A 72,089-nucleotide genomic window follows, 5' to 3' on the forward strand; every position below is an offset into this window, starting at 1 on the left:
ATTTTAAATTCGAAAAATTATCGAATTTGTAATGTAATAATATTTTTTGGCGAATTGAAATACGACATGTTTTTTTTGTCGGATTTACGAACCAAAGAGTATTTATTATTATTCGCTGTTCGATTTGTAGATTTTTTCTTGATTGTAATTTTATAAAAATGTGAGCTACGAGGGGCGTTCAATATATTCTGGGTATCAGGGTGAAGCTGTAGTTATATATATAAATTGACTTATTTATCAAGTAATACTATTATTTTAGTGCATTCATGTAAAATTTCATATAAATGTGATTATTATTTATTGTTAAATCTCTATTTAAACAGAATCATAATGGCAACTGAGACGATGATGGTGAAAATTGAGCATCACGCTGTAATTAAATTTCTCACTAAGCAAGGAAAAAAACTATTCATGAAAAAATGGTGGCAGTTTACCAGGGTTTAGCACCTTCATTATCAACTGTTTAAAAGTGGTCAAGTGAGTTCAAGAGAGGCAGAGATAGCATTGAAGATGACCCCTTCTCCGGCGCCCCGGCTAGTGCTTGTACGGAAGAAAGCATCAAAGAAGTCGAAAAACTTGTTCTCGAGGATGCCCGAATAAAGCTGAAAATGATGGCAGAGATCACCAAGCTTTCGACTGCTACCATTCACACCATCCTTCATGACCATCTTAACCTTTCAAAGGTCAGTGCAAGGTGGGTGCCACGAATGCTCACAGCGCCTCAGAAAAAAGTGAGAATCGCATGCATTAGAGAGCTTTTGGAGATGTGTAGTGAGAATGCGGACGGTGTTATGCATCGGATTGTTACTGGGGACGAAACATGGGTTGACCACTATGACCCTGAAAGCAAACAAGAGTCCATGCAGTGGCATAAAAAAGGATCAGACCCCCCGAAGAAGTTCAAAGTCACTCCGTCTGCCGAGAAGCTCATGGCCACAGTTTTTTGGGACTCAAAGGGAATCTTACTCATTGAGTACAAAAAAAAAGGTGAAACCATCAACGCCAAATCCTACGCTTCTACTTTGCATAATTTGCGGCAGGAAATTAAAAAGAAAAGACGGGGTTAACTCGCAGCGTTGCTTCTTCATGACAACGCTCCTGTTCACACGGCGCGAGTTTCCAAGGCTGCCTAGTGATTACTTCCTGTTTCCGGATTTGAAAAAATGTCTTCGTTTCGATCCGATCCGATTTTCGGATGATGAAGAACTCAAGTCGGCAATAAATGGGTATTTTGCAGGGAAAGAGGAAACTTGTTTTTTTGGGGGTTTAAAAAAGCTTATCTCAAGATGTAACAAATGCATTGATGTAAGAGGAGATTATATTGAAAAATAAAAACAATTTATATTGAATTCGCATTTTCCTTCATATCGATATAGCTTTGTTTTAATTTTCTTATAATTTATATTATAAACTTTAAAATTTATTCAAGGAACGATAAAAACAACGAAACAAATCGAAATCAATTTTTGGCTCTCGTCGAGTTTACGAATAAAAATAAGGCCATTACAACGGGAGCACTCGTCGGCTCTGAATTTCGGGTAAAACAAGTTTAATTAATATTTATTTAATATTAAATATTGTTTATTGAATAAATCACCGCAAATTTCACAAATTCAATCAAAACAAAAAAAAATTGTGCAAAGCTGTCAAACCAAAAGTGTCAAATCACTGGAATATTGGAAGAAAAAGCAAACCAAAAGTATCAAATCACTAAAATATAGGACGAACTATTTTCGCTTCTCCGTGAATTCGGTAATAAGGAAATACGACGCGAGTTGAATTTGAAAGGTCGAATTGAAAACGATCCGCCGCAAACCTCATAATCAGGTCCCAGAATAGATTCAAAGGCACATGAATGGAATTAGTGCATCAATCGAGGACATACAGAATTGGTCATAGAAAAATATATGGTGCTGCAGATGTAGCCTGGTGAACCTTCCTTTTTACAATTATTATTGATTCTTCATAAAAACACTGTTTTTTTTCAATATCAAAATGAAAGTCTTATTGGAAAACTATATAAAACATATTAGCAAGAACAAAACTTCATTGTTCATAGCAGTGACTTCAGATCATTCAAACAATTTAAAGTAAACACTAACTCCACGGTTGAAACTTTAGTAGAATTGGGCGAAATTAAATCCTGCCAAACGGAGCTGTATGCTAGACGAAAAGTAGAAAACCAGAACTACTACTAGGCTCTTGTGTCACTACAACGTTATACAAGAGTACCAAAATACTTGCTCTAGATGCCTAGATGCGACTTATTCGACTAGAGAAGAGTTTCAAAACCCATTGTGTCTCAAAACTTCCAAAGAATTAATCAATGTTTTCTCACCGTCTTTCTTTGTTCTCCAAGCTCAATCGTACCACTTTTTTACTGTTTGGATTTTTAAAAAAATATTGAATTTTTTTTTTCCAAATTCTATATCTCAAAAACGGATCAACATATTTTTACGAAATTCAAATGTAGAGCGTATATTTATAATCACTAAACAACTGCATACCAAAAATATTTTTAAAATATCGGTACCCCTAACGATTTTCAAAAAAAAAAATTGAAAAATCCAGGGATTTTTGATTTATAAATGGCATTTAAATTTTTGAAGACAAACTTATTTTTCAGGTAAAGTTTTGAATCTTAAAATATTTTTTTTTTTAATTATTTGAACATATTTTTGTATTGCTTCCTTTGTACACATGATTTTAAAATATTATTCTTTACGAATAAGGTTGTATATTTTACTTTCCTTCGCCTATATAAAAGAATAAATACTTAGTACAAGTTTAAGAAACGGGCCAGAAAGAGTATATGTAAACGGTGATTTTTTAAGAGCTTGAGAACTTTAAAAAAAAAAAAACGCATACAATTTGCAAAATCTCATCGATTCTTTATTTGAAACGTTAGATGGGTCCATGACATTTATTTTTTGAAGATAATTTCATTTAAATGTTGACCGCGACTGCGTCTTAGGTGGTCCATTCGGAAAGTCCACTTTTGGGTAACTTTTTCGAGCATTTTGGCCGGAATAGCCCGAATTTCTTCGGAAATGTTGTCTTCCAAAGCTGGAATAGTTGTGTAGACTTTAGACTTGACGTAGCCCCACAAAAAATAGTCTAAAGGCGTCAAATCGCATGATCTTGGTGGCCAACTTACCGGTCCATTCCTTGAGATGAATTGTTCTCCGAAGTTTTCCCTCAAAATGGCCATAGAATCGCGAGCTGTGTGGCATGTAGCGCCATCTTGTTGAAACCACATTTCAACCAAGTTCAGTTACATTCAGTTCAGTTCTTCCATTTTTGGCAACAAAAAGTTTGTTAGCATTGAACGATAGCGATCGCCATTCACCGTAACGTTGCGTCCAACAGCATCTTTGAAAAAATACGGTCCAATGATTTCACCAGCGTACAAACCACACCAAACAGTGCATTTTTCGGGATGCATGGGCAGTTCTTGAACGGCTTCTGGTTGCTCTTCACTCCAAATGCGGCAATTTTGCTTATTTACGTAGCCATTCAACCAGAAATGAGCCTCATCGCTGAACAAAATTTTTCGATAGAAAAGCGGATTTTCTGCCAACTTTTCTAGGGCCCATTCACTGAAAATTCGACGTTGTGGCAGATCGTTCGGCTTCAGTTCTTGCACGAGCTGTATTTTATACGGTTTTACACCAAGATCTTTGCGTAAAATCTTCCATGTGGTCGAATAACACAAACCCAATTGCTGCGAACGGCGACGAATCGACATTTCACGGTCTTCAGCAACACTCTCAGAAACAGACGCAATATTCTCTTCTGTACGCACTGTACGCATTCGTGTGGTTGGTTTAATGTCCAATAAAGTAAACTGAGTGCGAAACTTGGTCACAATCGCATTAATTGTTTGCTCACTTGGTCGATTATGTAGACCATAAATCGGACGTAAAGCGAGAAACACATTTCGAACCGAACACTGATTTTGGTAATAAAATTCAATGATTTGCAAGCGTTGCTCGTTAGTAAGTCTATTCATGATGAAATGTCAAATGTCAAATGTCTGAAATCCCGCGTGATCTGTCAAATACTAATGCATGAAAATCCTAACCTCAAAAAAATCACCCTTTATTTTCACATTATACCTGTTTAGGTGTTACGTACAACCTCTACAACTATTGCTTACGTGTCACTTCAAAACTAAATCCAAAACGCACAAGAGCCTGACTGTAAACAACACATGAATAGCAATTTCCTGTACTTGTTCGTAGGCTTGTTTCTTTTAAAATTTAACGAACAAAATAAACTGAACGTAATAAATCCATGTTTGCGCTAAAAGCTTGTAAGAAAGAAGGAATGTGATTGGATAGTCGTAAGTACCTTCTACCTAATTTACTTTCCATCCTGTTTCTTCTAATATGAAATTTAAATAAGGCTATCCAAAGGAAAAAGCTTTCAACGAAATAGTTGAATACACAAACAATTGGTTTCGTTAAGTACGCTTACAAGTATATTTCACTTCCGGGATGAAATGTCTTAGGATGAGTTGTGTTTTGGGATGAATCGCGCGGTTTTTTGACAAGTCAAGTGTCATTTATATCTATGAAGACAAACTTATTTAACAGGTATATTTTTTAATCTTGTATAGGTACGTAAAACAGACTCTTTGCATACAGGAGCAAGTTCGTGCGACCCAGTCGTGCATTCTATCTTTTCTTTAGTAAATTGCATTTTTGAAAAATTAATAACTTGGCCTGAAAAAGGCTACATCCACTAAAAGTTTTTGCTTTCCAGCGAAATTTCTATGACAACCAAAATATCTCACATATTTGTCAATTATCAGCACTCAAGTTAATTTTTTTTTTCTTAGAATCCAATCAAATTAAAAAACAATAATTTCATATTTAATGATTTATTTATTCAATCAAACTCACAATTTTTTATTTAAATTAATATTATTAAATAACTAATTCAATGTAAAAATATATAATATATATATAATAGATAATAAAATAGATAAAAAATAAGTTATATAAAGAGAAAAGCGTTATGAAAAAAAACTAACCCAAATATATTATATAATAATTGGAAGAAGTAGAAGAAGAAAAAATAATATTAATAATTAATAACATATTTTTAGGCAAACAAATAATGTATCTGTATATAGAAAAAAAAATAATAATTTATTAAATAAAATTTACAATTAAATGAAATAATTGTTTCTTTTTTCTTTCTCTCTGCGGAATTTATTCGGAAAGTTTGTTGCAGTGTTTCGTTATTTTTCTTTATTTTTCTCAAATAAATGTTAGATCAATATTTTTTGTTATATTCCATCACTGCCACATTTATAAAAACTTTCTTTAAAGCTAAAATTTCAATGATTTTGGAAGATGTGTTTCATTTTGTTTTTTTTTTTCATTTTTTTTAATTGTATCAATTTTACTTATATGAAAAATGCAAATTTAAACAACTAATTTGTAGAAAATATTGTATATTCAAATTTCATGTAAACAAAGAAATTTATAAAATAGTATTTTTTTTCTTTTATTGTTTTTTATTTCAATCTTAATAACTAGTGGAAGAATTGACTTATTGTTTTCTCTGTAAAATGCAAAACATTAGAAAAACTAATTTAAAAATGTTAAACATACAAGAAAAAAATTATAGAAGTTTTACACACAGCACTAATGGATTTAAATTATTTTGTTTTCTTAATATTCCTGACATAATGCATTTTATTCATGTTTTGTTGTTGTTGTTTTTTTTGTTTATCTTTTTTTGTTTATTTTTATTTCATTTTTTGTTTTAAGATGCAACATTCTCCATTCATGTAATAATTTAAATATATAATATTTATAAATTAAAAAAAAATATTTAAATATGTTTATGTTTATAGACTAAATCAATGTAAAAAAACTAGAAATATAAATTATTATTTTTATATATAATGTTATATGCTATAAAACCATGTCTATTTCTGTATCGTGTTTTTAAACTTAAAAAGAAACAAAAAATAACTAGGAAGCCCAATATTTAAGGAGTTTTTTCTCATTCAATTTAAATTAAGTTTGTCTTTTTTTTTGTATTTTTGTTATTAAGATACATAAATTAAATAATAATATTAGCAATTAATTTTATTCCTGGGGATGTCAAATTAATTAAATTTATATAAATGTATAAAGGATTTTGCAATAAATAATTCAGCTTATCATTAGTATTGAAAGTTTTATTTTGTTTGTTTAATTTTTTTTTGTATTTGTTTTGTTTACAGAAATGTCTTATGTACACATCAATGCGAAGTGAATTGAAATAAAAATGATTTAAGAATTAGAAATAATTTCGTGTTTAATTTTATTGTTTTTCTTCTCAATCTAATGAAATTAAGCGGAATTTTCCATCAATTAATTTAAATCAAAAATTAATTTTCACTTCGAAGCGATGTGCGTGTAAAACAAGCTTAAGCGACGAAATCTAAAATCAAAAACTATCTGAGATTTGTTTTGTGTGTTGTTGTTGTTATTATTTCGTAAAAAATGTCTTTTATCGCTTTGATTCAGAGAAATATTTTTTGTTTTAGCAGAAAAAAAATAATTAAATTAAATTAAATATGCGCGCAATAATAAAATTATTTGAGAGTGAAATGAAATATTAAGAATGAAAAATAAATAATAACATCTTTTTGTTTTTGTATTAATCATGATCATATATAGATAAAAAAATAATTGCAAAATGGCTTAAATTACTACAAAACTAGATAAAAAAAAATTAAACGGAAGTATTATAATAAATGGGGTACACGTATTCTTGGTTCTTTAATTGTTTATACTCTTCGCTTTACAGTCTAACAAAGAACGATTTTTTGTTGTATAAATAATAAATGTTAAGCGGAAGACAGCATTTTTTTATCAGCATTATGACTTGTTTTGTTTTTAAACTTTCTTTTTTCATTATTTTGTCACTAAAAACTACTAATCATTTTTTTCTTTTTGTATAACAATCAATATTTTAAATTAAATAAATTAAAAAAATATATATAAGGCACTTTGAGAATATAATAATTTGTAATATCTTGTGTCTTGCGCTAAGTTTAAACAAAAAAAAATAATTTGTGTGGTTTTATAAACAGTGTGTTTTTTTTCAAATATTTGTGCAATATATTTTTAAAAATATATATTTAATAAAAATTCAAATATACGTTTTATTTTTTGAGTTTCACGAAAAATAAGATTTATTCTGCTTCACATATGATCCAACCGAATTATTCGTATCAAATTAATATTGTAAAAAATCTGACACTTCTCAAAATTAAAAATTCCAATAGTATAATGCAATCCAATGGAGATATCAAAATCAATTTCGAATTATTCAATTAAATGCACGAATTAGCAGAATAATTCAAATTCACATTCATTCTCGTTCTCTCTCTTAATAAAATTATTGTTTTCTGAAATCGAAATCTCACTATATAGTTTGTGCTCTTGCACGTACACAAGACTTTTTTAATAAACAAAATAAAAATAATAGATTAGATACTTTTTTGTTTTTCTTTTAAATAATTAATAAGTTTATATCACTTCCAAACAAGATTTTATACAATAAAAGTTGTTTTTCGATTTAATTTAATCATTTTTGTATGTACAAGTACACAGCTTATGTGTGTAGGCATATTTCGTCGGAATTTTTTGAATTTTTTTTTTGTTTTTTAAATTACAATCTTTCAAAAATAAATTTTCAAATATAAAATATATATATAGGTACATAATTTATAATAATTCTTATTATAAAAAAAAGAAAACATTTTTTTTCTTGTAATGAACAGAAATAATTTTTCTTGAAAATATATATACTTGCTGATATATAAAAGAAAAAACAATTATATGTTCACCTGGGGCATATAATATTTTATATGTAGTCAATCTAATTGATTTGGTCAGTTCGATTTTGTTGTTGTTGTTGGGTATTCCGAAACGATTATAATAATAATTATTATAAGGTAAAGTCCAATGGGAAAAAAAATAAAATAGAAATTAATAAAAAATGGCTTATTCTTTCGAATGTCCCGATAAATTTGTTTTTGTTTTCTGTCTTGAAAAGCACACAACTTATAGGGCTAAATTGGAAAAAGCATCTAAGGTTGAGCTGAGTCTATTGAAGACTGGAAGGCGTGCTTCTTCGCTGCTTGCTGAATTGGCAGCACTTGAAGTGTTGTTGCTACCGCCACCGTTAGCCACAATGGAAATTGGCGAACTAGATTTGTTTGAAATGCGTGTCTGTGAGATCGGCTTAATGTACTGATGATGATGATGATTGTTACCAGCCATGATGATGGATGGAGGTGGTGTATTAACAGGTGACATTGGGCTATTTGGACTGGCTGGTGGGCTATGGTTATATGGAAAAGCTGTTGTCGGGAAGACCGAACTTGCGGGACTTATTTGATCGACAAATGGAAAGCTTCCTATTGAATTTGTTGGACTTAGTGATATGGAGCCTGTGGGAGAGGCACGATCAGATCCAGTTGACATAGATAATGGAGGACTCAATGGTAATGGATGATTGTTAAGAGCATTTTGTGGTAGACGAGCAAATGCAGCATTGATGCGATTCTGGTGTTGGATTTGTTGTTGATGATGTTGTTGTTGCTGCTGTTGTTGTTGTTGTTGCTGCTGTTGTTGTTGAATCATTGCACGTGCCTCGTCGGCATTATGGACGAAATGGCATCGAGGACCATAGGGACAAAAGCCGACACTGTGAAAGGTGCGGCAATATTCAGTTTTGTACTTGGGGTGTCTTTGTAAGTTGCGCAACTCATGATAACCATGAGCAAACTGGCACTTTTCTCCATATTTACATTCACCGGCTTCTTCGAATGGACGACATAGCTCGGTCTTGTATCTGTAAAGAAAAAATAAAAACAATTAAATTGGTTATTTATAATTATGACATAAGGATTAATGTGAAAGTATTTATAAAGTTGAATGACGTAAAGCACGAGTTAAAAGAGAAGGGAATTGCTATAACGAGTGCGTTGCTAATTGATTGGGAAATTTGAGACGCAAACCAATAGAAAATAAAATTTGCTTATTAAGGAATCTCAATCAATGAGGGTGATAATAATTTCGTTTTTAATGTGAAATGTAATGTTTTTTTTTTTTAAAACCTTGTCTCGTTTAACATATGTTTACATACCTTTTTTAACTTTGATGTTGTTATACCTATTTTGCTAACAGATATAATTATTTGTTGTATGTGTTTTTTCGGTTCTTCGATTAGTGAATTTACTGAGACAAGTATTATTTTAGATTGCATTTTTTGAAAGGAAGATTTTGACCAGGACAAGCTGGTTCTTAGAGTGTCATACATTTTAAACTCAGAACTTAACTTCATTAACTTTTACCCTTAGTTTGTCGTGCAAAGTGGCAAGCTATTAGTCCATCATGATCTGTGTTTTTACCGTCAAGAAATATAAGTTATTTCTTTTCCAATTTGACAAGGAACCCGTTTACACGAAACATTAAATGGACTTGTGCAGAAAATAATAAATCATAGAGTAATAAAGTTTAGCTTTTAGTTGAATGAAAAATACATAAATAACTGTCGTTTTGACATAAGAAGACTTGACTTGACAGTTAGGGAGATTTTTCTTGACTAACTTTCCAATACTACACTGAGCAGGTTCAGACGACATAAGGGACTTAAAAGTAAGGCAAGTTTCTAGTAATTGGCCAGCTGCCAAAAAATTACCTTCCAATTAAGGCAGCTTTAATGGAAAGTTGACTGGAAAGTTAGTCAAAAAAAATCTCCCTAACTATCAAGTCAAGTCTACTTCTATCAACATGACAGTTCATCATGTTTTTTCAATGAACTGAAAGCTGAAGTTTATTACTCTATGATTTATTGATTTTCTGCACAACTTCATTTCATTATTTCAGTAAAAGGGGCCCTTGTCAATTTGGAAAAGAAACAAGTAATATTTTTTTACAATACAAAATACAAATCGTGATGAAATTGTAGCTTGCCTGAGAAGTGTTTTGTGGACAATAATTTAGTTTGGTCGTGTTTGTACTTTAAAGTAGAGGTTTGTGAAGTAAAGTTCTGAACTTGAAATTTATGACACTTGAAAAACTAACTAGCTGCCTCTAGCAGTTGACTGCAAAAGAAGTCCCTTATGTTGCCTGAACCTGCCCACTATTATTACGTGTATCACAGTGATCTGACATTTGTGTTTTGACAGATCCAATCGAAAAAATAAATGGATTTATTTTATTAAATGAAATGTGGTAGTCTTTTGTTTGACAGATGGAACGTCAGTGACAAAGAATTTTCCTTTGCTATCAAGGTCTTAATTAAGTGTATTCTAAAAGTAGTTTTCATTGGCAATACTTTGAACGTATTAACAAAATGTCTTTAGTTAAAAGTCACTAAATTTAACCACAAGGTTTCAAGTTAATTATAAAAACCATAATTAGTATAATATTTGAATTTTTAAATTTTTATTAAAAACGAAAATTTGAGTAAAAAGAAAGGAAATAAAATTCATATTCACAAGAGCACATACATAGTGATTGTTTTTTTTTTTCAAATTTGTGTCCGCTTCCGGGAGTGGTATTTTTTTCTAAATGTATGCATGTATTTTTATTTTTAGCAAGAACAAATTTTATTTAAAAGAACAACCAGGAAATACATTTAAAGAAAATCATGATTTGTTATTGTAATGCGGATGTTTTTTGTTTTTATTTTAAAACACACGCGCAAGGGAAACAAAATTTTAAAACTTGATTTTCTTAAAGACAATTAATTCATCTTTAAATAATTCTTTTACTTTAACTAAGGTAAAAGTACCAATAACAAATTTAACATTATTATAACGATAAGAGCTCAATTACTATATTTATAACTGTTATACAGAGTGCAAGTCATGATGGCGATATTTGTATGAGCTATAATTTTAAGTTACATCATCCAAACGGATAAAAATAACCATTACTAAGTGTGGTTAGGGTGTAATTTTAATTATTTGAAACAACTGTCAAATAAACTGTCACTCAGAACAGTGATGCCAAATTACAACCCAAAGAAACATCAATGATTATAAATTAGATAACTAAAAGGCACGCTTGAATGAAAAAAACGTCCACAATTTGCAAGCGTTATTGTGGAGAATTGAAATCATCTTTCAATTGTCAAATTGCACTTTTATAAACGATTAGGTTAAAGTCTTAAAAAAGTCTATGTGCACATTTGTTTCCGATTTTGTTTTTAACATTTTAAAATAAAAGGTCTATACTTAAAGAAAAACAAAGTAACTTTTTACGCACCTAGATGTGTTAACCTGTGGCAATGGTTCAGATTGTGTCCTTTCCAATTTGCGGTGGCAAGTTTCGAGCAACGTATTTACAAGTGAAACAACGTTGGCAGCACTGTTTTGAGGATGTGAGACAGCACGAGTTAAAGCTGTATGTATATATGCTTTTTGTTCTTGATCTTGCTGCTGTTGTTGTTGTTGCTGCTGTTGTTGTTGCTGTTGTTGTTGTTGCTGTTGCTGCTGCTGTTGTTGTTGTTGTTGTTGCTGCTGCTGCTGTTGTTGCACAGACAACACATTCAAATGATGTTGAATAAGATTAGCTGAAGCAGCAACAGACGATGATGAATTACCATTTTGAGTTGATAAATTATTATTTAAAACATTGGTATTAAGAATTGAAACACCATTTGATGCCAAATGGCTAACTGACAACATTGCGTTGTTAATATTGTTATTATTACTGTTAACTGTATTGGTATTGTTATTATTGTTGTTGTTCGATTGTGCATTTGCCACCGCATTCGTTGCTGACTGATGCAAATGTATAGACGATTTCTGATTCTGAAATTAAAATAAAAAAAAAAACAAAAAGTTAGTTTGTTGTTAAATGTTTATATGTACATAAATATATTTTATTTACTCTACAAGACCAGTTCAAGGGTTGAATTTGATTTTAACATTATTTTAAAAATATATACTAGTATTGATATTATTATACAATGAAATAAAAAAAAGCTAAATAAAGGATCTAAGATATATGTAAATAAATAAATCATTGTCAAACATATAGAAATAAAAGGAAATGCCTATTTTGAAATATAATAAGTATTTTTTATTTTTGAAAATACTGAGTTTTGCATGAGGATGTTCTGTTTGAATTGACCGCATTTAATGGTGCGTTCAGACCAAAGAACATTTTTGAAATATTTCAAAAACATTTCAGAATCATGTTGTTTTTGGTTTGGGTGTTCGTGGAACATTTCTGAAATGTTAACGAAATGTTTCCATTCCAAATGGGAAACTTTATTTGTTCTCCAAGCATTTGCATAGGCTAACAGTGGTGGCCATGAAAAAAGACATGAATAAAATTTTTTTAAACAATGTTTCCTGAAATGTTTCTATGGTATGGTCACGACTTAAGGCAACACATTTTGACGTTTCACTATGTCCCAGCCCAATTGCAGTAGAAGAATGGGAAATCTGAAAAATCAATTTTTATATATATAAGTAAGAACGTGAGTTCTTATGAACACCGTCTACGAATATATTCTTTAAAATAACTTTTCATTAATTAAACGTAAAAATGTCAATGTCCACAAAAATTACTCATTTTGATGTGTCAATACATTGGTACAAATTCGTAACTAAATAAAAGTCAAGCATGTTATAATTATTAAAAACCCACCACAAGAAAAACTTGTATCCATGGTTTAAGCCCAGCTTTATTTTTTCTCTCAATAAGAATTCAGAAAATTTACCATTTTTCAGGTATTGCCAATATGAATGTAAAAGTTTTAAAAAAAATTACCAAATTACTAGTGACTCAAAATATTTAAAAAGGAATATTTCAAGAAATTCTTGTATTTTTGTATTAAATTTGTAATTCCTGTTTATTTTTTTCTTTATAAATAGATTCACATATATTCATTGGACTGCGAACTAAAAATGGTATTATTTTATGAAGTATGTAAATAAAGCGATATGTATTCATTCTTGACGTTTATTAATCAAAAACGGAAGTAGACGTGTATTTAAATGTTTTTATTTTAGGTCTTAATGTTATTTAAGAATAAAAAGTGACGCAATTTTGATATTAAAACGGTTAATAGTGCATTTAATAACCTTATTTGTAATATTGTTGTTATTTGTGTTATTTTTTCACAAACTTAGCTTGATATGATTTTATATATATAAGTTTACATACATATGTAGATATTATGAATCATACAGGCTTTCTCATGCACTACAGCTATAATTGTCGATTATCAATAAAATATGATTATTATTATCGTATCAAAGTTAAAAATTTCCGATTCATATTTTTTTTTTAAATACAAATATTGGATAGAGGTTGATACTTGACAGTTATCATCGTTATGGTTTTTTATATATAAATATAAATTTGGTAATTTTGATATCTAATCTTATCAATGTTGTTCTGAATCTCAATAAATTTGCACTAAAGCTAGGTTCGATTCGGGATTCCTTTGATAAAACGTCATTGCTGCCACACAATTAAAATCATTTTATTATTATTTAAAATAAAATGTGATTACATTAAATTGATTGAGAACTAAATTTTAAATGTCTGTTCAAAAATTGAAAAGAAGTCGATATTTTATGTTATTTTTTTCTTTGTTTTTAGTTATTCATTCATTAGATTATTTAAAGTCAATAAAACAGGGAAATAAAAACAACTTGTGACACCGTTTTTTTTTGTATTCTTAGAAATATTTTTACCATTTTTAACATTTCGGTATTATGTTGTTATTATAAATTGTTTGAAATATTCTTAAAAAGCTGTTTAAACATAAATCGTATGATTTTGAGTTTATTTAAGATAAGGGTCGTTTTACATGAACTTATTGAATGGTACTCATATAGAGCTAAGCAACTCAGTGTAACATTTTTAGTGTCTTGTTGATGTTTCTTACCACGAATTCTTCAAGATTTTTTTAATTTTTGAATAAGTTTTGTTTATTTAACAATATGACATTGGTTTATATTCGTGATTTAAGTAGAAGAATCAGGACCAAACATATGTTTTTGATAGTTGAGAAACACAAAATATGCTTGAATAATAATAGTTAAACAATGTTTGATTATGCATACAAAACAAGCATAATTTTATTGTAAACGTCTAATTTTCCTTACACTTTCAAAAATAACAACAAAGTTCTTATTCAATGCTTAAGAAAACTATTTGATCTAAAAATTCTGTAAAACACTTGTTCTAATTTTGAAAATGCTATAAAAAGATATATGACAACTACCATTAAGCAAACAGCTGTCAAAATAGGTTTCAGTTAGAATTCATGTTTCCCAAAACTCATAAGGGCCAATTTCAAAACCCCTGAAACAAATATTGTATATTATATGTGGATGTGAAATTTTGCACATTCAATAACATAACATATCCTATAACATACATAATTTATAAATAAATAAAAAAACAAACTTTTTTCGATAAGCAGAATTCTATAACGCCCCATAAAACATTTGTTTTTTTTTTTAAATTTTAATTGCCAAAACGTGTTTAATGGAAAAATGTATGATGTATACAAAAATGTTTTTTAATGTTTTCTTTTCAATTTAATTAAGAAAATATTAAATGTTTATGTGCGCAATCTAATAAATTGAAATTTAAGTACAAATAAAACTAAATTTTATAAGTACCTACTTTTATACGTATAAAATTAATTCTAATTTCGAAATTGTTCATCAAATCTAACAAAAAAAAGAAACACTAAGAACTCATAGGTACTTTATATTCCTACTTAATTTTGATAAGATAAGGCCAGAGTGTAATCTAATCATTTTATGAAAGAAAATTTAGTTCAAAACAACAAGCAAATCATTTTAAAATTTATATGTTTATAATATATATGAAGGTACCCGTACCGTACACTTTAACTTCTATAATATAAACTTGTTACAACTAATAAATAAAGAAACAAACAAAAAAATAGAATGTATTAATAACAATTAAAATTATTATCATCTTATCAAAATAATAACAAAATTAGGCGAAAGACGTAGTTTTTAATATTATTATGATTGGGTATACAATTTTATGGACTTAGATTTTGTTTTGTTTCATAATAATATACAAAAAAAACTAACGAATTATCCATGTTTATTTAAATTATAAGAGTTTATTTATAATTATTTTTGAATTTATTACTATTTAATATAGTTTTATTGTTTTTAAACAAATAATGACACTATTTGTGATGTTCAAGAGCTTTGTTAGATTTTAGCGAATAGCATGCATTCGTTACTTATTGACGAGTAATCAATTCAGTTTCAGAGTTAAACATATTTTTAGTGCCGAAAGAAACATGGCTATTAAGAACTTTTTAACAATGAAATTCCTAATACAAATGCCTAAGCATTTTAACTTTCTGCCCCTACACTACCGAGCTTAAATAAGCATTGGAAAAGTTTGACAAAACGGTACAGACAATTAACTATCGAACTTTTTTCGTACCATTTAAAGCCTTCAAAGCTGTTTTGCTATGTTGTATTTTTTTTTTCTGTCGCTTACGATAATTTGACGCAAAGGAATTAATATCCAGCCAATTCGTTAAGACACCTAATCGCTCATATTTAGGTTCGTAAATAATTACTCTACATATCATATTTATTAAATACTTTTAAATTTAAACGTTAAGTTTACAATATTTACCTCAAACTAAACTTAAAATTTACATAATTTCAACAACATTTAGCAATCAAATCAATTTTGAAAATAGAGAATTTATTGAATTTACTGATTAATTGATACAAATTATTTATTAAAAACAGAAGGCAAATTGTTAATAAAGAAAATAAACAGCAAAGGGCCAACGTGACAACCTTGGGGTACTCTAGAATTGACTTTAAATTGACGTAACGATACAATATTTATGTTTAAGATATGACGAAATCCACAGAACCAAACGGTCGTTAAATCTAATTTATTTAACTCAATTTATTGAGGAGAATTTCATAACTTGATTTGTCAAACCAGTTGCTAAAGTCTGTATTCATTTTTGGTTAGCAAGTAACGAGTAAGGAGATTTTTTCTATGCGTAAACATTATAAAGTCCAGTTTGCAAAAGGGTTTTTTATTTTTTCGTTACTTCAATATTTCGAAGCTCCGGAACCAAAAAAATGAAAAACAAATTCTTCCCTCGATTAATTATTGAAATCAATGAACTTTTACCAACGATTTCATAATCAGGCGAGTAAAACATGAACGAAATCAAATGCCAATTTTGACATTTGTACCACTTTAAAAGTGTCAAAGAAATTACTCCAAATTCATCAAATCACCAAATCATTAATCGGATTCTGTAATTGAGTTGCTTTATTGTTAAATTTCAAAAGCGGGCGCAAGAAAATTAAGGGTCAACTGACCTCAAACCCTACTTTTTCAATGTAAAATTGATAAGTTACAACTAGCCCTGCTTTAATTGACAAATAAAACAATTCAACAAGGTACCAGATTACAAAATATTTCATTATTTCAATATTCAGAAAAAAAAATAATCAAATTAGGAAGAGATAGGTGGGTATATATCTGGTTTTAAATGTGGGCGTGATCTTTTTTAAAATAAACCTATCTGTAATAATATTGAACTAGAGCTCGATTATATTAAGAAAAATAGGTAGGTACGTGCCATTATTTAAGTATCTCTATTTTTATTTAAGGCAACAACTTTGACAAATTTTATTTGCATATATTTTGCATTTAAATGTTTATTTTTTGTTCATATTAAATTTGCATTATTACTTCACACCATTGCTGGAAAAAGTGTCAAGGTAACACAAAAAGAAGACAACAAAAAAAAAATAACTAACATAAAAAATACAAACAAATTATACAAACAACATGCTAGCCATTAACCCCAGTGTGTGTAGGTAAGGTAGGCAACGTATATAAAGATGGAGGAAATCTTTTAACATACAAAAAAGTCTTTAATGTCTTATGGTTATAGTTTTTAGCTTTAAATACGTCGGCCGTCATCCGTCGTTACCGTCTTGCGTTACGTCCGTCGCGTCGCCGCTCCGTTTTACGTTGGTCATTCAATCGGTTGGACAAGCAAACATTACTCATTTAGACCTGTTTGATGTAATGTCGAATTTTGTTTTTTCGTACGCTCTACAAAGTAACCAAATACATAGTTATTTTGTTATGTACATACATATTATAAATCTTTTAATAGCCAAGTCAAGACCCAAGAGATTACATTTTCGATGTTGTAACATAAAAAATTATGCAAGTCTGGCACAGGTCATAATCAGACACAACTCTCAGCCTTAGCATAGTCTGAAGTCTCAAGTCTTAACATAAGAACAACAGCAGAAATAGAAACAGAGCTGCCAACAGCTTGGGAATTAACTAATAGTGTAGCAAAGTCGGCGAAATGATTTACTTTCTTTTTTTGTTGTTGTTGTTTTTTGTTCATCTCTCTTTCTATCTTTCTATTTTTTCCTGTTGTTGTTTTTTTTCAACACATTTTGATGATGATCGTTTCCCTTTCATTAGAAAAACGGGTTTAAGTTTTTCCGCTTGGTGTTTTTTGTTTGTTTGTGCTGTTTCTATTATGGTGCTGGTACTGTCTATCGTGTATGCCTCTATGGCTATAATGTGTTTCCTTTCTCTCAAGACACGACTGGCTAAGCAGAGCTCATCGCCAGTACCGTGTCTATTTGGTATTGGTATTGGAATAAGCCAAACCAAACCACCAAGTTTGTTGAGGTTGTACATGATGATGGTGAGGTAAGAAACGATTTGTAAGAAAAAATGTTGCATAACCTGGCCTAGCCTGATGATGACGAAGGTGGTTTAGGTATAAGGCTTTGCTGCTAGCCGGACGCATCATCATTATCATCTTGTTGCTATATCTTATAACCAGACTATAGCAAACAGCTGAAATACTTGAGTATAGTTGATGCGGATGTAGATTTTGTGACTGTTTTTTTTTTGCTTACGAATACTGCCATCTATTGCGTGAATGGAGGAAGAAAACGAGTGATAAAATATAGCTTTAGCTCAATCACTAACCAAATTTTGCTAATAGATGCTTTTTATGTATCTTTTTAGCTAAAAAGAGCACAATATTATTAACATATGCGGATATTGAAAGAGCAATCATAAATTATGGATGTGTGTACGAGTAGGCATATTAAACAGCTCAGAAAAGCAATGAAAAGTTGGTCTTGGGATTTGGATTGTTGAAAAAATAAGAAACAAAACTGACAGATAAAAGATGAAGGAGAGACTTTTGTAAGACAAGAGACGAGAAGAGAATGTTGTTGATCTTGTATGGTGGTTATAGATATTATTGCTGGTCGACGCGACGATGAGGGAAATGAGATGAAAAAATAGGAAACTACGACAGTGACAAGGCTTTGGGGCTTGGGACTTGGTGCTTTGGGGATTACCCACACCCATAAGAATGTTTAAGGGAAGAAGACAGTGTTGTTATATTACATACACAAAACATATCAACAGCTTAGACGAAGACTTAAAAGATTTCAATTTAAAGACAAAGACTGACAGATCTTACTTTTAAGGCGTAAAATAAAACATTTCATGGTTCTATGAGAAGATTAACACGATTCAGAATTGTGGACGAAAACTAGCGTATTTCAAATTTCTAGGCGAAAACTGACATATCTCGAAATGATGAATAAATAGCTAGATTTTGTATTAAGGTAAATGAACCCGTACCCGTGGCATGATGGTTTGTGCGTTGGACTGTCATGCAAGGGGTCTTGGGTTCAATCCCTGCCTGTGCAACCTTAATTTAAAAAATTAATTTTCGCGGGTACTGCCTCTTGCGAGGAATTGACAAATCCTTCAAGAGTAATTATTGTCATTAAAAATTGCTTTCTCAAACTAGCCGTTCGGATTCGGCATAAAATTGTAGGTCCCCTCCATTCCTGACAACATAACTCGCACACAGGAATGGTTGAGAGTTGTAAGTCACTTGGCCCTGGTTCACAACGGACTGTTGCGCCACCCCATTTGATTTTGAAATGAAAATTTGTATAAATGTATGGTCGGTAAATTTAAGTTTGTTCCCTGTCTAACAAACAAAGCAGTATTTATTTGAAGGATTATAATGAGCCATTCAAATCTGGACCCTAAAGTATGTCCCTTTAAAAATTATAAAAATAACCCAGGCTAAGTTGAAACTTAAAAAAAATATCTCTTAACAATAAATTGTATATACAACTAGAAAAAAATTTAATTATTTTATTATCTTACTTAGTTTCGGGAAATTCTCATTAGTTATGTTTTATGAGTGATTACTTGACTCTATATGAAGTTTTGAGCAAACCTTGAATGTAATATTTTCATAGTTTTGAAAACTACATTTTAGAGTTAATTTTTGACGCTCATTTCGAATTGTAAAAGTCAATTTCAATTAGTTTTTCAAAATTATTATTTTTTTTTAAATATAATTCAAAAACTCGATAGAATTGTTTAGACAGCTGATTATTTTCGAAAATAAAACTTACTTTCAAGCCATTTGGCCTTTTTCTGTTGAAAACTGGTTTAATATAAATGGGTTAGTGTTTTTTTCAGATTTGTTTACGACAAATAAAATCCAACAACTGAATAAGTGTTTTTTTTTCAAATTTCCCAAGAATATCAAAATTAATAAGTATTTCAACTGAATATTGAAGAAAGGGATTGTAGATTTTAAAAACTATAACGTATTTCATAGAAAAAAATCTACTTCATAATTTAAGATATATATGTATGTACGTGTTTTTTCGGACCTCAAAAACCTAACGTAGTTTTGATTCGGGCTTGTATTAAGGTTGCCAAAACCTTTTGAGAAAATGCAATTTTATTGCCAGTAGGAAAACCTTGTCGACCAGTGTTATCGAAACAAGATATCTATATTTAATATTTACCATTTGAAGTTTTTCTTTTTTAGTTCAGTGCAGTGCTCGAACTGTCAAAAAAATAATTGTGTTTCATTTTGAGCTCTGATCATTCAGAGCTTCAAATTCGTGTTTCTTTTTTAGTTCTGAATATGTTCAGAGTGCGCTCTGTGAGTTTAAAATAAAATAACAGAGTAAACGGAGTAAAATGCTGATCACAAACAATTCGAGTATTCGACATTTAAAAGCCAGGAAATTAAAAAAATCATCGTCAAAACGATAAAAATGGCGGAGGAGTCTGGTCGCTTTAGTGCAGAAGGTAAGAAAGTATAGAAATCATGACAGTTTAGTTCAAGTTGTTTCATAATCAAATTAGAGAGCTCTGAACATATTCTGTTCGCTAAGACTCTGCCCAGTGCTCAGCTCTGAACTAAAAAATAAAAAATGCCAATTATTGAAAGTTGTATCATAATAGCATTATTTTGATTCTGTTCATCTGTCAAAATCAAAACAAAATGGTCTGATGACATCTTTGAATACACGAAACGATTTTAATTCGAAAGTCATGGTGTTTGTTCATTTTCCTGTTTTTAATGGCATAATCTTGGCAATCATTTTGAAGGTTTCAGAAAAAAGGGTGTATATAAGGTGAAAAAACAAGATGAAACGTCAAAATGAATCGCTTTAAATTAAGCCAATGTCAAAACCGTCCACAACTTAAATTTTTGTTCACAAATCATTCACTGGATTTTGTATTTAAGAACACCAAATCCTATCTTTAAAAGTTTAAATTTTGTGAACTGTGGAGTATAAAAATATAAGTATATAACAACGCTGGAGACATTGATGGTGGCGCAGCACTACTCGGCGACAAACGAGATGTTTTTAACGTGTTGGTGTTATTGCTGCTGGCTTTGAGTAAATAATAATGGAATACCGGTTTCTATAAGATCCGTCATTGTTGGCAACGTTTCACAATCACACTTGTTTTTTTTTTATTTTTTGATTAATATTTTTTTTTATTATTATTACGTACGTCAATACATACCTACATTATTATCTGTTTGTTTATTAATAAAAGTGATACATGCATAATACTAGTGTTAATATTGGTGTGTACATTGTATGTACGAGTATTTTCTTGTATTTGCATTTTATTTTATTTTTTTTACATTTTTCTTCTATTCTTTATTTTATTTGTGTTGATTTTTTTTCACTGGAAATTTTCTTAACTTTGCTGGGACTTGAGATATATGTTTAATTTACCAACTGAAAAAAAACTGCAATAACATTCATCTCATAGACTCAAGGTGGGAGCTCTGACAATAACCACACAGGGTGCCGATAATGATGATGATATGCATACAATGTGAAACAGGATGTTGCTATGATTATACACCTATAAAATCTGTAGAGGTTTATAATCCTATATTTTATATTTTTTTAGTAATTCGTAGAAGTATCTTAATTTTTATACAGTTGATAATATTTATAATACAATTATATTCATATAGTGTTAATGAATTTAATTGTAAATTAAAAGGTAGGTAACAAAAATCAAATCAATGCTATAAAGGTATAAACAATATAATAATGGAACAAGTTTAAATGGGAATGTTATTAATTTAAAAACGTTTATACCTATTGCTGTATGTATAATTAATTCAAGCTCAATAACACAATGGATGTCTGGTGACTGGATTTCCTATATTGAAATCAAGTATCTGTAGAAACATAAGTTATGAACACATGAGTTGAATATCTTGAATGTTCTATATACATAGGTGTGGTACCTGTTCGTTGGAAATGTATTATTTTAATACATTCGACCAAAAGTGTATGTTTTAATGTTTCGTTATAATAAATATGATGGCCTTAAATCGGGTATAAATTTATTATTGGCAACACCGTTTTTCGGGAACGTTCTCACAGATCGTGTATCCATAGATCTGTTTGTTTACTTTATGAAGATGATTATTTCAGATTTGTTTGTTCGCTTTTTTTGCAGTATTCCTTTTTAAATGTCAAAGGCCAAATTAAGTGAGGTTAGATCAAATTTAAGGATAATACAATTTTATAGTTGTATTTATTACAAAGGTAGTTTTTGTGTTTCCACTCTCTGTTTATAAGTTGACAGATACTTTCATTCGATAAAAAATTAACAAAACTTCTTTTTATTTTATGTCCCTTCATAATTCTGTCAAAAAAAATATTAAATTTCATTGCAAATAAAGTCTTCTATGCACCATTCCTTCCTACAATGCAAGTATAAATTCTACATGAAATAATTATGATTGAAGGTATGGCAAATGAAGTGTCATATATCAATATATATACCCATCCATAACATGCATTTTGTCTCTGCTGACTGGCAATTAACTATAATATTCTTGTCGCGTCATTTGAAACGTCCGTTGTCTCCGTCGCGTCGTCGTCATCGTGTCGTCTTGAAATGTCACAATGAGAGTACAGTAAAGTGTAATATATAGGATAGTGTAGGATAGATATCTTTTGTTCTATGTTGAGATGAACGCGTTTAGCGACAGGCTGTCGCCATAACAAAAGATAACAATGATCTGTGTGACATAGGTTCTATTACAATAATAATTATTATTTAAGAGACTTAAATTTCTATATCTCAGCAAAATAATTTTTTATTTTCCTACGTATACAAGTGCACTATATTTTGATTTTTTTTAAAACATTTTTGTTTATCTTTTTAAAGTTCCATTCACAAACTAAGAGACGTGATATACACGAGTTTTAAGATGATATACTTTTCTTATTGTCAAGCATAGTTAAAATTTCGCATAAAATCTGACAGATAAGAACTTGAAATTGAGTTGACAAGAATTTAAATTACATGTAATATAAAATATTAAACAAAGGTTTATAAAAAATACCAGTATGAAGCTTTGTGGATATAATCTTTAAGTAAAAACAATGCTTAGTTAATATGATGTTCCAGTAGATCTGTTCGTTTAGTTTTGATCATAATTAAATTGCTGAACACAATGGAGGCTCAAACTGAAGCTACAGCCTAATAGCTGTCAAACTATTAATTATGTACGCAAAGTATGCTTCAAGTCGAACTATTCACATTTAAATATCATTTCAATCTATTTTCAAACTTAATTCCAACGCAATAGACTAGATGAAGGTCGGCAATGCTGTTGACAACTCTGTTGATAATTTAACGAATCTGTCAAATTGTAAACTTTAATTCTTTAGTCACTAAGATTCATATAACTCTAGCCTGTTTAAACGACCAATATTACTCCAGGATTATAGAACAATCAATGACTTATAAATAAATTAATCTTTATTCATTATACGGGTCAACATTATAATTAAAAAATTAAATTTCACTAAAAACTTTTTATGAAATAGGTTTTTGTTTGAAATTTCCATACCTACAATACAGGTGATATTGTGTAACTAAAATTGTATTATTATTATATTATTTTCATTGAATTAATACGATCAACAACAATTATATTGGTCGGAGTTTTTGTAAAAAGTTTCCAAATATAACTATATTTTGATTTGCAATTTCCATTCCAAACTAACTCGTTCACTATAATAATTATACAAGCAATACATTTACATAATTATGTATATTTTTCTCATTGATATTAAACTCAAAGTATAAATTACAATATTTGTTGAAACAAAAAATACAATAACAAGAATTATTAAAGTTTGAGGTGCGATTACACTCTAAATATGCAAAAACCGCACATTTTCTGTCAACGTGAGTGTCAGTGATTGCACTCTACGACTCAATATTATACTTCAACCGCGTGAATAATGAGTTTTGTAGATATTTTCATTTTGTTTTTTTTTTTTAAATAGATTTCAAATGCAAAATATTCGAATTTCATCACACAAATGAATGATAGGGAGATAGACATGCATAAACAACGTATGTATAGAGTTGTACCCCTATATTAAATACATACTATGGCGTACCTATCTACCTAAAAATATTGTTTTGTATAAATGCATTAAACACGACATTTTGTATAGTTTAGTTTTGTGAATTGATAAGAAATAAAAACATTTTAAAATCATTCGAATAATCAATGAAATACCATGGTTTATCTGGAACGGAAGTCGAATGTATTAAACGTATACAGTTTTTTGTTTCTGTTGTTTTGTTTACTTTATGTTCGTTTTCTGTTTAATAATACTACAATATGAGGAGAGAAAGGAAAATCAATCGCATGAAATGTTTTTAAACTAATTGAAAACAATGTTGCAATTTAAGTGGAGTAATAACAATAGGCAATTATAATTTATAACTTTATAGGGGGCGCTGAACAAACCCAGAAAAATGTCAAAATTATAGCTGCGAATTTAACTTTGTCGCCATTATGGTCGGTAATGTGAATCTGTAATAAACTCAATAATATTTTATATTGATTCCTCTCCAGAGACAGGGATGTCCACTTGGGAAGGGAACTTGACAAATAAGGAGATATCTCTTCTCGTTTGTTTAAAATCTACAAACCCCTGACTTTAAAGAAATGTCGGTAACTATTTTTTAATTATTTCAACCTCCGTTGGCAGATTCTTTAAATTTTGTATTCTTGAGGGAATTTTAGTAAAAGTACTATTTTAAAAAATCCCATTTAACACAATGAGCACAGCAGAATGCTGAATTTAATCCTATTTATAACCAAATGTCAAAATTTAATCTTGTTAGACAATTTAACCAAGATTTTTTTTACATCTCGCACACGGTCTAAGTTGTCAAATATCAAAAGTAAGCTGAATTTAAATTTGAAATTCAATAATACCTTTGTTTTTCTTATTAAATCCACCACTGTGAAAAAAACAAGGCTTGCAAAATTGTTGCATTTATATAATAAAAATAAAACAGCAGCAAAACAGCTCGTGTGTTATGAAGCGCGCCGACATAACATAACTCAAGTTGCTCTGTGATGTGGTTATAAGAGAGGTGGAAGTAGGTATAAAATCTTACGCGAACGTGTGACGACAACACAACTAGCTGGAAAAAAACCAGCTTAAAACGAGAAGACTGTAGGAAAGTAAAAGGAAAAACCAATACAAAAATCCGTCTACCTTTGTAAGTAAAGTATCTATACGCTTGAAAAACCTGTATTTTACTTCCCACGCCAATGTATAGTAGATACATTTTATTTTTTCTTTACGTCGTTGCACGCGTCCCAAAAATCCAAATTCAGAGCTTTATAGCAAATTCATTGCTTAAGCAGCGAAACAGTAAACCAACCAGTAAATTTATAGGTAAGAAGGTACATATACACTATACATATCTATTTATTCTGTTGTCAAAGTCTCAATCTCAGTCTCAGTTTCTATTAGTTTCAAAGCCCACAACATTAGGACAGGACAGGACAGTTTTGCAAATTTGTTATTGCAACTTATCTTAGATAGATTTTAGTGTAGTATATGAACATAGGTATCTATAAAAGAAAGATTTATATGGAAGGTATTTGTTCGTATCTATAACAAATCGACAAGTAATTTGTCGTTTCTCACTAACTAAGTAAGCTCTGATGATTGGAGTTCATTATGAAATGAAGGGGCGGTTTGTTGTAAAAATAGTTACTTAGGCACTACTAATCCTAATAATAAGTGTGGGTAAAATTTTGACATTCAGAAATATCGTTAGTGCTGCCAGATCTTTGTTATTGCTAATACTATTCTATTTCCCATAAAATTTATTGCGTGCTATAATACAAAGCATAGATGAAAATGTTGTTTTTGCCGGATGTCGTAATAAAAGTTCCTTCTATATTTCCCCTTGGGACATCTGTTTTTTTTTTTGTTTTTCTTAAAATTATTATTTTGAAGATATCAGCATGAACTGCACGATATAAAAACAACAAAACAGGTCCTAAAAAAAACAACTACCTACCTTACAAAATAAAAATATGTATAGGTACCTATGTGTAGATACATTTCTGGTCGCAGGTAGAAGTTGAACAGGTAAGTCCCTAAAATGAGATATTTATCTTTTTGATTCAAAAGAAAAAGAAAATAACGAAGAACAAAAACAAGAAACCTTTCTCAAAAGTATATGTGTTTTGTACCTTCCTACCTAGCTATCTACCTTTAAATGCTAAGGGATTAGAAAAGAAAAACAAATTTCATTTCAACCGACCAAAGAAAGATAACGACGACAACAAGACGCGTAAAAGGTAGATATTTATGTACGTAGGTAGGTACCCGAAAAAATAATACGAAACAGGACCTTCTCAAAATAATATATTCTCAAAAGAACAACAAGAAAGACTCAAATTAAAAGGCCTATACATATGTGCAGTGCATGCAAAGGCTAACACACAGACATACATTTTTTATTATAGGTATATAAAATTGAAGATGAGACTACCTGTAGATGTCATGTCTTGAACCTGGACATCGTCTTCGTTCGTCGTTTGGTTGCCTAAGAAGAGGGAGTTTTATCTTCGAAAATGTTTTAAAAAAAAAACAACGAAGAACAGGTAAGAGAATAAAAATGAAATACAAAAATAAACAACAGCCAAACCATCAAAACCAGATTAAATCCAAAAAAAGGTGATATAAAAATTCAGTTTTTGTTTTTTTCTTCTACTTCCAAAAACCAGTTTATATAAATTTACTCCGATTGATGATGTTTTTTTATCCATCTTTAAAAGGTATCAAGTAATAAAAAACAAAAAAAAAAATTAAAAACTAAGTGTGTGTCGCATTAAATTTAGCTGGATCTTCAATTTTCAATTTGCTGAACATGCTTTTCCTTATATCTACATGTATTCATAATATTCCTTATATTGTTTTCTGATTCTATTCTACCTTTATGAACATTGAACATTATAAAGGTATTATTATTTTCATAAAAAAAAACGAAAAACAAATGAAATGTGAACAATTTGATTAAAAAAAATTATCAATTTTTTCAACGTGAGTTTCAGGTCGTTAAAAACCATTCAACGCGATATATTTAGTTTGAACGCACGGTACGTTTGTTTGTTTGTGAAGCTTTTGCTATGAAAAATAACAATTAACGGAAATTTTAACAAGTTTTAAGCTTAAAATAAGTTTCTTAAATAGATAGAACTACCTTACCATGTCATAAAGCTTGTTTATCCAAAGTTGTAAGTTTATTAGGTCTGTGAATGGAGTAATATATTGACATTTGTATGATATTCAATGTCATCATAGCTTTAAAAACACTTACAAAATCAATTGACATTTTAATAATTTTAGGTTTTGGCAAACTCATTTTGTTTCTTTTGAAACCGTTATTCCTAATTGGTTTTTATTTTAACTTCAACCTTTTATATTTTCAATTGCTGAATGGAGTCATCGAAAAAAAAATCACTTGTCGATCGTTTAGATTAGTGACATAATCATGGTTTGATTTTTAAACTTAATGAACTATAATTTTGTCTATTAACATATTTCTTAATTTTGTTCCTCAAACTTTACTTATTTCACAAGGCACACTCAAGGTTTTGTTTATTTTTTGGAAAACCAAAAGCTGCATGACATGTACTTTACGAGCGATATTTTTTAATAATGGGAAGAATTCAAGAACGTTGGTGCTCTTTTTTAAAAAATCAAATACCGTTCGACAGTTTTGGCATGTCACTGTCGAAAGGTACGTACTAAAAAATATAATAATTTCAATTGTTATTTTGTTTTAATGAAGTTTGAATCGATATATATGTCAACAAAATGATATCAGGCGGAAGTCAGCTATTGAAAATGGTAAGGTAGTTTTTGCGGATCGGTATTACAGTCCATAATATGAGGTACTCCCTAATCGAATTAGTTGCGGAAATGCAGATGTGGATTCATTGGAGATCGACACCCGGGGAATTAAATACAGTGGGTAAATCGTCATGATTAAGAATATCTTTTATGTATTTAGCCACTTCCTTTAAAACTGTTTTATCATCTAAAAATTATCGATTATCAAGAACATGAACAAAATCGCTCAAGTACCTTATTCTTCTTCATGGTAATGACCTTGTACAATAAGTCACTTAATATATGTACATATCTCTAGTGTATCTACTTCGTTAACAAAAGTTCTGTGAGATGATTCATGACTCATTCTTTTCCGCGTATACAAGTACCAAATGTTGTCTGTCTGTATATTATATACCATACACAATAATCATATCCCGGATTCTTATAGACGCCATCGCCAACACGTCAAATAGATTATTCATTTTCATGTTAATTCATTTAGCACAATTTGCATTTGCTGCTAATTTCCTTCCTTGAATATGTTATTTTTTCTTTAAATAAAAACGATAAACCTTAAGCCAGGTATGTATGGTATATATATGTAATACTAATGCACTATAAGCTGCTAAGAAAACAAATAAATTTCATGTTGATTTATGAGTCAAGATATTCTCACAAGAGTATGGTAATGTGTTTTTTTTTTAAAGATTCTTCTTCTTGTTTTTAAGTAAGTAGATAGAAATATATATTTATATTGGAAGAATAGCTTAACTTTGTCCGCAACATAGCCAGGTATTTGACATTGATCGTATTTAAATGAAAATCGCTTAGAAGAAGAAGAAGATTAAAAAAGAAAAACAATAATTTTATTGCGACATTAATAATTCAAGAATTCAAACAAGGTTTTCGAATAAGTATGTAGTTCCAATTACCTAAGTCGAAGACCAGTAATTTAGTAATATAATAAGTTATTGGTGCAATAGATTGTAACATTAATCAGCTATAAAATTGTACTTTTATTACCGACCCTTGATAAGTAGGTAAGGTAGTTAGATACTAGGAAAACTGCACGATGTAAAACGACAGTGAAACCCTGAAGCACTGATATATTGTACAACATCGATTTTACACTCTGATATTTTGGTGTATAAGGTAGGTAGGTAGATTATGAACCGGAAATATCTACTAAAGTATGTTCCCAAGTTTTTAACTCGCGAAAAATCACATACGCTTATTCTCCCTCCGGAAAAGTGTAATAAAATCATAATACTTTTTTTTCTTGTTTACCAGACTTAACCTAGTCTCTGTTAATAATAATAATTTATCATGAGAGTAAATTTAACTCACAACAGTGTTGTATACCGACATTATTATCAGTATCACACAAAGACTGTTTTAATAACAACCATAAAGTATAAGAAAATATACATCACACTATAAAGTAAGTGGGTATATGAAGAGTTCATACAAAGAAAGTTTTGATTAATAGAAAATTTTATCTGCCAAGTTAATGTTCTTTGTTTGCGAGATAACACTTATCAATTTTAGCTCATATATTATTTCTATAATCTTGGAAGTATTTTTGTTTTTTTCTGTTGTTTATTATAAACGCCTGGTTATACTGTAGTTTTATAAAATGGCTTATCATCTTTACCAAACAAAATACTCCACATGTCAAGAGATTTAATTTATTTTTTTTATTCAGGATAAAAGAAAGAGAAAACTTAAAAAAACAACATAATATCCCAAATCCGAACGTTTTTAGTGAGAAAAACAATTTCTTTTTTAAAGATTTTCAAACCAAATAAAAGACAATGCATTTTTAAGAACAAAAAACTAAACTAAACACACAGGGTTTGATCCAAATGTGTGATTTTCAAGTGGACTGAAACGGCTATAAAATAAACAAAATCCCATTATGGCAACGATATTTAACACACGTGTTAGCCATATGGTTGCCAGAAACGGTAGTGCGTTTCAATGATGCATTCTATCTATGCAAAAACACAAAAAAAAACAAAAACTGATTGATATTATTTACCATGTGTTGGCCTGGCCTGGCCATGGTAATTCGAAACGAAAAGCAGTGTGTGACTTACTACTACTGGGTGATGGCTACATGCATATAATAACAGTGGCGGCGAGGCACACGGGATGGGACAAGACGCTAAAGTATGGTCATTGATACTTCTTAAGTCAAAAGTATAATTTAAAAACAAGACAAAAAAAACGTCTTGGGCAAGTTTGATTAGCACTTTGATTATGCGGTAACCAAACATTTCGTTTTTTTTTGTTGTATAAATCGACCTGGCCTAGACCTTAAAATTTATTTAATGTATTTAAATGAATCTATAATTTTGAAGAAGTTCATGAATTTTAAATTAGAAGATACTAATTTGAATACTCAAAATAAAAAAAAACGTTTACTCATATAATTTATTTGATAATTCAATGTATACGTAAATCGATGACGCGATGGTGGTGCGAGTGCGTGTTGATAGGAGAAGAAGGAGTAATGTTAAATTCACATGGACCATTTATTTCCGTTTGTCTAGAATATTCGATTATCAATATGTAAGTTTTACTCTCATCGTTGAATTTGGTGAGTATAGTGGGATTTTAATATTTATTCCAAATTCTTCGGTTTCATCTAAACTCACAAGTGGCTGTTATTTTGTGATTCCATGTCTCACTAAATGGAAATATAGCCAAAACTAAAATTCCCTTCAAAGCGCATTTTGTGCGTAAGTGTGTTTATAGCTTTATACACACGTGAAGTCGGAAAATTTCAATACCAATGTTGTTTAAATAACTATCTAAGGTTTTTCAAAATAATTTCGTTTTACTTTTAGAGTACAACTTTACTCCCTTGGCCCCTAAGCCACATTAGTTAGAATGAATTATCAAAGAGAACAAACAAATTACAAAACGATCTGCGAACAGGTTGTTTATTGTGCGGGGTTTTTAAATGCTAAAATTTATAACTTACCTAGGCGGATTTAAAAAAAACCAGTTCTATCGATCCGGTATAAGCATATATTTAGGAAAACAGTGATTTGAATCGAAGAGGAATAAATATGGCCTTATTTTTATGACCAGTATTTGCCAATAACAATTAAAAACAAAAAAAAAAAACAAACAAGTCCCATCAGCCAAGGAAGGATTATAAATTTTAAATATGTATAAAAACTATAACAACTTTACGGACGACATTGCAAATCTTCGTCATCACCATATCGTCTCGCGCGTCATATGATGTGATCGTGTTATGAAAACGAGAAAGTTCCAAACAGAAATGGTGGCGTCGCTCCTCGTTCGTCAGCGATAGGGAAGGTAGTAAAAGGTGAGATGTTTTTGTTGTTATTTTGCCCGAGGCACGGTCGTGTATTACTATAACAAGTAGGTACGTACCATCAATTAAAGATTGTGTAATAATAAAAATGAAATGCTTATGGCACCTTAAGTTGCAACAAAGATATCTTTCTTTTTCCATTTTTGTTTGTATCATTTTTGATGTAATTGTTGGTAGGTTGATGGTACCTATACTCCCTCAAAAAAATAAAAAAAATAAAAATACAAACGAAATAAAACACTAATTATCTAACAACAAGGCACATTAATTGTACACTAACATTAGTTTGCACAAAATTACTCAATATTTATGATTCGCTTGAGCAAATGAGCCATCTATATGAGACAAGGTAACATTTTTATTTAATGCCTAAATTAAATTTGTTTTATTAATTGTTTCTTTATGATGACATAAGATAACGAAAAAAAGTATTTGGTTTTGTACTCGAGTACATCACTCATGTCATGTGATGGAACAAATTTAGTTGCAAGTTAAGCAAATCCTTACCTACTTTTGCATTTTATACAACCGAACCGTCAAATATGACAGTTGTTAAAATGTACCAAATTCATACACAAAGAAACAAAGCTTTAAACATACCACGTGTAAGCTGCAGTTAAATTGCAGGACGCTGGGATATTTCGTTCTGTGTAGGTGGAATTTTTTACTTTGCCTTGAAGATTCCTGATGTTTCAAGGGAGACAAACGAACATAAACATCGACATTGAAGTTTATTTCAAACGGTTTTATTTCGCTACCCCTCGTAGGCATATAATTCACTATCACTAAATATTTCTTACACTTTCACCAATCCACGACTAGTGTTGCGTGTAGACAAAATGTGTTAAGTTATTATGAGAGGTACTACCAGTTGCAGTTGCATTGTGGGACTCACTGTATATAAAACAGTGTCGTCACATAACACTGCATTACCACCGCCATCACCATCGCCATTACGGCATTACCACAGCACATCACACCGACACACCACACCACCGACCGCCATGATAGTTTGTTTGGTGAGTGTTTCCTGCTGCAGCACAATTGGATATTTCAAAACTTCCTCTTCCTTTCATCCAGCGAAAGATGAATAAAAAAAAGGAAAAAATAATATGATCGTATACAATGTATAATTTATATAGTAACGTATGTGAAAACTGTTGTGGCGAGGCGATAATAAAATGCAAAGACAGACATAATAATATTAATACAAAAAAAATATGTATATTGTATCTTGTTGTTGCAACCTTTAGAGGTCATTACGTCAATTGGCATTTTTTGCTTTTAATCCGGGTTCTCTAGCAAACCAATAATAAATTTAAAAAAAACATACCAACATATTGTTATTTTTGTAGATATGTATGTACATAAATATTTTTGAATTAATCTTAAATATTGATACATTGAAATGTCGGTTTAATAAGCGCGGTTGTTTGCCTCATACTTCGTTTATAATAACATACCTATATTGTAGATTTGTTATATTTCTTTTTATATAGATTTCAAAGCTGCTGGCACTCTGAAGTCAGCTAATCAGCGTGATGCTGATAAATTTTGTTTCATTTGCACTTGTGCGGCTGGGGCCTGTGAGCTGATGCTGTTTCTTTTTTTTTTTTTCTTAAGCTGTTCTTTAATTTAAATATTTACATGAAATTATTTCATATTTATAAAACAGCGTAATATATTGAATAGACTGTTAATTAAGAATATATATTTTTTTTATCGCTCTGACTAATTAAAATTAATAAAAAAAAAATATTTAAAAAAATTTAATTGAAGATTTAATCGAAAGTTAAGGCCAACGGCTTTGTTTTAAGGCATTTAACTCTGTAGATTACATACTATACAACAGGGACCAACAAAGTTATCAATTATTTTGAATTCAAGATTCGATATCAAAGTAGGTTGGTACTTCGTTTATTTAAAATTAATAGTGTTTGCAAACTTAGATAATATTGATGCTGATTAATGTGAGCTAGCGGTAGATACTTAGAGATATCATCACAAAAACCAAAATAGGTACAAATTCAATTTATTTTTGATGTGGAAAGTAGTTATGTTACTAAGGCCTTATTTTTAAGTTAGAGTGCTTTAAGAAGCTAACAATACTTAAAGGCCTTAAGCATCACATTTAATTTAGTATGAAAAAGTTGAAATCATTTTAAAATTGACATTCATCTTATTTCAAACAATTTGACAGATTTATTTCTTTTGTAAAAAAATGTACATATAATACTCAAAAATAAATAAGTGTCCACTTCATAATGAAAAAACGATAGAATCGTTAATTCTTGAATTTATACAACAATGACATTTATGTCTATTAATTTTGACAGACAATTGTTCTGACAGATACCATAACTAAAGACGGTTGAGTTGGATTTGGGGAGTATCTTGCTGTCAGTGATTAAGTTCTTTTATAAACTATTGTATCTTTAACTGTTTTGTTCTGGTTACTGTTAACTTAGGTGGTCACTTGACATTTAGTTAATTTCCTCAAACCCTTACCTTACATAACTTTTGTGTTATCAATTAATGAAATCAAACTATCAACACTATAAACCGAAAGAATAGTAATAATTTAAATCATGAATTAATGTGCTAGTGGGGTAAACACAGAACAACTATTCAAATTATTTCAATATACTTGACTTGCTAATTAAACAATAACAATGCAAACAAAAATAAAAAACTACCTATCTCAAACGAGTTTGTATTTTCTTAGTATTTTACAAGCAACTTTAACTACCTAACCTAACCTACCGATTATTTATTCTAGGTAAATGAAAACCGACACGGATGTTAAATCTATCAACATTAATTAAACTCGTCTTAGGAATAGAATAGAATTATATTTATAGGAATAACTTTAAGGCTATATGTTATTTCTAGTTTGGGGTAAAAATTTTCCTGTGAAATTTTAAGAAAAGTTTATGATGCAAATAAAATTAATTTTGCGTGTTGTTTTATTTAATCATTTTTTTTTATTATTAATGAAGTTATAATTTTAATAATTTAATTTGGTTATTCCCATGCGATGATGATGATGAAGAATATTTTTGTTTTATTGCTTATGATGAGATTGGAAAAGTCCTTAAGACGTGTTTAAATCTTTGTTATTTTATAAAACATCTCCCAAAGAACATAGGTCTTTTATCAGGTAAATAAATTTCAAAGACTGAAAACCTTTGTTAAAATATTTAGCACAAGAAAAATAACTGGTAAGGTTATAAAACTGTAAAATTCTTCTAAATAATGAAGAAAATTACAAACCAATACACTGAATAACTATAATAAAATAATAAAGTCAACTTCAAGAAATTTTAGATCTCATGACCTCTGATTTTGTATAAATTTAAACATCCATACAAATAAAGTCGGTGTTGTGCTTCTACGTAAAGGTCCAGGCAGACTAGTTTATTGATTGAAAAAAGTCTTCAGCAAATTAAAACTTTGCTATATTAATATTAAAAAAAACAAATCTAAAAAACTATGATATTTTTAACTTGTCGAAAAATGTTTTGAATTGAAAGATTCCTAGATTTAAAAGGTGTTCAAAAATGTATATGCTGCACATTTATTCATTCATAAGAGAGATGGAAGTTATCAAAAACTAAAATTGGTTAAAATTGATGGTATTAAATAAATAAATGTCAATAAAATTATATGAATGTAATAGTCTAGTTAAAAGTTGCTTATTTTACTATATTTTCCAAAACTTTTTTTCCCAATCAATCAATGTCAACTTTATTTATTTCAACATGTTTTTTTTACAACTTTAAACTTCAGAGTCAGAGTGCATTACATTATTATTATAACAATGCTGCAAAACGAGAACAGGAAGTTGATAACAACTATTTATATTTAACACTATAAATAACAATAACAATTTATTGTACTGATTCATGCCATCATAATATAATTTATATAGTCTACTTTGTTCATTAGAAAGAGAACAATATATGTATTCATATGAACCTACTATGATACTGATATAAAATAAAATCGAAAGTATAATGAAAAACGAAAGAAATGCGTTAAAGTGCGGTAATGCTCAATTAAGCTTTAGAGATATTAAGTGGTTAGTTGTTTTTTTTTTTAAGAAGGAAAATGAACCAACAATAACAACGATACAAAACTTGACTTTATCCAAATTTGGAGTTCATGTCGTAATTATTTATATACGTAGCGTAGGTTATTTGGTACCTACCTACGTAAGCAGGAACTTTCGATTTTTAATTTTAGTTCTATGACCAAGACGAAGTACATTAAAATAACAAATGACATGGTTGGTGCCTTTGTGTGACTCAGCTGATCTATTATAATTTTACTTCGAATAAATTAAGTAACTAAATAGGTTTTATGACACCTTTCAGTAGGTAAGTTAGGTACAAATTTCAATTCAAAATAAAATCGGTCAAAATTTAGTAAAAGGTTAAAAATTTAATTTAGTTTAGAACCAAATTTTCTAAAACCTAATTTATAAGGTGTGTTCCATGCGTTTAAAGTTTCCTAAAAGTAACTATGCAAGTGAAAAAGTTATGACAAGGACCCCAAATTTATTATGTATGTGGTTTTATTTTCTTTATCTTTTCAATTTTTTTCTCACCATTTTTGCTACAAAGTTCTTGTAAAGGTTTGCAAGAATAACAGATTGAACTTTTGACCAAATTTTGTCTGTTTTTTTTTTTTTAATAAAATATATTGATATATTAGAAAACTATTTGTCCTTTACTTTTCCTTTTTTTCAGTTAAGTCTTAAAAATCTAGATTGTATTCTAAAGTTAGATAACTCTCCAATGCCCAAAAAATGACTATAACTTAGATCTGTAGAAGTTATTGCAACCGGTTCGATTTGTCGAATTGAAAATTTTGACATTTCTCGCCGTTTCAATGGGCGCATTCACAAAGCTAGTGACTACGTAGTCAAAATTCAGCTAGCTTTGTGAACGCAAAATTGCACTCAATTCGGAACTGTCATATTAATAACAAATACAAATATATAAAATAAGAAACATTTGTATGTTTCAGAACTTAAAATAGTTTTTTTTTTTCTTTTTTAATTCAGTAAAACCAAATAGAAGATATAATATTATTGATTTACGAGTATATTTGTATTTAAATACCGAAAGATTCATTTCATTTTGAATTCTTGTGTCCTTACCGAGCAGCTGATTATGAAACGTCAAAATCAGTAACTTTGTAGCCGAAATTCTTACACTATGTCGGAGAGGAAATTTCAACTACTTTTGTAGTTAGATTTAGCCAATCAGAATCCCTTGGCTACGTAGCCACTAGCTTTGTGAATGCGAGACCAATGTCTTCAGAATCTAAATCAAAGATTTAGGGAGTTGGGATATCATTTGTCATCGTTCATATCTCAAGAACCAGTAAAGATATCGACTTTAAATAAATTGTGTTAGGGATACAGGGGTGGAATCGGCTAAGGTGATTTTTGACTATCAATTTTTTGATAGTCAAATTGACTATCATTTTCATTCCGTCTGTGTAAGATGATTCAACTCAATTCAATTCGATTGAACAATTTCAGATTCAAATTGTCAAAATTCGTTGTTGCCTTGGTGAAATTTTAAATTGATTCCTATAAAATATCTAAATAAAAGTTTCAAATTGGCTGATTTTGAATAAAATTCTTACTTTTCTTGCTCTTTTACGAATGTCGTAAGCTTTTTCGGTCGCAGAAATATGTTTTATTAAAGAAACAAAGTGAACTAAGAAAATTTTATAGTCGTTTTTGTAAGCGTCTGGTAGCTCTATTCGGAATAAACAAATTTGTTTGAAAACGACTATCACATTTTTTTGTGATAGCTTTTTAGGTATCAATTTGACTATCACCTTATGTAGATCAAATTCGATCATTTTGAATGTCATTTATCAACAATCACTTTAGCCGATTCCACCCCAGATAACAAAACTAAACAATGCAGAAAGGCCTTTCAAAAGTTTGAGTGAATGATAGCAATTAAAAAAAAAAAAAAACAAGTTGAACCAAAATATCTCACAAACCAATAACGTTAGTGACTTTAGTTACACGTGATACTAAGCTAAATAGCATAATTTTGGAAAACAATCAATCAACGGCTTTCTTGAACATCAAAAAAACTTTAAATAAAAATTATTTATGAGCTCGAATATTTTGCGTTTTTTTACGTCTGCAATATTTTGAGAAAAATGAAGCAACGGTTTTTTTTCTTACAAAAAATAAGAAACTTAAAAACACATTCATAAAAGCTGTTAAAAATTCATCAAAACGTCACAATCGACAGACGTAACTTTGAGGTAGTCAAGGACTTCGTCTACCTAGGCTCCGCTGTAAACGCAGAAAACAACACCAGCGCTGAGATCAAACACAGAATAACTCTTGCTAACCGCTGTTTCTTTGGACTAAGAAAGCAATTGAGTGGTAAAGTCCTCTCTCGAGGGACCAAAGTGTTGCTATATAAGACCCTTATCATCCCCGTCCTGCTATACGATGCAGAAGCATGGACCATGACAAAAGCGGATGAAAGCACCTTGGGTCGCTTCGAGAGAAAAGATCTTCGTGTGATCTACGGAGCGCATGGAAACCAATGCTCCGGCCCGGAAAGTCTTCGAATCCGCACCCACAGGACAGCGCAGTAGAGGAAGACCGCGGATCAGGTGGCGCGCACAAGTGGAAGGTGACTTCACCCAACTTGGAGCGCTAAACTGGAGACATCTAGCTAGGGACCGAGCTAGATGGAGAAGTTTGTTGGGTGAGGCCCTAGTTCACACAGGACTGTAGCTCCACCTTAAGTAAGTAAGTAAAGTAAGTTAAAAATTCATATTTTCGACTCGAAAATCTTGTGAAAAATTAAACGTATTGCCTTGAAATTAATTCCATCTTAAAAATAATATTTTTTTTAACATTCAGCAAAATTTGAATACAAATCCAATAGTCAGTTATTTTTCTATACAAGTTAAAATATAATGATTCATATGAAAATCAAACCTAGAGCGACTAAAAGCTTTAAATATTTCAAGCTTAAAGATTTAAACAATTTAGTTAAACTTAAATGCATTGAAAGAAAGGTGAAAAATTTAATGGTTCAATATTCAGTTCAATTTTTTTAATAGTAATAGAAATTGTCATAGAGAAGCCTTAGTTTCTATTAATAAATAAATTGTGTGGCACAACAGTCCGTTAAGAACTAGAGCCTAGTGACTTACAGCTCTCAACCATTCCTGTGTGCGAGTACTGTTGTCAGGGATACAGGAGACCTACAGTTTTAAGCCGAATCCGAACGAACCAAACACTCAAAAGAAAAAAAAATAGGCCTAGTTTTAAGGTTTCTTAATGGAGAGTGATACGAATAAAGTTGTTGACAAAATTAAGAAAAAAGACTAAGTTTATATTTTAACAAAACTTTAAGAGTTTTTGATTCAATAGTGTTGTATTCAAAGGATCCATAATCCAATATTGTAGATATATTTATACCTATATTGTTAAATGCATTACAAAATATACAAGGGTTGCTTATGATGGATAAACCCATGACAAAACTAGCCCTAAGTATGAATAAAAATCTCTGAAAATGTAATTCCACGTGTAGGGAGATTTTCAAAGAAATTAAAAGTAAACCTATTATCTTCATCAAAGCAACTAATTTCCTCGTGTGAAAAGGGGACTTCATCGACTTTAAGAATTTGAGTTTTTTCTTTTTGAATATGTTCTGAAGTCTATTGACCCTTCAAAGTATTTGTCTTCCTCAAGAATTCATTATGGTCACGGTAAGTACATAAATTATGTAGGTACCCTTTGTAAAAAATTTGTATTCAAGCCCTTGAATATGAGTTAATTACAAAATTATTACACTTGTGACAGATTCAACTTAGTACCTACATTAATATCTATATTTAATTTTTCCCATCTTTTCAAACCTATACCTACTATATAGGTACAATGTGCACATTATTATGCCTAGGTACTTTAAAAAAAAAAAAAAACCTGCACTACGCCAAGAGTCATGCCATTTTTGTTTAACTCGTACTAAAACTACATTACCTACAAAGAAGGCAAAGTGGAGAACTCCAATAACCCCACAAAGTACAAAACAAAATTTATTATTTTATACATTGCACTGTTCTCTGTTCGGTTGTTCTTCCCGAAGCCCGAGCCCGAGCCCCTGTTGTGTAGTGTTTTTTTTTTGTTTTTTTGTGTGTTGTTATTCTCCTCACCCTCCTGTTGCACTCACTCACTATTCATATTCACTAACTAAATAACTACACTACAGTGTGGTGATGGTGAATCTTGATTTTGTTTATTTTCCCGCCAAATATGTTATTATGCATGCATATTTCGTATAAAAGCAATGAACAAAAAGAAAAAAAAATATATTATATTAAAATATATGTAAGTACCTATACATTATAATCAAGAATAATAAAATGCGAATCACACGCAATCAGAAGCACTGACTAGATATTATAATAATTATTATTATTAAAAGGGGAAAGAGTAATAAATATAAAAATAAATAAATTATAGAATAAAGAACATACCTTTAGTAGAAATTCACCACATTCGTGATAAATAGATGCGTTGTTGTGCATAATTGCTGCAGACATTTTAAATTTTTCTACCGCGATCGGTTTTTGTTCTTGGTGTTTGGTCAAAAAGCTGCTGGCGCTGCTGAATCAGAGTTTTTTGTTGTTGTTGAAAATGATCTTTAGTTGCTCCAGAAGTTAACTCCTTCTATTTCGTGAGTGATCTGTGATATGGGGGGGACCCACGTTTTTTGTTGCTGACTAAAAACTTGGAAATTTCCGAATTACGTTTTTCTATTGCCTTTGTTTTAATTTTATTTTTTATTTTTTGTAAACTTTTGTTTAAATTTTTATTGATAGGGTTGTGGCCTCGAGTTATGTAGGTATATTCACTTTTGCTTACAATTTTCTTTATTTAGTTTCCTGATTTTTGACGTCTTTACGTAGGTATATGTTTCTTTCTTTTTGTTGCTTTTGTGCGCTTGCTTGTCAGAGAGTGTAATTTCGTTGTTGTTTTTTAAAGACGTGTACTCATACTATATTGCATTTATTTAAAAATTTAAAAAAAATATCGTGTAACTAGACATAAATTAAAATAAATTAAAAAAAAGGCAACGCGTGTGGGTATATATGTATATATTTTTTTTTATTGTTTAGCTTTTAGTGAGTATGTATGTAAGTTGTTATAGCGGCAGCAAGATTGGCCAACAAGATCAAACACTATTTTTGTGGAGCGAGAACACAGCTTTTGAGCTCGAACTCGAACGATTGATCTCCAGCTACGACGGAACGAATGACTACTACGCTACGACGACTTCAACTACGACGACGACGATGGAAGAAAAGACTGCGACGACAACGATGGATTCCGATGCCGATGCCGAATGCCGATCCTTTGTGGTGGCTCGCTATGGATAATTTCGAGAGATTGTGGATTGTGGTGGCTGAGGCTTGTTGCTCTTTGTGCTGCAGTTTTTCGTTGTTTTCTTGTTGTTTTTGTTGCTGTTTGCTTGACGACTACGACTACGACTACGACTTCGACTTTGACTTCGACGACGTAGATGTTGGCGTTAGTGGTTGACTTGTTGGTGTTTCTGAATCTTCTAGGCGATCGGTCTGTTGTATTTTTCCACCGATTGGTTAATAATTTTGTTTTTTTAAATTATTTAACTCCAGACACTTTGTTTTGTTTTATAATAAATTATATAGATTATATTAAATATTTAATTTTATTTATTTTTTTGAGATCTTATTTTAAGTTGTAATTTAGTATGAAGTCTAAGGATTATTTTGTATATCACTTGGTTTTATTTGGCAGTAAAAAAAAACTATTTTTTTGTTAACACTTTTTTTCTTCTTTTTTTTTAGTCAAAGGGGAAACCTTTGTTTTTTATTTTCTTTTTGATTTATATTTTTTGTGATTTATTTTTTGTTTTGTTGTTAAAATTTCGCACCAAACAAATTTTTAAAGTTAAAATATATATTTCGTTTTTCGAATATATATTTTTTCTTTTTTTTTCCAAATATATTTTTCCCAACTCGTCAAAAAATATTGTTAAATTTAAATAAAATTATAAAAATAAGAAAACAAAAATGTATTTAATCACATTGACTTCTTTTCTTTCTATCTGCACTGTGTGGTGGTAAGTAACCTCGCGTGCATTTCCAGCGCCGCTCGTTTTCTAACTAAATGATCGTTCGGTCGCATTCGAAACTTGTTCGGTGTTGTTTGGCAGTTTTTCTTTGTGCTTCGTTTTCGTCTTTCTGGTTTTTTTTTGAATGTGTTTTATTTTAATTCTCTTTTTTTTTCTTTAATTTTTGTTGTTTGTTAATTTTTGTTGAATTTGCTTTGAGGTTGTTTTCGTGGTGGTTGAGAGTATTTTACTGATTTTTTCCTTATTGTCATGTAATTACAAAAAAAATTGTATAATGACGTGTGTAGTTGTATAGTGCTGTATAACAAAGTGTCAGGCTTGCCAGATTAAGATTTTTATTGGAAATTGGGCAATCTGGTTTTTTTTTTTCAAATCACCAACAGAAAAGTAAGAATGACAGCTTTTTAGTAGCCCAAATCTAATCTTGGGCGACATTTTTATATTTACCTTTTCGCATAATAATAAAATTACGTCAGCAACGCTATGGTGGAAGGACATTTTTACATTTTTCTTCCAAAAATAAAATCTATAAATCTATAAACTAAAGCATATTTTTAAGGATAAAACCAATTTGCAATAAAGTACTCACTAAGGATTATAATTTAGCCAAACAATGGGGGAGAGTACGATAACTTTGGCGACAAAGTTTGATGACGGATTTGTATAGAACAGTTAAAAACAAGCATTTTTTTATTACGGGAGGGGGGGGGGTCTATCTCCCCCCGTTTAGGTGGTAGGGGCAATAAAAAAAATATGTACATTAAATGGAAAACAATAATTAAAAAATAAAGGTAATACTTACAATTAAGTATTATAACTTTTTTTAAAGCCAACATTTTTGTCTATTAGCTTGTTTTTAAATCAAGTCAAAACTATGCATAGTTTTTGAAAAAAATAGTTTTAAAGTCAAAATTTGTGCAAAAAAGTAAAAAAAAAAGGGTTAAAGTGTAATTTTTCAATACTTTAAGATTAAAAGCACCACTATTTTTATTTCAGAATTTATTGCTCTTATTTGTTTTTGATCAAAAACTGAAAATTAGATGATTTTATATCTTTTTTTTTTGAGAAAATTGAAAATTACCAAAACAAAATATTTCAATTAAATTACTTTTTCTTTGCTTAAGTATTAACGCAGGCTTATTTTGATAGTAATAATCGACTAAGGATTAAGATATATTCATTTTGCACGCACTCCAACTTGCACCCACCCCAAATCCTATATTGTAGCCAAGAAGGGGGTTGCAGATCCCACTGTTGCATACTACCAAACCTAAAATTGTTACCATCAAAATAAGACCAGTCAAGAAAAAAAAAGAATTAAATTAAAATTGTAGTTGTGGTTATTTTCATTTTTCTCAAAAACTGAAAGACATAAAATCGTCTAGTTTTCAGTTTTTGATCAAAAACAAATAAGAGCAATAAATTATAAAATAAAAACAGTGGTGCTTAATCTTAAAGTATTGAAAAATTACACTTTAACCCTTTTTTTAAACTTTTTTTTGCACAAATTTTGACTTTAAAACTATTTTTTTCAAAAACTATGCATAGTTTTGACTTGATTTAAAAACAAGCTAATAGACAAAAATGTTGGCTTTAAAAAAGTTAGAATACTTAATTGTATGTATTACCGTTATTTTTTAATTATTTTTTTTCCATTTAATGTACATATTTTTTAAATTGCCCCTATCGCCTAAACGTGGGATATAGACCCCCCTCTCATAGTAAAAAATGCTTGTATTAAGACTCTCTACCAAAAACCGTTATTATATCTTGTAGCCAAAGTTATCGTACTCGTGCCAAACAATGCATCAATTTGATTAACAAAACGACCACCAGGGTGAAAAATACGATAAACCCGTTAAATGTGTTATTATTGAACCGTCATATGTGTTTATGATATTTTCTGTTGTTGTTTAATGAAAAATAAATTCTAATTGAATTTACCAGATTTGTTTGTATTGAAATTGGTCTGCTTTTTCCGTTGTGAATTTGGGATTCAAATATTATAAAATATGATTATTGAAATAGTTCAGGATATGGCAACCCTGCAAAGTATAGTATATCGCCGATCAATTGGGGTGTTGGTGTGAGTTTAGTGTATTGTGTAAGTGTATGTGTTAGTGTTGGAGGTGGACGATCGGCACAGGCAAACACGATGACGATGAAGATGAGGATGGTGAATTGGTGGTTCTGGTTAGCGTTGCCACGATAAGGATAATAACTTTTTTTTATTTTTTACATAAAGGATGTGGACATTTTTGATTAAAATAAGTGCCTGTCTTTTTGAATATAAATGTAATGTTAAGTACAGAAAGAAAATTCAATCAAGATGTCTTACTAATGTTTTGATGTGAGACCAAAGTGTGCTTAGAATATAACACTTAAGCATTTCTGTAATAATGTTCCAGGGGCCCTACTATGTAACTCGATTTTAATTTTGATTCTATTCGAAACTCATTTCCAATTCTAGAATCGGATGCCGGTTATACCAACTTGTTTTCAAAACAATTTTTACTTTTGAACGAGTATCGAGTTGTTTGATAGTTTTTTTTACATATATATATGTATACACGGTATGATATATGAAGGTATTGTTAATGAAAAATATATATTTTTCTTTCGTTTTTCTAAAGACGGATTTGTGTTCTTACTTAACACCATATCATCTGACATGACTACTCGCAGAAGACAAAATGTTGTTCCGATTATCATTAAGTTATCTTACTTACTTACTTAAGGTCGCGCTACAGTCCGGGGCGGTCCTGGGCCTCAACCAACAAGAGTCTCCAGCCAGCTCGGTCTCTAGTTAGCTGTCTCCAGTTTCGCACGCCAAGTTGGTTGTGGTCCTCTCCCACCTGGGTGCACCACCTGAGTCGCGGTCTTCCTCTACTGCGCCGTCCCTCGGGATTGGATTCGAAGACCTTCCGGGCTGGAGCGTTGATGTCCATCCGCTCTACATGACCTAGCCATCTAAGCCGTTGGACTTTAATTCTGTTAACTAGGTCAGTTCGTCGTTATATCTTCTCCTCCATTCTTCATCTATGCGTACGGTACCAAAAATCACCCGAAGAATTTTTCTCTCGAAGCATCCTAAGACGCTCTTATCTTTCTTTGACAGGGTCCAGGCCTTAGCGCTATGAATGAGAACCGGGATGATGAGTGACTTATAGATGGTGATTTTACATGCTCGAGAGAGGACTTTACTTCTCAATTGTCTTCTAAGGCCAAAGAAGCAGCGATTTGCAAGAGTTATTCTTCTATTGATTTCAGCGCTGGTGTCGTTGTCTGTGTTTATAGCGGTGTCTAGGTAGACAAAGTCCTTAACTACCTCAAAGCTATAGCTGTCCATGGTGACGTTTTGTCCACGACGTCGTTGTTCAATGTCCTTTTTCGACTACAGCATATACTTGGTCTTGCCCTCATTGACCACTAAACCCATCTTCTTCGCTTCCGTCGCAATGCTCAAAAACGCTCCAATGACATCACGCTTTGATCTTCCAATTAATATCGTTTCGTATCCGAGTAATTGGATGGACCTTTGGAAGATTGTGCCTCTAGTGTTGACGGTTGAGTTTTGCACAATTCTTTCCAGAACGATGTTGAAGAAGTCGCATGACAGTGCATCCCCTTGTCTAAAACCTTTTTTGACATCAAATGAATCGGTAAGATCTTTTCCGACCTTGATAGAGCAGCGTGCATTCTCCATCGTCATTCTGCACAAACGGATAAGTTTGACAGGTATGCCAACACTAGACATTGCTCGGTAGAGCTCTTCCCTATAGATGCTGTCATACGCGGCTTTAAAATCGATAAAGAGATGGTGGGTATCGATTTGAAGCGCCTGGTTTTTTTTCCAAGAGTTATCAACAGAATTAAATTTGTTGGCAGCAGGAGTTTACCAAAACCAAATCGTTGGTGGCAAGAACACTGGAATTGCACAGCAACCCATGTCAAAAATATTATCCGCAGTTTTGACTTCAATCAAAAGAGTCATGTGCCCGATGATGAATTTTGAAATGAATAAGGAGAGAAACGAAAGCCCAAACACTTTTTTTTTACAACAATCACGAATTCCCGGTGTAATTTAATTAGGGTGGTATATGGAACTCATATTCAACATTTTACTTAGACTTTGACAAAAAAACTGCGCTCACAAAAGACATTTGTTGTAAAGTGATTATTTTCGATTTTGTTTTGTTTTGAATTCTACTTTCGAGTTACATAATTCCTCGTTTATTCGAAAGTTCATAAAAATATAGTTGACACTACTAGAACTATTCGATTCTCGTTGGTTCGGAAGTAGTAAAATAGGTACACAGTAATAATTTTTCGAATTCGAGCACTTTTATTGTAGAATCGAGTTACGTACTAGGGCCCCAGCTCTTAATTTTTAACTACTTTTGAATATCCTCGAAATCTGAGATAAACTAGGACAGATGATAAACAACAGCAGTTTACAAAAAAATATACTTATTCTAGTTGCAGTTTTAAGAACTGAATTAATATCTAAAGTTATTCGAACATTAATGATCAACAAGGAAAATTATTGTTTTGATCCTTAAATCAATCATTTTTGCGCTCTTTGTAGGTTGTTCGACCTATGTGATAAGATATATTGTTAATTTTATAATAATTGTTCCTATTTCGGTAATGAGAATGTTGAAAAATTCGCCTCATATCCGTGCTTAAGACTTTCATGCCAGAGGTGACATTCTGTAACGAAAAAAACAAACTTACGTTTTCGGAAGAAGGTTCTTGTTACTTTAAAATAAATAATCGAACAAAAATTAATTTAAGTTTTGCATTTTATAGAATCTACACCCTAGGTTCAATCAAATACATTCTGTGCTTCTAAAATTTGCCTTTACCATTCGGCATACAAATTTTAGATCCACTCCATTCCTGAAATTACTTGTACACAGGAATGACTGACATTTGTAAGTTACTAGATCATGGTTATCTTCTAGCTGTAACACCACCAAATTTGATTTTTAAGATGGAGCTCAATAATATATTTTCATTTAAAAAATTTCAAATATGTTTGGTTTATTTTGCTTTCATTCGATTTTCTCGAAAGCATTTCATCTTAACTGATAACTAATTTCAAATAAAATGGATCGAACATCAAGTATCTTTCGAATAAAAATATAAAATTGGGTGACGTAACAGTCCGTTGAGAACTAAGGCCTAGAGACTTTTTTTTTATTTTGCCAAGCATTTCTTTTCACCAGAAAATGAGAAATAAATAATTCTTCTTAAATTTACACTTTTTTGTATTATATTCTTAAATGACTAATTTACATACAAATACGTAATTTACTATATTTTAAAACATTAATAAACATAGTCCATAACCACAACCACTGAAGGGTTTTTTTACGCAACACAATATCTTACATAAATCATGTATCCATATTTTTGTTTTATTTTCTTATTCAATGGAATAATATCTGAGAAATTTACTTTGTTTTAAGTTAAAGTCTTGTCATTATTGTTATAGTTGGGGAGTTCCAATCCAAGTAGTATACCAACATTACTCGCAGACAATAATCATATGAAGTCTATCTTGAAACACCCTCCTTACTAGGGCAAGAGACGTTTTCGTCCTAAGGCCTAGTACGCTGCTAATGCGAAACGAAAATTCTCATTCAACGAAAAATTTCGCTGTGCTTCACGTTTTTCAGTACGCTGTTGAACGACGAAATGTGTCATTTTCCTTTAAATTGTTTACTGGTGACTTTCGGTGTTTTGACTTTGATTTATATTTGACTTAAAATTTAAAATAAAATGGATTTGTCTAATGTGTTCGAACAATACATTTCTGAAAAATAAACCTAGCTATTTGGAAGTTGGAGCATAGGCTTCACAAAAATAATTCAGTCGTTGCGAGCCTCTGGAGTAATATAATACAAAATGTTAAATAGAATTCTTTTCCACTTTTGTTTACCAGCAGCTGACTATCAGAACTTTCAATTGTTTTTGACAGCTACATACTAGGCTTAATGAGGGTCCCAAAATGTATAAAAGATACATAATTTGAGCCTTTAAAATGGTCCTTCGGTATGTACTGCCTTAAAATAATTTAGATGTAGTATTTTCTGTTTAGTTGCAAAACAAATTTGGACGCCTTATGAATCTGAAATAGGATTGTCAGGACTTTTTTAAAAACGTCAAATTTTGCAAAATATAATTTAAAAAAAGAGGCTGAGATGCAACACTGATAAATTCCTATCTCATCTTTCGTCTAAGACTTTAGCAAAATGTTAACAACAGTATTATTTGACTTTGTTTGCCATCACGTCACATACATGCAATATAAAATTTAGTTTAAGTCGCTAGAATTATTGGTTCCGTCCACTATTTTGGGTCAACCAAAATGTTCACTTTTATTTTGAAATTAAAAAGCACCCACTTAATTTTTTTGAAAGACCTTTCTGCATCTATCGATGTTATTATCTACAAAAACAAAATTTATTTGAAGTCGATATCCTTACTTTTGAGATATGAATGATGAAAAATAATATCCCAGTGCACACGCACAAATAGACATGTCTCCAAGTATCTTTTATTTCGATTTGAGATACCTTCAAACTTCGAGAAATGTCAAAATTGCCAATTTGACAAATCAGACCGTTTGCAATAACAATAACTTGTGTACATATAAACAAGTTAAAAAGAAGTTTTTCTGGTAATTTATTTTTATCAACATGAGGTTATTTGTGAGGTATTGTGTTGGCAACTTTAAGAGCAGTGACAGTTAAACTGTCATTATCCTTAAAATATCATTCAACTATAAAAACACGTTACACTCTTGGCCGTCCTCAATTTTTAGTAACGTTAAACAACAAATTGTTAACTTCCCATAGGAAGTTATTGTAATGGGTCCGATTTGTCAAATTGAAAATGTTGACATTTCTAGACGTTTTAAGGTCCCTAGAGTCGAAATAAAAGATTTTTAGAAAGATGTCTGTGCGTGCGTGTGTACGTACGTTCGTACGTCCGTACGTTCGCGACGTTTTTTGAAAAATGTTGAGAAAAATCGAATTGACAGTTTTTTTCAAAAAATAAAAACCTAAAAAAAAGTGTATAAAAGTTGGTAAAAATTGATTTTCGATTTAAATATCTTTTCAAAACTTTAAAATATTGTCTTTAATTTAATTTTATCTTTCAAAAAAGTTAAAAAAGTTAAAGTTAAAGTTTGAAAAAAAATCGAATTGACAGTTTTTTTTTACAAAAAATTAAAAACCGAAAAAAAAAACAGTTGGTAAAAAATGATTTTCGACTCAAATATCTTTTAAAAACTTTGAGGTAATAGCTTCTTAATAATTTTTTCTTATAAGAAATATTGTTTTCAACATTAAGACAAATTTTGAGAAAAATCGAATTGACAGTTTTTTACAAAAAATAAAAACCAAAAAAAAATGTATAAAAGTTGGTAAGAATTGAATTTCGACTCTATATCTCTTCAAATATTTTAAATATTGGCTTCAAACTAATTTTTTTTATAAGAAATATTGTATTCAACATTTGGTAAATTTTAAAAAAAATTCGAATTGACATTTTTTTTACAAAAAATAAAACTCTAAAAAGAAAATACTAAAACTTGGTAAAAATTTACTTTCGGCTCAAATAGCTTTTCAAAAATTAAAAATATTGGCTTCAAACTTATTTTATTTCACAGAAAATCTTGTTTTCAATATGCAGTAATTTTTATATAAAAATCCAACAGTCCTTTTTTCATAAAAAATAAAATCTACAAAAAATAGTACGCAAATTTGGTAAAAATTGATACGAGTACATATAGACAAACTTTTAAGCAAGACAAATCGACAGACGGGATGGGAAGTTATCAGTGTGGTTCCATCCCAGCCTCTTTTTTTTAGGGTTCTCAACACTTAACAATACAATTGAGACTCTTTGGTAATACTATCTTAGTAGGACTTAGCAGTGTGAAAAAAATCTTTAAAAATCTTTCATAGCCATTCCTATTCCAACACCAAGGCAACGCTACGCCCGCTCGCCAGCTATGAAGCCGATTACACCCTTGGATGTTACATGTTAGTGCAAGCGAGCAACTGACTGCATATTTGTATGTAACAAAAGTCGAAACGGACCCTTTGCTTGCTGCACTAAAGTCACATGCACTTTATGCAGGCACCAGCACAAAATCAGCTTTTTGTTGCTGTAATTATAATTGAAACGCTCCTGAAAACTAAATAGGAAAGAAATACGTTTTTTGGTGCTGCTGCTGTATCAGTACTCGGTACTCGGTGCCGGTCTTGGTCTCGGTCGGCCATAAGCATTAAGCAGGTATCTATGTGAAAATATCTAGTATCGATTTACACAGTACGCAGTACGTAGTACGCACCATTAAACAGGGATGATCCTTTTTTCTTGCCTTTTTATAGTTTTGAAGGCAATACCTAAATTTATTTTATAGGTATATGGTGAAGCATTCATTTTAAACTCTATCATGGTACTTGACAGAAAATCTGTTCCTCTGTCTGACTGTGGAACTGTGGGGGTTGTAAAAGTAATAAAATAAATATGTGTGTACCTATCCGTACATATAGATTTGATTGAGTACGGGATTATTGTAAATTGGAAATCTTATGTCAGTGTAATGTCGATGTCGTTCATCTTTGCAGGGGGTGATGGTAACGGTGACGATATGATGACGGTTTTGATAATGCAGGGATGCATTACATTCAGTTGGGCATCGTGAGAGGAAATTTATTGAATTTGAATTGTTTTGGTAACCCTTGGAGTTTTTGGAGAGTTTTAATAGTTTAGGTAGGTACCTAGCTCTGCTTTGATTAGTTATAGTGACAGTTAGCCCGTATATTCAACAAAATAAAATATTTTCTCCCATGACAAAATTTATTTGCAATTTATGCAAATGTTTGAGTTTGATGTAATCTACTAGAGCAGTGATAAAATAACAACTTTCAAGTTTACTCAATGTTGGCTTTCCGCGCATAAAATATACCGTATATTCAACATTAGCAATAGGGCTAACGCATAGAAAGTAGATAGGTTGGTAGTTAGGTACATACCTACCTTACCTACAAGGTCAAGTTATGCATTTAAAAGCTGGGAATTCACTAAACTCTAATGCATAAATACACGACATAAGCCTATTGCCAATACTTAAGCTTTTACTGCTTTGGTTGGTAGTTCATAAAGATTTGCCAACTTCTATTAAGTCACTTTTCTAGGGGACACGAACGCAACTTTAGAAATAATTAGATAAGTTTATTTCATCAAATGAATGTCTCTATCTCATGCATCAGTGTTTTGAAAAAAGGGTACATATTTCTTTAACATTTTAATTCATTGGTGAGATTTTATAGTCAAGTTTTGAAAAGGGAATCGAAAATTATAAACCAACGAAAAGTCATAAATAGATTGGTTTATCTGATCAGTCAGGGAGTTCAACAATCTTCAATCTGTGATTGAATAGTGATGTATTGTTATCAATTCCTATCAACATAACATAAGTAAAATTTAATCTACTCTATAGTTAATTATTTCCACTGATAGCGTACATCGCATATCGTAAATGAAGCTTTAAGAACCGAATATAGTAGCCGCATGTGAGATATTGCATCAATGGAGCATATCCCTTCTAAATGTATACTGGCGTTCCGAGTTCAGTTTTTGTTCAAGAATTTAATGGCGGGATCAATTGGTTTCCAATTGATACTTTTTTAACTTCCCATAGGAAGTTATTGAAATCGGTCCGATTTGTCAAATTGGAAATTTTGACATTTCTCGGCGTTTCAAGGCCCCTAGAGTATAATTAAAAGATTTTCAGAGGGTGTCTGTACGAGCGAGTGTACGTTCGCGAAGTTTTTTCGTCGCACATAGCTCAAGAACCAGTAGAGATATCGATTTTAAATAAATTTTGTTATAAATATAATAATGTGAACATTTTGGTTAATTCAAAATATCTCAAGAACTAATAACGCTAAAGATTTGAATTGAATTTTATATTAGATGTAAACTGTAATGAAGTGTGATGGAAAAAAAATACAATCATATTTTTTTTATATAAATCCCAAAACTGAAAAAAAAAATATTTGTCATCTATAATATTTTACGACCAAAAAATGATCTAAAAAATATTTTGTGCAACTAAGAATAAAGTTTTTGAAATTTGGTAAAATTTTGAGAAAAATAGTTTTTTTTTAATAAAAACCTAACAAAATCAGTCAAAGTTAGGAGCCATTGTTAGGAGCCAGGTCTTCACGGGGGAATGCTTTGGAGTACTGGAAGAGGCTACCGCACGCTGGTGGTTGCATGGCTCAGCTCGTCGCGTGCGTGGTTCTTGCCACCTCCTGCTCGACTAAACATTAATTTTACTCGTGCCTAAGGTAATTACAAGATATAAATGGCACAAATCCCAGAACTTCGACGATATCCAAGAGAAACTAGAAATCAGTGCTTCGAATTAAGTTTTAAAATAAAACCTTCACCAAAAAAAAATATATTATAATAAAAAAATTAATAAAAAGAAATTATAAAAAAAATTAAGTACAAAAAAATATACAAGAAAACTAAACCCTAACTAAAAACAAAAAAAAATTTAACATTGAAAACTTTTCTCTAAAGCACCTCTTTCTTATCCCCTTGAATACCGTCTTACCGAATTCCAAACGTTCGTCTGATGCTTTTGAGGAAAGGCCGACCCGTCCGACTTGGGCCGACCCGCCTAAGTATCGTGAAGATACTTCCTTTGCTATTTCTATGGCCGAATGCAGGGGAAATAGCCCATGAAATTATTCAACCAGTTACAAATTAGTCCGTTGAGGCAGTCAGTTTATCATGTCCTAAAAATCAAAATCACATCTGGACGGCCTTACCAAGCCTCCACACACCACTAGCTATTAAATATGTATACCATTTTTTCCTATTCCTACCAATTCAAATTTAAATTTTATTAATCAATTTCAAATTAATTAAACGAAAAAACTCAATCGAGTTCTCCCACTTTCTTAACTTATAAAAAAATAATAAAAATATATGTATAAAAAAACTAAAAAGGTTTAAATCCAAAATTACAAAAAAAAAATTGACCTTAGAGGCTTTTTATTATTGATCCTTTATCAAAAAAAAGTGTTCTTACCTACAGTTTCCTTAGTCCCTCGTCATTCTGCCGGCAGCGCGTAGAGAACCAGGTGTAGTACTTTCGCCAACACTGAATTTATTACTTTGAGTCCTTTTAGATAATCCTTTAAAATCACCTTTTTCACTTTTGTAAATTCAAACCGAATTCAATACAAAAAAATTTTAGACTACTTTTCGACTCAAATATCTTTTCAAACATTTGAGGTTATGGCTTTAAACTAATTTTGTCTTATAAGAAATATTGTTGTCAACATTCATTACAATTTTGAGAGAAATCGAGTTGACAGTTTTCTTACAACAAATAAAAATCCAAACAAAAAAATGAATAAATGTTGCTAAATTTTGATTTCGACTCAAAAATCTATTCAAAAACTAATAATAATGGCTTTAAACTTATTGGGTCATATTCATAGTTTCTTGATAAGTTCTGATTTTGTCTTTGGCAAATTAAACTTTGGTAAATTAAAGTTGTTCATAGACAATTTAAACCCATTTTAAAACGATAATCTGTAGTTTAAAAATAAACACGACGGAACCTATGTTTGGGCTGTTTCTAAATCTATCAAACGTTAAAAGTAAAAAAAAACTGATTGAGCAAATAAAGTAACGAGACATTTTATTTGAAAATTTAAAAGCAAACATTAAAATGTCAAAAGACTTAAACATACATGTACATATATTTATATTTTAATATTTTGCTGTATGCTGGAATGCTATACCAACTAAGAAAAAACGAAAGCCCTACTTTACCCCTTTGAAATAGATGAAGACGATTTGTATGAAAGGTATCGATTCGAGAGAAAAAATGTCAAGTTTATGATTAAATGCAATGTTTCCTAACAAATGCGTGCTTCCAAGTCTTAAAACCACCAGCCCGACTGCAAAAAATTTCTCAACAACCAAAATAGTTTGAAGGGTTTCAAATATTTTGCCTCTAGCTAGAGCAATTTATTTTGTTATCCTCTATAAGCCATTTTGTTTAGGTTTAAGTGAAATTTTTCAAAATTGTAGTAGAACCAGTTTCTTTCCAAAAAGGGCTGGCAAATTCTTTATGGATAGAAGCTTTGTCTAATTATCGACCGATTGCACTTACGTCCCTTCTTTCCAAGGTCATGGAAACGCTGATTAACTATCAGCTCAAGAAATATCTTGAAGAACGGAAGCTTCTTAATGACCGACAGTATGGCTTTCGTAGCAATAGGTCCACTGGTGATCTCATGGTTCATCTCACCGAACAGTGGAACAAATCTTTACATAGTTTTGAAGAAAGTAAGATTATTGCACTTGATATTTCAAAAGCATTTGATAGGGTTTGGCATCAGGCTCTCTTATCGAAAATGCTTTCGGTTTGCATGAATCCCTCCTTCATTGGATTAGTAATTACCTTTCGAATCGTTCAATACAAGTTGTATTGGATGGATTCAAGTCTGAAAACCACAAAATAAATGCTGGTGTGCCCCAGGGCTCTGTTCTATCTCCAACACTCTTTCTCATTTTTATTAATGATCTCCTGTCTGCAACATCTAATCCAATACATTGTTTCGCTGACGATAGTACTCTTAGCTTTTCATATTCGTTTTCAGATTCACACCCCTCTTCTTCGGATGTGGAACTGCAACGACAAAATATGATAAGCTCATTAAATTCCGACCTAAACAGCATTGTACAATGGGGAATAAGAAACCGCGTGGAATTTAATGCTTCGAAAACGCAATGCTGTCTTGTATCGTTAAAGCGAAATATACCCCCCCTGCCATTATCCATAAATGGCACTTGCATCGAGGAAACTGAACATCTCGATATTCTCGGTATGTGTATCACCAACCACCTTTTGTGGAACGATCACATACGCGATGTCGCCAAAAATGCCGCAAGATGTTTGGGTTTTCTAAGGCGATGCAAGAAGTTTTTCTCCCCCTCTGATCTGGCTGTTATTTACAAGACTTATATACGTCCAAAGCTTGAGTATAACTCCCATATCTATGCTGGTGCTCCTGCAACTTACTTAAGCCTCTTGGACAGTATTGAACGTAGAGCATTTAGACTGATTGGTGATATTACCATCATAAGATCATTTACGTCACTTGAACATCGTCGAAATGTTTCTTGTCTCACCCTCTTTTACCGTTATTTTAATGGTTTATGCTCTAGAGAAATAGCCAGCTGCATTCCTCCCCTTAAACAGTTCAACCGTAATACTCGCGCTTCTAGGAATGCTCATCAATATACCCTCGAGCCCATCTTCGGTCGTACTGTCAAGTATAGAGATTCGTTCTTTAGCCGTACTATGCGAATGTGGAATGCCTTACCACACTCTGTCTTTCCCAGCTATTGCAATATTCAGGAATTCAAAACCAATGTGCACCGACATCTCCTTTCAAACCCTCTCTCCCTTTCCTAGTGCTCACACTGTGTATTCATAATAAGGGTAATATATCCCTTTGAGTGTGCGCTTATTATAAAAAAAAAAAAAAAAAAAAACCTATATGTTTAATTTAGACACCAGTTCAAATAGACTCGGGTTCGAAAGATAACTATAAATATGCCCCATTTTATCTCACAGAAAATAATGCTTTCGACAGTCGGTACCTTTTTTTATAAAAACCAAACCAAAAAAATAGTACGCAAAATTGGTAAAAAATGATGTAATGTTTTCGAAATCGCGTGAATAGAAGAAATTGACTTCAAAGTAATTTCATTCTTTCACTTTGTAAATATTTGTTTATAAAAGAAATAAAAACTTTTGAGACATTTTACTAAAATTTGTAAAAATTGGTTTTCTACTAAAAATCTCGCTAGAAAAAAAAGATTTTGAAATCAAACTATTTCATTATATGCAAATCATTTTCGGTAATGTTTAATTTGTTAAGAGTAATGCAACTGACAAGTTTTTTAAAAAACACGAAAACCTACAAAATTTTAAGAAAGACAAATCGACAGACGGGATAGGACGAAATCAATGTTGGTCGTATCCGACCCTCTTTTTTGATTTGTTACTTGACTTGGTGCTTTGTAAGGGCTCATGATTCATGGAACAGTTATATTATTAAAAAAGTGTGTATCATTGATTTAATCGGTTTTTTAGTTAGAATATCAAGGGCAACGAAATCCAAAAAATTGATAAGACGGAAAAAGAAAATTTGCTTCTTAAAATCAAATTGAAGTACCAGCTTAGTCATTTCTTTTTGAATCATAGGTTATGTATTTTGTCAGTCAGTTTTATACATACTTTTTCTCAGCAGAACGAATGTGTTTGAACAACGTTTTCTAAAGTGAGCGCAGTGTGGCCCAAAACAATGCGTTTTTACAAGAAATTCTGGAGGAAATGAAGCTCGAAACGAAGAAAGAAAGGAGCTAGAATCCTCATACCGCGATTAAGAGCAATTACACCATCGATTTGGCTTAAGAAGCAGAAGAAGCCACTTATAGCTGCGGAGGCATTACCCCTTTATAGGATAAGTACAGAGTTCGATACTGTTTAGAGCTGAAAGCCAATATCCGTTGAAAAATATATGTATATGGTTTCCTTCTGTTCTCAATTGAGGACCAGCTGAGGTGGAAGCAACATTTTGATTTGGTTTTGTTGATGCATCCAACATCAACATACAATTGTCATATTTTAAGGTACCCGATTCCACATACGGAAAACCTCAGTAAAGAAGCGATATGTACTGTGTTCAAAGCAGGTTGAACTAGAAGGAATTCCCGCAGAATTGTTTCAACCAGCGGCGGTAAGCTCATCGATCGAATTGCTGTTATTGCTCGTAGAAGCAACATTTGTTTCGGAACGCTTCCCCTAAGAGTTAACAAAAGTAATGATTGTAAAGGTCCCAAAAAATTAAGACCTGATGAAGTGCAAAAACTGGGGAAGTATTTGCATTTTGTACGCAGTTGCCAAAACAGTTTCAAATATTGTATTAGAACATGTAAGAGAACACCTCGAAGCTAAGAATTGACACTTAACAAGAAGGATTCCACTTTGAATCCTCCTTTATTAATCACTTGAACACTTTGCGGGTCGTAACGTGCAGTGCTTCAATTCCTCAATTCACAAGAACTTTAGGTAGAGAAGCTGGAATCGTGGGGCGGAAAATCAACGCTAAAAAAACAAAAATGTTTAGCATCTGAACCTCTCACCTCTCACCACTCACCTTCTCTGATAAACATTGCTTAACAGCTAGTAGACAAAGTTAAGTTTTCAGTATATTGGTAATATGGTCTCTGATCTTAAGCCGGAACAACAGGTAAAAAAAGCTTCCCAAGGGTACCACCCAAGATGACGTACCGAATGAGTGGAATCGCAGCATAATTTGCCTGATACATAAAAGAGGAGACCCTTAACATTGGATATAAGAACCTCTCTGCCGTATTATGTGAACGTCTGAAGCCGTTCGTCAGCAAAATTATTGGTCCTTATCAGGTGGCTTCAGACCAGGAAAGTACACTATCGACCAAATATTCACACTAACACATCTTGTAAAGAAACCAGGAACTTCATATCTATACCCACCATCTCTTAATCGATTTTAAAGCCACGTATGACAGCATCTATAGGGAAGAGCTCTACAGAGCAATGTCTAGTTTTGGCATACCTGTCAAACTTATCCGTTTGTGCAGAATGACGATGGAGAATGCACCCTGCTCTATCAAGGTCGGAAAAGATCTCACCGATGCATGGGTTTATTGGTCAACGATGGCAAGACCAAGTATATGCTGTCGTCGAAAAAGGACATTGAACAACGACGTTTTGAACAAAACGTCACCATGGACATCTATAACTTCGAGGTAGTTAAGGACTTTGTCTACCTAGGTAACGCTATAAATACATCAGACAACGACAATAGCGCTGAAATCAAACGAAGAATAACTCTTGCAAATCGCTGCTTCTTTGGACTTAGAAGGCAATTAAGATGTATGGTCCTCTCTCGAGCATCTAAAATCGCCATCTATAAAACACTCATTATCCCGGTTCTCATTTATAGCGCTAAGGCCTGGACCCTGTCAAAGAAAGATGATAACGTCTTAGGATGCTTCGAGAGAAAAATTCTTGGGGTGATTTTTGGTTCCGTACGCATAGATGGAGAATGGAGGAGAAGATATAACGACGAACTGTACGGGCTGTACAGCGAAACTGACCTAGTTAGCAGAAAAAAACTCCAACGACTTAGATGGCTGGGTCATGTAGAGCGAATGTACATCAACGCTCCAGTCCAGAAGGTCTTCGAATCCAATCCCGAGGGACGGCGCAGTAGAGGAAGACCGCTACTCAGGTGGGTGAAGACCTCAACCAACTTGGCGTGCGAAACTGGAGACAGCTAGCTATTGACCGAGCTGGCTGGGGACGCATGTTGGTTGAGGCCCAGGTCACCTTAAGTAAGTAAGTTAGAAAGAACAAGATATCGCAAGCCGGGAAATCTAAGTTCGGGATGATGTTCAATGTTTGAAAATACAACTCTCACAGCTTGAACACAGGTGTCTACAAATCATTTTCGGGTTTTCTTGCCAAATATAGGTTAATGGAAGGAAGAGTGAATGTGTTTGCTCTTAGATACTATTCATAGAAAACATTGGATTATAATCAATCTAAAGCATTTATAAATATAAACTTGGGATTGGTAAACCCTTTTTTGTTGTTTTTTTGGATTTTTAAATTTAATTTTGAGCATAGAAATTTTAAAGTAGTTATAGTATTTTTGACCTTTTTTTATTAACATTATTTACTCTCAGTTTTCCAATTTTTATCCTATAAAATGTGACTAATCCAGTAAAATAAGGGAATGAGATATAATAAGCTGGAAATTTGTTTATAATTTTCTTTTGGTTTCTTAACATTGTTTTGTACGTTATGGACTGCCAAAAGTCGTGAAAGTCGTGGAAACCGTTAACACCTCTATCAATATTATCAAGCATAAAACTTGCTAAAATATTTGTCTAAATATTGCTTGTTTTCATACCCTTAACCGTTGCAGAAGTAGAGGACATAAAGTAAGCACCGCTCAGCAATTAATACTTAAATCAAATAAACCATTAAGAATTGTAAATTCTAATATCAAAAAAAAAAAAAAAATCAAATGGGGTGGCGCAACAGTCCGTTGTGAACCAGGGCCTAATGACTTACAACTCTCAACCATTCCTGTGTGCGAGTACTGTTGTCAGGAATGGAAATTCTAATATCATTTGGACTAAATATAAGGAATTAATTTCAGGGATTTCCAATTATGATTTAGATACACGCAAAATTAAATGATACTAAATTCGAAGGAGGTTAGTAACCTTATCTGCAAAAGTCTCACCATTTTTGCATGTCCACTTTTTTCATTCATATATATATATATTTGCTTTTTTCGATAACCTTTATTTGACATATTTAAAGGACATTGTCCTTCCACCTTTATCGATGGTTAGGCATAATACAGTCATGCAAATTATTCCATATAAAGAAAAATGTTTGACCATGCAACATAAGACAATGCATTAACGTCTTTTCCTTTCGAAGTACCTTAAATATCTTCATATGTATATGCATATCTATAGGTGTAGCAACTGCAAAAGATGTCAACTTGTAAGACTCAAAAACAGATTTCTGGTTATAATCAAAACAAGAACCTTCATACCTACAGCACAAAACCCATTAGTTCTATACAACCAACTTACATTGAAGCTAAAGGCTACATTTAAAAAAAAGACAAAATAAAATTAAATTTACATTTTTACATCTTTCGATTACTTAATTTTAATAAAACCATTTATATTATGAACTTTTGAGAATATAAATTAAAAATTTTGTGGGCACACATAACCACAAACCTAAAAAAAAATAAACGTTAGTCGCAACCCACTGTTGATGATGATGATGATGATGGTCTTCAAACTTATAGGATGAGTTCAGCTGAGCATAGTTGCATATATTTACAATGCCTCGCACTAAAGCATCGCGCCATCGCATCGTCCCCGACGCAGCCGCGCTTGCATGTTTTTTGAGTTGTGAGTGTTTCAAAAACTGGTTCTGATTTTGATTTCTCGATTTGGATACCTACCTTTATCCTTCTTGGGGCCGGTCAACCTACCTACCGAGACCGACCGACCGCATTTAGCAACAGAATCTTCTTATAGGTACTCATATATAAATATGTAGTATGTAAGGTACCTTAACCCGTTTGTATGTTTGTTCATTGGATTCGTTTTTCCGTCCAAGTCCAATGCCATACAAAAGAATATACAAGTGCCTAATGGTCAATCGACAAATAATAACGTCGCGAAACCGGCTAAAATGCCTGCCCTTTCCTCGATACCGCAGAATTTCTCATCCGAAAAAGATCAAGAAGATGGTGATGACGACGACGACGCACGGAGACGACCGACACGACTGTGGACGCTGGACGGAGGACGGAGGACGGACGACGACGCAACACCAAAACCTCCATCGCATGGCACTGCCTTGCCGTTGCCGTTGCCATCATGACGTTCCTTACCATCACCTCGCGTTTGTTTGTATAATGTGCCCATTGCCCATCGCCATCTCTTATGGCTGCGTAAAAATATACAAAATATCTTTTGTACACATCGTATCGCATCGCATCGGTCGGTCGGTCTCCATCTCGATCTCGGTAGAGCAGAGGTATACAAGGTATAGAAGGCCCCAAAGCAAGAGGAAGATCTAGACAAACAACACGTTTAGCTGAACTTGAAAATATAAAGCAAATTAGGAAGAGAAAAAAAAAGAATCATTTTAGATTTTTTAGATCAATATTACTTTTTTTGGTGATGCCGAAACCACCACGGCCACTAGTTCTCGTTCTCGCTCTGCCCTCGTTCTACCTTCACTTTTTTTTAAAACTTGCCTTGCCTCACATCAGAACTCGTGGAGCTTGGATGTGAATTGGGAGCTTAAGCAGCATCTCTATACAAAAAGTGTTTTTATATTGATTTACCATACAAAACAAAATTTTATATTGGATGACAAAAATAAAAAGACTCCAGCGACCAAGCCAAGTCGAAGAGGCAAGTAAATATATATTTATGAACTTTTGACGGTTCCATAAAGTTTAAATTAGTTTCAATTGCTAGTCATCATCATCATATAGAACCCGAACTGAACCACGACGACAACTAAACAATCGTGATGCCGATCATGATGATGATGATGACGATCGGAAAGTAACCGCCAGCCCAGCCCGGCCCGGTCCGAATCCGAACCCAAATTCAATATACTTACGCGTCCGCGTTGGGTATACATATGTGTATGTAATGTATGTATGTATATTTACACGGATACGTACAGAATATTGTCATATGGGGAGCTCTTTAAGCGTACTATACCGGCTGGCTGACGCGACGCTACGCTGAATACGATCGGTTCAACAAGCATAAATTGGAGCGAAAAATTGGATTTGTTTTGTTTAGATAAAAAGATACAGATATATAAATTTATACAGATACAAGATACACATAAAGTGCCGCTGGGCAAAAATTGAGAAACATTACGTCAATTGCCAATGGTCAAACGATGATGATTCTTGAGGAATTATTCTAGAAATCTTTGTGCTGTTTCGTATATATTGATAGATTGCACAAGGGAGAAATGTTGTGTATGGTATGGGGTGGGTTGTGCTTGTGGTGTATTCATCAATTGGGGTAAAGTGTTGCGTAAATTGGAGAACGAGATAGTCACTGGGCTGCTTTATACAAACATACATACATATGGAGCAAGGAGCTCCAACCCCAATGAGCAACGACTGCGAAGACGACGACTACGACTACGACGACGAAAAGTTGACGATGCGGACGCACGCCATCCATGCCATGCCACCGACAACTATACTGGCAATTATAATTATATTGAGTTCATTATTATTACATTGTTTTTATTTAGTGCTAAAGATGTACATGTAGGCAAAAATCTTGTAAAATTAAGATGATCGTAAATAAGACAATTCTTGATGTCATCTATCAACTTTAGTTTTTTTAATAGTTTCTTCTTAATGGAAAATAATTACCATAAGTTCAAAACTTCAATACTGGTTATACCTATTTTTGTAACGAAATTTTCCTCACTTGGTTCTTGTTTATGTTTATTTTAATATTTATAACTTCCCATGGGAAGTTATAGTAATCGGTCCAATTTGTTGGTATTGAAAATTTTGAAATTTCTCAACGTTTCAAGGTCCCTAGAACCTAAATGAAAGATTGCTAGAAAGATGTATGTGTGTGCGTGTTCTTTCAGGAAGCTTTTTTCGCCATGCATATCTTAGGAACCAGTTGGGATATCGACTTAAATTTAATTTTGTTATACAGACAATAAAACAAAAAGATGCAGAAAGGACTTAAAAAAAATGAGCTTTTGTTTTTTTACTACATATACCAAAATGATTGACCCAAAATATCCCACGAACCAATAACGCTAGAGTTTTCTTTTTTTTAAATCAAAAAATCTAACTAAATATTATGCCCAGAAAAATAATTTTACCCCCAATATAATTTTATGCAAGAAGAATAAAGTTTTTAAAGATCTTTTAAAATTTTGAGAAAAATCGAAGTAACAGTTGTAATAATTGGTTTTCAACTTTATTTTTGGTAAACATTAAAGATATTGGCTTTAAAAAACTAAGTCCATCTTAAAAAAAAATAAATTTGTCAAACCATTTCTACAAAAGTTGGTAAAAATTCGATTCTTGAACAAAAATAAAGGTATGGACTTCAAAATTATTTCATTAGGGGGGAGGGGGGAGTCGTAGGGTTAATGACCCCTTAGGATTTTTTTTTGTATTTTCACAGAAATTCCCTTGAATTCAAAACTTGTCGTATGGCGTTTATGGATATGACCCCCCTTATATTTTTAATTATTTATTTTTAACTTCCTATTGAATTCAAAACTTGTCGTATGGCGTTTATGGATATGACCCCCCTTATATTTTTAATTATTTATTTTTAACTTCCTATAGGAAGTTATTGTAATGGGTCCGATTTGTCAAATTAAAAATTGCTACATTTTTCCGCGTCGAAATAAAAGATTTTTAGAAAGATGTCTGTGAGTGCGTGTGTAAGTAAGTAAGTTAGCGACGTTTTTTTCTTCGTCCAAAGCTCGAGAACCAGACGAGATATCGACTTAAAATGTTTGGAAGGTGTGATTGCCAACAGATTGCAAGGTTTCGTTAACAAACATACATTGATTCATAGAAGCCATTACGATTTTCAGAAGGGTAAAAATACAGGAATGTTACTTGGTGAGTTTGCGAATTGTATCAATGAAAGTTAAGATAAGAGACATCACGTATTAGTAATCTTCATGGACTTTAGTAAGGCGTTTGACACATTAAATCACTCAAATCTTATTGAAGCTCTAAGAAGAATTGGAATTCGTGGCTTTATGGCTGATTGGCTGACAGAAAATCGAATTGACAGTTTTTCTTACAAAAAATAAAAAGCTTAAAGAAAAATTAATAAAAGTAAGTAGAATATTGATTTTCGACTCAAATAACTTTTCAAAACTTTGAGACAGTAGCTCTAAATTAATTTTATTTTTTTTTAAATATTGTTATCAAAATTGAGTTACATTTTGAGAAAAAATTCAACTGACAGATTTTTTACAAAAAAATAAAAACCTAAAACATAATTAACAAAAATAGGTAAAAATTGATTTTCGACTTAAATGTCTTTTCAAAAATGTTGGCTTGGATATAATTTTATTTTATGAGAAATCTTGTTTTGAATATTCGGTTGAATTTTTTGAAAAATCGAATTGAAAGTTTTTTTTTTAACAAAAAGTAAGTATTACTAAAAGTTCGTAAAAATTGATTTTCGACTCAAATGTCTTTTCCAAAATTAAAAATATTAGTTTCAAAATTATTTTATATCACATAAATATTATTTTCGACATTTAGTCCGTTTTTTTCATAAAAAATTAAAATCTTCAAAAAACAGTACGAATATTTGGTAAAAATTATGTTCGGTCCTCAATATCACGGGAAAATAGAAGAAACATCAAATAAATTTCTTTTATATAATTTGTATTGTATTTGACATTATCAAAAATAGTTTTTGAAATCAAACTATTTATTTTATGCAAAATATTGTTATTAATTTTAATTTTTTTTAGAATAACTTTTTTAACAAATAACGAAAACCTATAAAGCTTTTAAGCAAGACCAATCGAAAGACGGGATGGGAAGTTATCAGCATGGGTTGCATCGCAGCCGCTTTTTTATGTATTACAATTAATTGTATACTTCTTTTTAGTGGGGACTGAACCAAGAACATAATATGAATCGTAAATATAGCCAACTCAATCACGCAGCACAATTCATCAACTTAATATAAACGTCCAAAAAACAGCAAAATTGACACGAATGGTCAATTGAATTTTAAATTCTATGAATAAGAAAATTGATAATGATAGTAATATAAGAATATGGAGTCCAGAAAAATAAGTCTAAAAAACCTGAACATTTTTCATATCAGATTTTGTTTTATTTTCATTGTCTGGGTTTCTACATTTATATTTTTGTAGCATGTTCTCCTCATTTATAGAAATTTCAACAAGAACAGAATATATTAGTTTTGAAAAAAAGCTAAGTTTCAACACAATTTCTAAAGTATCTTGCACATGAGCTACGAACTGCGAACTGCGAACTGTGGATGTTCGCATATTTTGACTTTTCTTTCACATGAGCTTTGTTTCTATTCGCAGACAGCGACGAACTGTCAATTTATAACTACCCATTTCAACAAAAAAAATAAGAGAGATATAATTTTGAGGTTAAGTTGAGCTCGAACAATTTATTCGTTGAAGTGTGGATTGTATGTGGAACGCGAATAGAGTTTGACAATTCGTAGCAACCATATTGCAATTCGTTGCTAACAAATTGTTTTTACAAAATTGTCTTGTTTTAGAGAACAAAACGCAAATTTTATTATCCTAACTTAAGTTTCAATTGGTCTCTTATAATTTAATTGTGTTTTTGTTTGAAATTGACTTTTTGAAATGTGTAAAATCACGTTTGTTCGTCCATTCGTTGTTCGCTCTCATGTGCAAGGCTCTTTACACTTCAGCTTAAAATGAACCAAAATACCCTCCAAACTATTGTATTTGAACTCTTAAATATGGCACCTGCCTAAATATGCGACATAAATTCAAGTTTTGAGAAAATGATGGTTATGCAAATTACAGATATATCGTAAAGGGTGTATTTTTGGCTATGTCGAATATGTGACCATTTCATAAGAGGTGATTGGTGATAGTCATCCAGAGTTCTGAAAGTTAATTACTTTCCTAGGTGCAAGTGACGCTCATGGATAGCAGCAGTGGGTGGGTTACGCTTTAAAGAAAAGATTAAGCATTGATTTTTTCAAACTGCTGCTGTCAAGATAGATGAATACGCTGCCGCTGAAGTTGTCCAAAGGACAAGAATTCGAATCTAGAAACTGAGAATATTGTCGTCAGCGAACGGATTAAAAGTGGCACACATGAAATCGTTTAAAATATAGAGGGATTAGTGTCGGAGACAAAACGGAGCCCTGGGGAACAGCAGCATTTATTTTATGAATTTCAGACTTGAAACCATCCAATACAACTTTTGAGTTTGGTTCCAAAATCTATTAAATGCTTTTGAATCATAAAGTGCAATAATCTTACTTGCTCTAAAAACATGTAAAGATTTGTTCTACTTTTCGGTTATGGATAACCCATCAAATTATGGACGAAAGAGATACTGTCGGTCATTAACAAGCTTTCGTTCTTTGATACATTTCTTAAGCTTGAAAGTGACGTGAATGCAATTTTACAATAGTAAGCAAGGAAAGAGGATTCACGTTTTTTACGGACACCTTAAAATTTACTATTTAACAAAAATAACGGTAAAGTTAAAAATTTCGATGAGTTTATTCATTGACTAATTTGTGTAATAATTGTGATTAGTGGAAGTATAGTTTTCCGTAAGCTTTTTTGGTCATTGCAATTTTCGGAATGAAATAATTAAGTTACATTAACTTTCCCAACGTTTCGGCAGGGGTTGCTGCCTTCTTCAAGAGAACTTTATTAACACAAAAAATATACAAATAATCTTAGTTATTTCAATGGGATACAAATACAATAAAGTTTACTCGCTCAAGAAAAATAGTAAAACAATTTAATATTAGTTATATTAATTAATATAAATTAAAAATAAAACTATGAATATAATTAGCATTTCGAAAAATGAAGTTAAGTCAAAATTGAATAAAGCACAAATAACAATTAAGAAGAAAAAAATTGGTGTAACTATAGTAAATCGATAAATGTTGAGAAAGTTGTAACTTAGTAAAATGTCAGGCCCTTAACAATATCATGTTTAACATTTTTTCGCTAGTGTCTTTGGTATAGAAGATTGGTCCGGTTGTAATGCTTTCCATTAAAAAGTGATTCAACCTTTAGTAAAATTATTACAAGTTATTTAAGCGGCAACTTACAATCAAAATTAACACGTAGGAAGTTTATTAGGAATAAATAAATAAGGTGGAGCAACAAACCACCTAGTGACTTACCACTCTACATCATTCCTGTGTGAGGAAAATATTGTCAGGGATGGAGGTTACCTACAATTTTAAGCCGAACCGATCAACTAATTTGAAAAAGCACCTTTCATGACAAGAATTAGTCTTGTAAGATTTGTCAATTCCTCTCGAAAGGCAGTACCTTTGAAAAAAAATTAAAATGGCACAAGCAGGGATTTATCCCAAGGCCTCTGACGTGACAGTCCTGCGCACTAAACATAACGCGAAGAGAATATCTAGCAAATAAATATAAATTTCACAACTTTTTCGTTTGATTAAATTCTTTTCTCCTAAGCAGTTTCAATGTGGATTTTAATCTCCCAAAAAGTTGTAAGCTATATGCAATTACATGCCATTTATATTTTAGTAATTTTATTTTATTAAATAGTTGTTTTATTAAGACATCAATATAGGTAAGTGTTAATATTTATGTGCCTAACTACATAATGTCTTAGCAGTATATTGGTTATCTAATCGTTTGGATTTAAAATTAAACTTATACTCATAAATAAAGCGAATATAGCGCTGAGTTAAATTGCAATCATAAACAAAAAATCAACATCTACAGTTTGCTTGAATTTGAATTAATTAATTGTGGTATAACTTTATAAATGTATTATTGAACATATGAATATGCATTTTCATGATCTATATGCACGAGTATATAAACATTATATATTTTTTCTGTAGTTGAGGCTAAAACACAAGTACATAGTTCGTGGTTTGGTTGGTTATAGTGCTGTCGTCAACGTGTAGCGTCATCACTCATTGAACACATCAGCTTGCTTAATATACAAAATTTCGTGTGAATTTTCCACAACTCCAACTCAGATATATGTGTTTTTTGTTGTTGTTGTTTTAATAAGCCTTATAGCGATAGCGACCTTTTACTCAAAATTACAACAACAAGTCATGTCAAGGGAGATATACTCACTTAATTGGTACTTATTACGTTATTTTATGTACAAGATTGCAGTCTATACCACAAACACGTATATAGATAGGTATGTATCTGAGAGGAGACCTTCAAGTTATAAACTACCTCACTGGTTCTTCCATCCATCCAACCAACCGGTCCATGAGAGTTGATGGTTTGGTCACATAACATTGGCCTTTTAATAGGTTTTCTGTTTTTATTTTATTTTTTTGTTATTTCGTTTTTTTGTTTTCAAATTAAAATATGTAATTTTCGATGAAATCAATTAACATACCTATAGCAGCTCTGCCTCTAGCTAACCTACTGCTTCTTTCTTACCAACAACCAAGCTCATACTAAATCAGGGTACCTTTAAAAAATGGCCTAAATATGCATTCGATTATAAATTTATATTATTGTAATTATAAGACCAGTGTGTTATCTTAGCGCAAAATTTAAGACCCATGAGAAGGGAAAACGTAAGCACTTTATATACTTATCAAAACGTTTTTGGTGTTTCTTTCATTGATTCCTTGCTTAATTTGCAAATCAGAGATTGGTGGCTCAAGACTGATGAATGAAAAATTATCTCAATGACATTTTATTTTTAGTATTTTCAGGATAAAGAATGAATTTAAGGTAATGAGAGATGTTCTAAGAAATCATCCGTTGAAAAAATAAAAAATGCTAAATAATTTCATTTAGAAAAGTTTTAAACAAGCAATTTATGTATCATGATTTCATATCCACTGTTTATTTCCTAAGTGAACATGAAAATATGAGTTTTCACTGTGGTTTTAAAAGATGAAAGGAGTTCCGTAAGAATGTGTACTCAGTCCGCTATACTTTTTGCGTTTGCTTAGGGAAGAAATCTGTGAACAAAAATATGGAAAAGATTAAAGTTGTCAGAAAAAACTGAAATTAAAATTAAAGACAATCGCAAGAAAATTTATTGAAGTTGATGGGGAGTTTTGTTGTTAGGTGTGCTATTTGTTTTTTCTCTAGTTCAACAAAATTAGAATTCAGATTAAGTTTTATAACTTCGTTTTTAGCCTTATTATGAGTCCTATGAGTCCAATGAGAAGACCATTTCATAAAGAATAGTTTTCTAAGGCATATCAAGAAATCAATTTCGGGGTGTAGTACAAGGACGGCATAGTCTGTGTATAAGTAAACTTGGCTAATATTTAGAAAATTCGACTTAAAGGTGTAACAAACTCAACCATTGCCAAGTCATTGCTAAAAGTTTATTTTTTGTATGTTTATGTCAAAGTATTGTTTGTCCATTGGGATACCACATGGATCTTGATTCCTTTTTCTCAAACCAATAACAGTTCCTTATGAAATGTTTAAAACTAATTATTTGAAATCGTTTATATGGTTAAAGAAGAATTCCACTTGTTCGCGCCACCTGATTCGCGGTCTTCCTATACTGCGCTGTCCTGTAGATGTGGATTTAAAGACTTTCCAGGCCTGAGAATTGGTTTCCATCCGCTCTCTGTGACACAGCCATTGTAGTCGTTGGGTTTTTACCCTTCTGGCTAAGTCTTCTTTGCTCGTACAGCTCTTCCTTCCATCATCTCCTCCACTCCCCTTCGATGAATACGTGACCGTAGATCACATGAAGAACGTTTCTCTCGAACCGTTCTTTCATCCGCTTTTGTCATAGTCAATGCTTCTGCACCGTATAGTAGGACGGGGATGATAAGGGTCTTTGATAGCGACACTTTGATCCTTCGAGAGAGGACTTTGCCACTCAATTGCTTTCTTAGCCCAAAAAAACAGCGGTTAGCAAGAATTATTCTTCGTTTAAACTCAGCGCTGGTGTTGTTTTCTGCGTTTACAGCGGAGCTTAGGTAGACGAAGTCCTTGACTACCCCAAAGTTACGTCTGTCGATGGTGACGTTTTGACCCAGACGTTAGGGTTGTAGGTCCTTTCTCGACGACAGCATATGCTTTGTTTTGCCCACATTAACCGTTAAACCTATTTTTGCCGCCTCTACCTCAATGCTCACAAAAGTCCCATTGACATCACGCTAAATTCTTCCGATTATGTCAATGTCATCAGCATATGCTAGTAATTGGACAGACTTTCGAAAGAAAATGCCTCTAGTGTTGACGTGTGAGCTTTGCACTATTATTTCAAGTAGTATATTAAAAGAATCGCATCATCTTGTCTAAAACCTTTTGTGACATCGAAGGTTCTGTTAAATTGTTTCCAACCTTTATGGAGCAGACTGATTCCTCTATAGTTGATGCAGTTTAGAGGGTTTCCTTTTTTTTAGAATCGGGCAAACAATAGTGAGGTTCCATTCATCGGGCATTCTTTCTTCCGACCATATCTTACAGATAAGTAGGTGCATGCTCCTAGCCAACTTAACTCCAGTTGCTTTAAAGAGCTCGGCATTTAAGCCATCCGCTCCAGTAGCTTTATTAGACTTCAGCTTAGGCAAACATCACTTCGTCTAAGTCGGGAGGACGGGATTGTTGGCTTTCGTCGTCTATGTTGATCATGGTAGTTTCTATAAGCATTATACAAATTAATCCAATTAGTTCGGATGTAACCACCTAGCCGGATATTAAATTAGCAGCTACGCTATTTTTTTAATGAGTCCCCAGCCAGCGTGATCATCGGCGCAGGTCTTTTAACTCTTTGGATCCAGCTGAATTGTGAATTAATATTGGAAAGGAGAGATAGGCTGAGCAGCCAGCCAATTTTGTGAACGTTCTGTTGACACATAGGGCATAAGATCCATTTCTGGTTACGGATCCAAACCAAGCAATGCTATAAAGACTATCAAGGAACACGGGAGAGAGGAGCGTTGGGAAGGTTTTTCACTATACCATACTGGGTAGTGGGAGGGGAGTTAGTGCTATTAGTCGACGTCATTTTTCTGTTACGTTTGCCAACCATAGTATTGTTGGGACCTGCTTTTGATTTTGCTCTTGAAGTCTCCAAAAATAATAATTTCTTACCTTTAAGGTCATAAATATGCCACACGCTGCAAATGATTTGACAATATTAAGTTTGGAGAATGGAGCGTGAATTTTAAAAATAAATTTCCAGGATTTGTTTATTATTTTTCTGATGTAATTATTTACGTGGTGATTTTCCGTACTAAACAAAAAGTCAAAAACGATTCAGATTCAACAGAATCAAAACAGATAAATAAATATGTAAGTATGTATAATTAAAACAATAATGTGTGCTAAATTTCTTAAAAATGAATAATACAAATCATTTTAGAATTCATTTCTAGGCCAACCTACATCAATATGACTAATTCCTTCCTTGAATTGACCTTGAAACAGTAAATTGTCCTATGTTTAGGCTGAAAAAGAATTAATCTTTCTTTCAATGGTCTAATTGGGGAGTAAATTAACGATAATAGGTAAGTGCACTTTATATTTTAACAAAGTAAAACTTGAATCAATTCGTTGTAAAGGAGATTCATGGGACAATTTCATTAATACTTTGAATCCAACACTTGATATGAGAACTTTATGGAGTGGAGCATCATGCAGCGCAGATAATACCTTTCAAGAGAATATTCTAGCAAACAGGTTAAACTTCGAACTACAAACTCTTCTTCCAAATCAAGATCTCCTACAGAAAAAATTGAACTTATCGAAATAAAATAGCACTAAAAACAGCAAAAGGAAACACCCCGGATGAAGACAAAATCACCTACAAGATCGTTGAACTTAGCCATACTAGCCTCTAAAACAGAATCTGTGCATTATTCAATGATATTTTATCGACTGGGATTTTTCCACATGACTGAAAAAGAGCAAAAAACTCAAGCCGATTCCTAAAAGCTCCAAAACAAACATTATTTTGGTGAATAGCGGTCGATCTCACTTTTCGACGTTCTCTCCAAAATTTTCGAAAAAATCTTATCGAGACGAATTATTGGGCACAGAACAAAACGTTAAGAGGCCAAATAGAGGAGTATAAACGCTTTTGCATCTATTGGAACATAAACTAGCAGAAAATTTGTCGAAAACTACGCACAGTATTGTTATGTCATCGGACTTAAAAAAGCTTTTGACAGAGTAACAATGGTTCCGGTAATCGAGCAGCTTTACAAATGGTGTGTACCTAAGAAAATATTTGAGATTGTTATATCGTTCATGGCTAATAGAACCTTCGAAGTAAACGTGGATGGATACGATTCTATTCTAAGGAAATTGGTCAATGGCTTAAGGTTCACCACTTTCTGTAATGTTGTGCAACGCATACATAGACTCCTTGATAGCTGAGCTTTCACAATCTCGATTTTATAGGAATTTTCAACTATAATATCTATGTTGTAGTGCCTGACATCCCAAGTCAAGTTCAAGATATTCTTCAACAAGCGGACTTGTCAATGACAAGATTGACCAACAAAATCGGTGCAATTATACCACTCTCAAAAATTGAGACACTTCATCTCTGCAGAAAAAGAAAATTTGCTTGCATTCCACTTTCCTTACGCAACACATCTATTCCATTAAAAAAAAGGAGCACATATAGAAACAGCTCTTCCAGTTGCTAAGGATCTGATTGAAGGGACAGAGCTTTAACCCTCTTTATGTGGACTACAAAAAAAACCACCTCGAAAATCGACGCAGCTATAAGGGAATGCTTTAGAACCTCAACATATGCCTTTAGATCGTCAAACATTAAAGCACTTAGAGTTAAAGGAGGGTATGTATCCCTTAAATATCTCGCTATAAAAAGGGCAAACAATCTTAAGCATAGTTAGTCCAACACACCAATTGTTCGAAACTGTCGAAATAGTTATTTCTTCAAACTCAAATAAAAAAAGTAACTCAGTATCTGCTTTAACTAGCATGGTCACTTTATCTGCCTTCCCCAGAATCACTCTAGAACAGGATGTAATAACAGTGTCTCACAACGCTCCACCATAGAAACATCAGTCTGGCTAACCACAAAAAGCAAACACGTCCGACGCCTTATACAAACTGCAACATGAAGAACATATCGCCAACATAGGAGCTGACAGAATCTTTTACACCGAACGGTTCACAAAAAGAAAATCATTGGTGCTTCTATGCTGTTGTAGAGTTTCAACACAATGCACAATTATCCACATTTCATAAGGCTCAACTTCCAGAATGTGCGAGCAGTTACATAGCCGAGCTAGCTGCAAATTACAGAGCGATCCCTGCAGCTCAATGTTAATATCAAATGCCCATCCCTCCAAACCTTAAGAAACTGCTCGTACTACAAAACAAACATCACTTTAGCTTTGTTACCCGGACGCTGCGGATAGAAGGTAATGATGCTGCTGACCTTGCAGCAAAACACGCTATTTGCTACCCTCAGATAGTTGAATACCCTAAACTACACCAGCTTTTGAAAAC

At 31.7% G+C, this 72,089-nt stretch overlaps 1 protein-coding gene across 2 annotated transcripts; it reads right to left on the minus strand.

The window, feature by feature from the left end:
- Positions 1-5,189: 5,189 nt before the first annotated feature.
- LOC129948227 (protein TIS11) lies at positions 5,190-41,187 on the minus strand. 2 transcript variants are annotated; one of them, XM_056059142.1, is made up of 3 exons: positions 39,507-41,187; positions 11,292-11,839; positions 5,190-8,868 (listed from the first exon to the last, which is right to left on the minus strand). In XM_056059142.1, exons 1-3 carry the CDS (start codon positions 39,570-39,572, stop codon positions 8,076-8,078), a joined length of 1,407 nt encoding a protein of 468 aa, XP_055915117.1. In that variant the 5' UTR covers positions 39,573-41,187; the 3' UTR covers positions 5,190-8,075. The 2 variants fall into 2 exon arrangements, with proteins under 2 accessions (XP_055915117.1, XP_055915118.1); XM_056059143.1 differs by lacking the exon at positions 39,507-41,187 and adding an exon at positions 11,919-12,050.
- Positions 41,188-72,089: the final 30,902 nt, after the last annotated feature.

The sequence above is a fragment of the Eupeodes corollae genome, chromosome 2 (assembly GCF_945859685.1).
Source record: "Eupeodes corollae chromosome 2, idEupCoro1.1, whole genome shotgun sequence".
NCBI lineage: Eukaryota > Metazoa > Arthropoda > Insecta > Diptera > Syrphidae > Eupeodes > Eupeodes corollae.

What these genes read in the sequence shown, in the direction of transcription:
- LOC129948227 (XM_056059142.1), bottom strand. Translation starts at nt 39,572, where the DNA reads ATGTCTGCAGCAATTATGCACAACAACGCATCTATTTATCACGAATGT. An exon ending in GTGGTGAATTTCTACTAAAG is followed by an intron (nt 11,840 to 39,506) that starts GTATGTTCTTTA and finishes TTTTAATTTCAG; the next exon opens with AATCAGAAATCGTCTATACA. An exon ending in CCACAGGTTAACACATCTAG is followed by an intron (nt 8,869 to 11,291) that starts GTGCGTAAAAAG and finishes TTTTCTTTACAG; the next exon opens with ATACAAGACCGAGCTATGTC.